The following is a 72089-nucleotide window of genomic DNA, read 5'->3' on the forward strand; positions in this document are numbered from 1 at the left end:
TCCAGGTGCGTTTGGTTTGGGAAACACGAACGCAAACCACTGATGTCTAAACTTTTCAATATATCTCCAGAACTAACAGATTTTTTGAAATTCTGTAAAAAGGTCTAAGTTCCTGAATAGTTTTACTATGTTCTGTGAAAAAACCATAACCATCAGTCAAATACTCGTTCATCTATTTAAGATTGAAGACAAAAATTTGCGTAGAAAAATAAACCTTGAGCACAAAAAATGCTTTTTCAAACACTTTTTTCCACCGAAAAACAAATAACTTTTACAGACTTACCTTCCCCAAACATTGAAAAAGCCTCTACTAATTAAAGTAAATGAGATAAGATAAGATAAAATCTTAAAATCAACCAGAATTTAGAACCTTTCGTCCAAAGCAAAAGACGTGCTTTTCTCGCCGCCATCTTGTTTTTGAATGAGAATTCTAGAGAATTCCATTCGGTTCCAGCTCCCGCGATCTTTTTTCATCCAATCAGATCGCGCGATTTCACTTTCGCTTTCTCTAGTCCAATAAGACTGCGGGATTTGAGTCATGTGACATCTCTATTAAAAACCCGCGCGAATTAAAATAGAAATACAGGGGGTCACACTACTGGCTACAGGAGCTGAAAGCAAGCAATTAAGGCCAATATTTTTGGTTTTTCTGAAGGACAAAAGGTATAGGAAGCTTTACTGAAAGAGGGATAAGAATGGGACAATCTATTTCAAAGATATGGACAAAAAAGGCACTTTTTTGGTAGGGTGGGGCGTCAAATGTCAAAGTTAGAAAATTCAAGATGTAGTGTTTTTTTGTGAAAATTTAACCTATTGTGAGGCATTCTGCATAATTTTTAAGGTCAGAAGTCAAAAATTGGATACAATATGATTATTTTGTTGTTTCTTCATAAAATATAGTACAGCAAATGAAAAAAATAAGATTTGAAATAGTTTTGACAAATTTACAGGCCTGAAAAGGCCAGAAAATGCCATTTTTTCCAATTTTTGCCTGTAGTGCGAATCAGTACCCCCAGGGGGGTTCGGCCAATTTTGGACTTCTGACCTTAAAAATTGTGCAGAATGCCTCACAATAGGTTAAATTTTCATAAAAAAACACTACATCTTGAATTTTTTGACTTTGCCCCAAATGGCTGTTGACGCCCTGTACCCTATTTTTGGGTGATAATTAAAATTTTATTTAAAAACTTTAATTCTCTTACCCCCGTCTCACCTCCCCCCTGATATGAGCAAGGGAACCATGTTGGCCACCCCTACTGAAAATTTCAGATCAAAACAAACAAGGAATTAATTCCTGTAACTCGAAGAAAATTGGAAAAAGCTGGTTTTTGACTGTTTCTGATCTTAAAGTGCTATTTTTTGGTAAAAGCTATGCAATTTATGTTTGGATTTCTAGAAAGCTTACCCATTCATTGTCAATATATTTTTTATTTGAAAGTAATCTCTTCATGGAATAAAAAGATATAGTCAAATCTTGTAGGGTCATTTTTCAAAAAATTTTTGCCAAAATCGATTTTCGCATTTCGCCATTTTACCCTACGCAAACGCACGTGGTTCTGTCTCCCCCGTAGATCTTTTTCTTGGGAAGTTGATCTTCAAATTAGTTCTCAAGGTTGGCTTGGCTCAAATTTTTTCATCTATATGGCTCAAATTTTGAGGCAATTTCGTATAGTTTTTGAGAATGTTAATTTCATTAAAAAGCGCCAGGTTATTTTTTCATGAATCCCTTTAGAAGTTTTACAGCGCATTTTTTGCTTGTGAGTCAGGTAAACGATATAGCGCTTTCGCAGCATAAATCTTTGATGCACATTTCGGCGGGACGCTAGTTGTGACTAACTGTCTGCGCGTCATATATGTAATGTGTGTCGTGTCCGGTATCCAGAAGTCGCTGAAACATTATCACCGGACTAACACCAAACAAAGGGTTTCCTGTGTATTCTTTCAGTTAGGGAAACCATCCAGGATCCTGCCATTCTATAAGCCAGCAAAAACTAAATGACACTTGTAAACTTAAGTTTCTTACCATTTTCCATCGAAAACAACCAAAAACAATGCTACTTCCCAAAGCCGGAGACCAAAACAAATTATCTTCCAAGATTATGGCGCCCTTTTGGATCTATTGTTAAGGCCATTTAAAATGGTGGAAAGAGTTGCGGAAAGACAAAGGCGCTCGCTGCGTCGAGGGTGGTAACGCCAAAACGCCCAGTATGATCTTCCAACAGAAGGCGAGTTAGTTGCCGCGCGAGTTACGTCATGTACTCCACCGCAGCGCATAACGAAGCGTGTTTAAATGAATATCATTAATTATAAGAATATCTTATGTGCTTACTTTCAGTAAACTTCAAGTGCTTCATTAAAGATGAAGAAGGTAAGAAGATAAAAAATGCGCTGGATAATTTTCATTGTAACAGTTTGATCAATCATCGCTGAAAGTTTGAAAAAGTTTTTCCGACGCAAAAAAAATTGTCAGCCAATTAAAAGCACAGTGTGCTTATACTTACTATGTTTGCTACATCGTCTAGGCTAAAAAAAGTGCGAAAAGACACGAACGCCATTTTTTATTGAGTGACGTTATGATTTTTTTGATTGCGGCCGCGTACAGGAACTCGCCAAATGTTCCTAACTGTCTTTATTTGAAAGTAATTGCTTCATTGAATAAAAAGCCCTTTGGGCCTGGTCCTGGTGTCCTGGTGTCCTGGTGGCCTGGTCATAAAATTTTGAATTTTTGTCTCCTAAAATTTGCCCGTGAACAGGTCCTACAGCATGCGGGGGCCAGTTCACATCTTGTAATTTCATGTACTTGGTCGTTTAGTGTGCTCTCCATACCTAAACGTTATAGACGACAAGAGAAAAAGATGGAAAAAAACTCAAAGAAAAATTTACAACCTTGTGGTGCTTCAAATATTTCCGTTTGTTGTCGACCGCCGGAGGCGGTTTCTTTCATAGTGGTACGCTAATCTCGTTTTGCCTTGGCTCATTACTTCGTCTACCATTTACTTTCGGTTTTTTTAACTAGATTACCCAGGTGTTTCTCTTTTTTTTCGCTGAATGTCTTTTATTCGGAATTGAATAATCGAGACATGAAAAATGTCTATATTGTAATCTGTTTTCAATGAATAATCTAAAATGTACTGGAGATGACATGTAGGCGTTAATAATGTGCGCGCGCTCTTTCGCGAGCGTGATGCGTGATGGAAGGCGGTCGTTTCAGTGTGGTTTAGATCCACACTGTGACCTAGTCTGTCTGCCGCTCTGCCGCATCTTGTGATCGCGGGAGACTTTGTTTTTGTTTTTACATAAAATACAAACTACAGACTCATAACGTTAAAGAATAGAATTATATTTTGACATTTATCATTTATAAAGAAACTTAATCTTCATAAAAATTAATATAATATTGTTATTTGTGAAGTTATTTCTTAAAATTAAATATAAACTTTGCTCACTTGAAAATTATAACTTTGAATCTTAGTCAGTAGTTTAAAGTGTCAGTTTTACCTAAAACTAGACGAATTGTTTTGAAATTTCTTAAAAGACCTACAATATATTAGCTTCAATCAATTGATATTTCTGTCCGCTGGATGTGACAAACGCAGAGCAAATCCGCTCAAAACAAACCCGCTCGAAAGTTGAATGCACATGGCGGGAGTGAAGACAAGATGGGAGGATTTTCGGCACTCATTTTAGTTTTTCTTTCTAATATTCATCTTTGTTATCAACAAGATGTTGTTTTAAACGCTCCGCAAGTTCTTTTACCATTCAATGTAAAAAATTCACCACCAGTTACATATATTTTGCGGGCAAACAAAGGTTGCTTCAAGTGGTATGTATTTTTTTTAATGTCCCAGCCCAGACGTCCGCGCTCGATAGGTAGGATCGATCATCAGACAGTCAGGAACAATCGCCTTATTAGGAGACGCCTCCTGATTAGGAGACGTCTCCTGATTAGGAGACATGTGAGTCGCTTGGGGTTGCTTGATTAGGAGACCCGTCTCCTAGTAAGCCAGGCGTAGTTAATCGATATAATCGATAATTTTGAGTAGTAATCAATAAATAATCGATAAGTAATCGATGGATTAGATATCGATTAACCAATAGAATTGATAGGTAATCGATACTCAAGATTTTTTCAAAGCTTCATTATTTATCGATCAATTTTGTCATCGATTGTTTATCGATTATAGATCGATTACTTCAATTAAATTAAGTATCGATTAAAAATCGATCGGCTATCGATCACAGATTTTGATCGATTACATATCGATCAAAAATTCAATAATCATCGATCAAATAGTTAATCGATCAACTATCGATTTGTGATCGATTATTTATCAGATTTTAGGGAGTGGTACTTTAATTGGATTAACTTTCTCCATTTTTGCGAGATTAAATTTCTCGATTTCTCGAATTTTCGCCATTGTCGCGCAATTAAAAGCAACATTTTTCGCTGATCTCAATTGGGATGTACTTTTGAATTGAATCCAATCGCCTGGTAGCATAGGGTCTACAAAAAGCAACTACACTCATTTTTTTTATAAGCATACGGTAAATTCCGGCTGAAGCATTCTCAAACCCTCTGAAAGGCTGAACAAAAAAAAGTTTGAAAAAACAAAGTTACCGTTTTATTTAGAGAAGGGGCGTTATTGAATGGTTTGCCTTTTTGGAGGAGCATTATTAATTCGAAAGCGGCGTTTATTCAAAGTAATACGATCGGTATGAGATTTGGCAAATTCCAGAAATTTTCTTTACTTCATTAAATACCTTATCTTGGCCCTTTTTACGCTGGACCTTACTAGCGTTATTTTTGGGCTCGTTGGTGGAATTAGGGTCGGCGTAAAAAGGGTTGGTAATGTAATCAAGAGTTTGTCAAGATCGATATAATATATAATATTTAATCAATGCATGAACAATAAGTAATCGATGATTGTTAACAATCGATACATGATTGATAAGTAATCGATAGGTTGTATGTAGTCGATATGTGATCAATAAGTAATTGATAACTTGGAAATGATCGATCGCTGATCGATACTCAAGATTTTTTGAAGGTCTGATTACCTATCGATTCTATCGGTTAATCAATATCTAATCCATTGATTAATTATCGATTTTTATCGATTACTCAAGATTATCGATTATATCGATTAACTACGCCTGGAATAAGGAGACATAAAACTTTGATCTCAATTTTAAGGGCTTTAGGCTTTTCCGCGCATTTTAAACTAGTTTTAATGGAAAGAGCAGCCTCGAATTAGTAAAGTTTTAAAAAATTTATCAAAATTTCTCGGTGCAATCCATCACAATCCTAATATAAAGCACTGCAAGGAAGCCCCTCTTTTGAAAATGGAATAACTTTGGAACTACTTAACCAATTTTAACAAACAACCCCTCATTTTTCTCACAAAGATTTTGGCCTGTCCACCCTATCGATGACGGATCGATATGTGATCAATGGATTACTTAACGATCCGGATAGGAGATCGATAGAGGATCGATACTCAAGATTTTTTTAAGCTTATGATTAGTTATCGATTATTTATCGATCTATTGTCGATCTTTTATCGATCTTTTATCGATCTTATCGACCCTATCGACTCATACTCGATTTACGATCGATAACAAATCGATTAACGATCGATGAGGAATCGATTAGCGATCGATGACAAATCGATATACTCGATTGAAATACTAGCTCGATAATGGATCAACAAAGGATCGATACTCAAGACTTTTTTAATTTAATGGCTTCTTCCATCGATCTCCTATCCAGATCGTTAAATAATCCATCGATCACATATCGATCTGTCATCGAGCCGTTCCGATGATCGATCCTATCAAGCGCGGACGTCTGGAATGTCCTATTCAGTGTAGCTGGAACCTCGATATTCCAGGATTAGAAAAAGCTATATATACATGTTATCTTTTTTCTTTAAAGAATCAACAAGCCATCAACATCGATAAATTACACACATTTCCTCCGAAACTTTTAAAATTATCTGCCATTATGACTTTCTTGAAGAATGAAAATCAACCAATCGGGTGTTATGTATCGAATTGCCTATGGGAGTTCTCGTACAGAACAACATAGTTTATCATTTGGAATATCCCCGTGTTTGGACCATTCTATCATGGACGCAAAATAGGGTAGAAACTAAGTAAATATAGGGAGGTCAGGGCAAAATTTCAAACTCTTCTAATCACTTTGAAAATAGGTCCGGATCTGAAAAAGGGTAAAAAATGCAAGAAAATGAGGGGTCATAGACCTCTCAGAAAAAATCGGTTCCGAAGATATGCCTTTTTTTGTGGCTTAAAAAACAACTCTTTCGGTAACAAATGGCTTAGGCAAAAAGGGTAAGAGCTGACGGCACCAAAAACAGTGAAAAAATCACGTTTTCAGATTCAAAATTTAATATCTTTTCAACGGCTTATTTAATTGTTCTGAAATTTTCAGGAGATTTGGACATGGATGTAAGCTTCCAAAATTATTCTCTGGAACATGTGTATTTTACAGACCCACCAGCTAATTCAAAGATCAAAGTAAAAATTTGATCAAAAACAGGTGTTCCTGGAGTCCGATTGGCTTGAAATCTTGCACACATGCTTGGATTCATGAAAGTAGTCAAAATCTGAAATTTCAAAATTTTCGGAATATCTGGCGGTATTTTACAGACCAGTCTGTAAATTACACTATCTGGTCAAAAAAAGGTGATTCCATGGTCCGATTTACCTGAAATTTTGCACACAGGCTGGAATTCATGAAACTAGTCAAAATCTGAAATTAAAAAATTTTCGGAATATCTGGCAGTATTTTACAGACCGGTCTGTAAATTACACATTCTGGTCCAAAAAAGAGGATCCCGTGGTCCGATTTACCTGAAATTTTGCACACAAGCTGGGATTCATGAAAATAGTCAAAAAAGTTTTCAAAATTGTCTGAATATCTGGCAGTATTTTACAGACCGGTCTTTCTACACAATTTGTTAATCTAGCGTGTACCTAAATGCGCAAATTTTCACACAAGCCACAATTCATTCAAGTCAAAATTGAAAACCTGAAAACAGTCCTACCCCTATGTCTGAAACTTGATGAGATTTTATGAGATTTTCCAAAACTATGCTATTTAACAACAAGTTTTTCCCACATTCTTGAAAAAATGATTTGCAAAGCAGATTCATTGAGATTTTCTTTTCAAGAAAAATTTCCTTGCAGAGCGGTCCAACAAAATTTGAAACTGGCAAGTCCTGATACAAAATTTCTACAGGTTGATTGAGTTTGGAGAAGGTTTACTTTTTTGAAATGAAAGTTTTCATTTTCCTATGTATGAAAATTTGAGGGCTTTCCTATTTTGGTAGAAGAAACGTTTGTCTCGGGAGGACACAAAAGTGTCAAGGCAGTAGCAAGAGATTGGGAATTTGGAGCAGATTTATCACCAAAATATAAATAAGCTGAGACAAATCATTTTATGTTACTTTGTTGGAGCTAACATCTCAAAAATCTGTAATTTTTTTTGCATAAAAAATTTCTGAAAGCTGAGATTCAGTTGTTTGTTTATATTTTCTGCCATTTTGAGAAAAAAAGACCAATCAAAAGGCAGTTCGAACGTCAAATGACGTCACATACAAATCAAAAAATTTGAAAAAAGTTAATGAGAAAATTTGTCTTACCATACCATAGAAAACTGACTTATACGTTTGAGCAGAACAGTTTTAGAAAAAAAATTCAGCTTTGATTTGATACCACGCACTAGTAAAAATGTTTTGAAATTCCTACCAAAAATTTCAAACCAAAACTTATTTTTCAATTTCTTGGCTCTTGGAGATCTTTCTTTTTTTCACGCGTAGATTCAAAACTTGAATCACGAGGGAAGACGATAGTGAAAAAATTATACGGCTAACGATTTTCGCTCAATTGTTATAACCTTTTGAAAAAGGCCTATGTTTTGAAACGTAGGTGCCAGTTTCCATGTCCGTCAAAAATGGTAGGGGGGTTGCGATTATCGGACGATTGAGACTCAAGGAAGCGACGAAAACGGCTGTTTTTTTTTTAAGAAGACCAAGAAATTCTCTATACTTAAAAAAAAAAAGGTTTCTGAATATCTTTTTTCAAAGGTGAGATATTTATCTCCAAACTTCTTTTTTACAAAAATCGTGAATTGTCACCGCTCCGCGCGCGACCTTTCGACCTCCCTACTAAGTAGCTCCCTCAGTGCAAGATTACCGCCTCATCTTTATAGTCCGGCGGCGATCCAGGATCACCCTTACAATTAGTAAATATGGGTTTTTATTTTATTTTCCCATCATATGGTCCCTTGGGACCCCAAAACCAGTTTTTGCCAGGCTGGCAAAGCTGGGGAAAATTTCTTTGCTGACTCTGAGTCAGCAAAATTTCAAACTCAAATATCTCATGATCTAGCCTAGGAAACCCTATAAATGACCCCTCTAATCGATAGTACTCTTCGAGACGCATCTGTTAAAACTGGTATCTTTCGCTGGAAATTCTCTCAAAAATGCTGACGTCAGCATAAAATATTGCATTTTTGAAGACGTATCAGCCAATTCCGGGCGACTAAGTCCGCCAAATGTGACAAATGACCCCATTTTGGAGATCTACTCTTCAAGCTCTATCTGATAGCACAATCAGTTTTAGCTAAATGAGAACTTCGAAAATCGACCTTCTAAGGACCCTCAGGCTAAAATGACCCTACCCCCTTCAAGCCCCCATAAAAATTTTTCCCCAGCTTTGCCAGCTTGGCAAAAACCGGTTTTGGGGTCCCAAGGGACCATATAATGAGAAAATAAAATAAAAACCCATATTTACTACTTGTAAGGGTTGATGCAAAAAAGCCTTTTTTCGCCGCCGGACTATTATTCGTCCGCACGACGTGTGGGTTTGCGTAGAGGTAGCGACTCCAGAAGTCATGCAACTTTTGTTGACGTCAAACCAAATGTTTCATTTTTCCGTGAACTTTGAACCCTTCTAACTTTTTTTCTATGTATGCTTTAAAGCGTTTCGGTTTTTACTAAAAGAAAGCTCGTGATCTTAGCTTTCCAGCGGTATATAACACTGTGTGGACACGGGCTAGACAGGAAATTGATGTACCGTAGAATCGTCTAATATCAACATGCGTCTTCTATAGTCGAAACCGGATCTGTAAAATAATCAAAACAAACCTTGAATGAAATTCTTGGTATCATTCTTATCAAACAAGTTCATCCATCAAACTAGAAGTTCAATAAACATTGCAATACTTTCAATTAAAAAAACAGCCAAATTATAAGCAGTTTTACACAGCACACGAAACGCATGCAAACTTCCTCGTAACTTTCTCGTGTCCATCATTAAAATTTTACAACTTTATTACGCTTCAAGTCACGTGATAAAATAATTCGCGCGCTTAGCCTGGTTTCCCCTTCCTTATTTATCAAAAACACACACTCTAGACACACCGTGATGGCCAGTATGGCGGTCACATTAAATTCAAAATGAAACCAGGTTCTTTTTATTATTTTCGATTCACGGTAAAAAGGTCTACTAAAAAATTCCTCGCGTGCTGGTGCAAAATGTTGTTTTAATTTGGATATCTTCGTTCCGTTGAATGAAAGCATGCTAATTAGTTTTTAGTGACTACATCGTTAAAGTTTTCTTTTCGAAATTAAAGTTTTCTTTTCGAAAAAAACCCACTTCACGTTTCTTACATTTCAACAATCTGTGACGTGATAGGGAGAGTACAATTTAGTGATTGATTGATAACTTTGGTATGTATTTGTTTATGTTTGATTTTTTATTTCGAAGACCAGCCTACAGCTATGTCGAAATATCAAGACGCATGTCGATATTAAACGACTCTACGGTAAATTGCGGAACGTTTTTGCAACATTTAAGAGCTTGAATTCCGTGGGAGAAAAAATACTTGCAACTGTTGATGAACAAACGTCTCTGGAAATGGAGGAACAAATAGTTGAAGGCTGAAACTTTGTATGTTTATCAGAAAAAGGGTGAGGAATTCAAAAATCACAATCGCTAATTCTAGTTCTTTCATTTTCATGTAGCTTAACTTTCGTTTTTGCTTATGTAGGTTTTAAAATCCACAAGTAATAGACCTTTTCGCTTTTCCATCCGCCATATTGAATTGTATGCAAAAATTATGGTGGCCGAATTGCCATGGTAAAATTCCCTTAGAAATTATGCAAAACATATGCAAAAGAAAAGTATTAATATAAAACTTACATGCATAATTGGCATTATTATATTAAAGTGTAATCTTGTAGAAGAAAGATTAAGTTTGCTTCTTTTGAAAACTAGAAATAATCAAATTCGCTCATGTCTTAGAACAAGTACTTCAAAAAACCATAACATTAGACATAAACTCAAGTTGAAAAGTCAACCGGGAAGGTACAAAAATAATCCTTATTCGGCTGACGGTAAATTATTCTCCTGGGAACACAATAGATTCCCACACATTTCTGTTTCCCGATTTCCCGATAATTTCGCGATTGGGCGTACCACCACCTCGAAATATTTTTCGTGAAAATTTACCGTATTCTAACGCTAATATGATTCTTTTTTTGTTCGTATTTCAAAATTTCACGATAAAAAGAACTATTTACATATTATTTTCTTTAACCAGCGCAGTTTAGTCGGTTTTTTTGCGTCAGGGAAAAATTTTTTCACCTAGAGGCATTTTTGCCACTTTTCCCTGACCAAAATTTCTAATTCCTCACTTTCACCCGACTAAATTGTCCAAAAGAAATGGTTTCCTTCACTAACTAGAAAATGGATCTTGTAATTTGATGTCATGCTGACAGGCGTTGAATCGACATCAACATATATTTAATGATGGCATAATCAATGCCGTGCATTGTATTGAGAAGAAATACACCGTTTCTTATTAATAGTAGGGCAGCCAAAGCAAAGGGTCGCGCCTCACTTGGTAACAAATTTGCAATTTTAGTAAAATAAAGTTTAGGGTGAAATGCTTTCAAAAAAACAACATCAGTCATCTACAGGATGTATTCGCAACAACAAGGATGAGAGTTTCCCTGATTTCCCCGATTTCCCGATAATTTCGCGATTGGGCGTACCACCACCTCGAAATATTTTTCGTGAAAATTTACCGTATTCTAACGCTAATATGATTCTTTTTTTGTTCGTATTTCAAAATTTAACTATTTACATATTATTTTCTTTAACCAGCGCAGTTTAGTCGGTTTTTTTGCGTCAGGGAAAAATTTTTTCACCTAGAGGCATTTTTGTCACTTTTCCCCGACCAAAATTTCAAATTCCTCACTTTCACCCAACTAAATTGTCCAAAAGAAATGGTTTCCTTCACTAACTCGAAAATGGATCTTGTAATTTGATGTCATGCTGACAGGCGTTGAATCGACATCAACATATATTTAATGATGTCATAATCAATGCCGTGCATTGTATTTCATAATCAATGCCGTGCATTGTATTGAGAAGAAATACACCGTTTCTTATTAATAGTAGGGCAGCCAAAGCAAAGGGTCGCGCCTCACTTGGTAACAAATTTGCAATTTTAGTAAAATAAAGTTTAGGGTGAAATATCTTACCATAGAAAGTAGCTAATATCATCAAATCTTTTTTAAAACTGAAGAGAATTTATTCAGCTTCCTTCTAAAATAAACCAAAGTACTCGAACGGTTATCAGGTCCTACTTACTTCGTGATACTTCGTTTTTGATTTTGTTCTTTATGGTACTCATCCAATTCATGGAATCAAATGATTGACCATTACTGATATACTGTTGGAATCAGCTCTCCTGAAGTTGAAATAATTAGGAAGCAGTGGTTCGTCTGGCAGTGTATTGAGGAATTGTTCAAGATGTTGTTTAAAAGTTCGAAGGGTTGGGCTGGGCTTAAAGAATTGTTGGTTTGCCGTCGCCCGACCCTAGATTTTGGAGGTGGGTCGGTCGGTCGGAATTTTATTTTTTATTTTAGTGATTTATGAAATTTTCATCCATGGAAGGGTTAACAGTTTGTTTACATTTAGGTAATTTTGAATAAAAAACAGAAGTGCTAGCAGGGAATTTACGATTCTTATGCTTGAGACAAACAAGATACAAGTTTTGATTTTTTATTGTTTGAAGTTTTTGAAGGAAAAAAAATCTTCTTTAAAATGGGAATAAATTTTTTTGGGTCGGCAGGTTTCGAGGTAGGGTCAGTCGGGTGACGGCAAACCAACAATTTTTTAAGTTCAGCCTTGTTAAGAAAGTGATCAAATACTCACAAATTGTTTGAATTTTTGATACTCGAAATTTGATTGTTAATCGATATGTGGTCGTACTTTGATAATGCAATTTATTGATTAGTATCGTCTGGATCTTTATGCATTTCTTTAATGCACAACTTTCCTGCATTTCAAAATTCACAGAAATGACTGTAATGCCAAAATCAATTTTTGATCAATCAATTTAAATTATTAAGGCATAAAATCCTAAATTTAACACAACTTCAAACTGCTTCAAAATAAATATTATGAGAACTGAAGTTAAAACCACTTTAAAAACAAGATTCCAATCAAACAACTTCTCTCTCACGTTTGTGAACTCAAAGATCCAAAATGTAAGCAAAAATAATCGATTTGTGCAAAAAGAATTATTTTGCAATAGAATGTCTTCATTTAGAGCTCTCTTTTATTCCAAATATTAAAAAATAAGAAGCCAGTTTTGTTAAGAAAACACGTTTTTTCGATAAACTTTTATACTTTCTGACAATTCTGACGGCCATTTTCTCTTAGCGCCTTTCTTGCCAAACTCCAACAGCACTCCATCGCAGTGGTTGGTTTGAAAAATCTCAAATAAGAAAAGACAATGACAACAGACCCTCTACGGCAATGAATTTTGAAATTAGCCGTATATATCAGGTTTGTGTGCAGACTTATACCGTAAAATTGAATTTCAGAATTTTGACGCGGGCAAGTTGTCATTATTCATTATACAAAAATAATGACAACTTTTCAAAAAAGTTATAAATAATGACAATTTGGTGCGACAGGTTTTTAGACATGCGGGCTTACAGTAAACATAACATTAAATTCCATTGGCCTTAAAAAACGTTCACAAGCTAATAACTCATGTTATTTCCCAGAATAATTTAATGAGTTATAAAAACTCGCAGAATTATTCTTCAGAATAAGGTGGTGATGAGTTATTATTCAAAATAACTCACAGACTGACATCACAACGCATAACTCATGAATTTATCTAACAAATTGAAAATATAGATCATAGATTATGAATACTGTTTCTTTCTTTTCTTTCTTTTGTAGGATATCTTCCAAGCCTACGGTTGTCTCTGTAACTCCGTTTGATGAAAAATCCAACATCACCTTGCAGGAAGATCAATGTTCTTTAGCTGCGCTCATTGCGGTGACTCAAAAATCCCCTGATGAGGACTCAAGTGTTGTATTAGCAGAAGAAGAGAGTAAGAATCAAGAGCTTTCTGAACTTGGTGGTATTCAGCACTACTGGGGCTTTAATAAATATATGAAACTGACCTAAATTCTCTTTTTTTGCCAACCTAGAATCATTTAATATGTCCAAAGTCAAACCCTGTTCAAAATCTGCACAATGAAAGTTTTTAATAACTATGCCCTCTCAAAAAAAATCAAAAGCTTGGGCATCCTTGCAATGGAAGTTTAATATATCAAGCAAATAAAAGCTTTTCTTCAATAGATAATTTAAGATATTTTAAGGTCTGTTCTATTAGTTCTCATATTTTCTTTTTGCTGTAGCTCCAAAGTAAAATTGCAATTGAAATGAATATTGATTATAATTATTATCTTGGATTGGTTTTTACAGAATATTTCATTCTTTCAGTAAAATAAGAAATAGGTTGAAAAACAATTTTCCAAATACTTGTCTTACTTGATCTAGGCATTTCTGTATGCCTTGTTATTCTATTAATCTTTTCATCAAACAATTCATTTTGCTGCAGGCACTGGAGTCACACTGAGGTGTGATGTTTTTGTGGATTCCATCAGCCACATTGAAATCGCAACCACAACAAGAAAAATCTTGCTTGGTGAATCGCCAGAGGTTTTTGAAGTGTTCGCTTATGATGCTGAAGGTTACTTGATATTCATAATCTTCAACTGTACTTTTACTATACTAGCTTTTAATTGCATGGTACAAAAATTTAGTAAATGTCCTTATGAAAAGAGTCAGCCTCTTCTTATATGACATTCTTGAAAAATCACATGATTCCAGTGGTGCCATTTCATTTGGTGCTTTCAAAACTACTTACTTTGTGGTGGAACTGCTTACTAATGTTAATTCTTGTATTTAACTATTCTAAAATAACCCTAAAATATTTTTATTTTTTTCAGGAAACTTGTTCACGTTTCTTGGTGGTCAGTCTTTTGAGTGGTCATGGCAACCCATCAAAGCTCAAGATCAACGAACACTTTTGAGATTTTTATGGTTTCAAGATTCTGTTTACGAAACTAAGCAAGAAATTTATGACCTAGAAACACAGGCTAGTTGTTTATATATGCTTATCTTTTAAACTGATTTTAGTATCTTGTTAAAGCTCTTTAATATATATATCTCTATATATTGCACTTTTGATTTCTTTGCTGGCATTTACTGACATTGTGCACTTTTGTATTTCTTTGCCAAGAAGTTCGTTGAAAAATTATTTATTTGAAGAGGGTTTTTCATAATCATGCAATTTTCAACTCCAAGTAAATATTTGATATTTTCCAGAAAATAAAGCTAAAACTTATTTTAAACTTTATGGCCGCTAGTCCAACACATTTCAAGGTGGATATTAGTTATCAAAATAAAACCCACCAACCTTTTCTTTTGTTCTGCGAAACATTCATTCATTTTCTTCTCTATACAGCAACAACGTGGCTCAGAAGTGTTAATCGAAGGTCTCAACACTGGAGAAGCAGCAATCATTGCCAAACTCACTTCTCCTGAGTATAAGGTATTTGTTAAATTTATCTTTATGCGTTGTATTTATTTGATTTCACTGAGTATAGTTCTTTGCACAATGCAAGGGGAAAAAACTTATGATTGTTATGTGGTCACATGCCGAACCAAAAGTTCTTCCAATCCAATAATTTGCTCCATTCTGAGCAACAGTTGATGAGCTCTCAAGTTTTACATGGTTGGTCCTGTTACTCAATGACATCAAGAGTTCGATTCCTACCTGATCTGTATGTTTTTTGACAGTTCTGGCTTAGAAGACAGCTACAGTAGCAGGTTGTATTCACAATTACAATAAATGAAAAATAAATTTTATTTATCAAATGTTTACTTTCAGAATGTTAAACCATCCAAAGTTGATGTTGTTATTGTGGACAATATCATGCTCTTACCACCTCTCTCATACATTCTTCCTCGCCAAATTGTGTTTTACAAAGCATGTCAATTGAGAAGCAAGCAAAAAAGAGGTAAGTTTTTTCTTACCAAATCATTGACCCTCCCCTAATACACCTATATCAACCCTTGGTAGTGCAGGTGGGCTTTCTAGGGGACTGATAATGATTTCATAAAAGGGAAGATTTGTTTTCGCACAGAACATTTTTAGTTTTAATCCAAATATTATCATTATTTTCCTAAAAATTGACTTATGATCACCTCCCTCTTTATTGTCATACAAGAGACATTTTTCTGGGCATCTGGGGTGGAGTGCAAAATACTTTTAGCAAAAATTGTTGAATAGCTCAACTAAATTAACGTTACTCTATCGCTTCAATGCATGGGTATCTTCCATTTTTTACGAGAGCACTTGCAAACTTATGTTTTCGATACGGTCGTCAAAACAGAGTTTTCCTTGTATTTTCATTACGAGTCTCTTTTGAAAGCTGATCGTGCTACTAAGAAATTTTTCTGCATTTCGTTTTATTGTTTATTACCTCCTAAAAACTAAAAAAAACCCTTGTGATTGTGAAAATTCGTCCTCAAAACTTTATCTTACTTTTCTTTCAGACATAACCCTACCATCTGACCAATACACAATTGATGTCGTCAACAAGACAGTGGTTGACTTGAAAACACAAGATGCTTCAGTTGTTGGAAAAACTCTTGGACAAACCAAAGTCCTCTTGGTTGACAACAGTATCTTTTCTGTCATAGCCGAAATCCTAGGCTTTTCCTTTAAATCTGTGCCCTATTACTCCTTAGAAGAAGTTAAAATATTTTCTTTTGATAAGATATTTTATCATACTCTTAATTTGCAGCGGACTCCCACAACGCAAATCTCCACAACTTGAATGTCGCCTAAAGTTGAAAAGTTAGCTGGTCTCTTCATTTTTAAAATAACAAAGTCTCCATAACCAAAAATTTCTATATCCCGAAAAAACTTATGTGCGTGCTCGAGTTATGGAGATTCCACTATATCTCATGAAATACTAAAGAAGCTTAGAAAATTTTGACGTTATATATTTTCCTTGACTAAATCTCATCTTGTAACCAGACATGTTGGAAGCTTCAGCTGCTAAGAAACCCTCTGCCAACGTTTACGTTGTGGAACCCGGCAAAATAGGTAAGATTTCTTCAACACACCTACCAACCCTTGACTGCGTGTTCGGTTTCTGAGGGGACTGGTAATGAATTTGTCTTTGAGAATGACAATGCAACAGCTTGAGAATGACAATGCAACAGCTTGAGAATGACAATGCAACAACTTGAGAATGACAATGCAACAACTTGAGAATGACAATGCAACAGCTTGAGAATGACAATGCAACAGCTTGAGAATGACAATGCAACAACTTGAGAATGACAATGACACAACTTGAGAATGACATGCAACAGAATAAGAATGAGAATGGCGACAACTTGATGCAACATGAGAATGACAATGCAACAACTTGACAATGAATGACAGTGCAACAACTTGAGAATGACAACAACTGAGAATGAACATTGCACAACTTGAGAAGACAATGCAACAGGATGAGAATGACAATGCAAACAACTGCGAATGACAATGCAACAACTTGACAAGCTGGACAATGCAACAACTTGAGAATGACAATGCAACAGCTTGAGAATGACAATGCAACAGCTTGAGAATGACAATGCAACAACTTGAGACATTTTGACGTCATTCTTTTCTGGTGTTAAATTCAAATCCAGTTTCCTAACGCTTTAAAAGTTAACTGGTGTATATAATCTAGTGAATCTTTAATCTTTCCCAGACAAGAAAAACTAAAGCCTTTCAAGGAGTTCGGTATAATTTTGACAACGGATATGAAAGTTTTCCTGTGTTTTCTAGTAAATATGTTTAGCTCAATGCCCAGGGCTTTAAATTCAATAGTCAACATTAGAGGACTGTTCCAAATTATTTCAGCTTTTTTTTAGAATCTCATCCTCACTTATTGATTTTAATTTAATCATACAATATGATATTTTCTTTCAAAGGGTTTGCGATCAACCCTGGCAAGTATTGGGTGTTGCAGACAGGACGACAATATCATTTGCATGTTCAACTTTTCGACGATGAGAACAACAAAATCCTCATTACGGATGTAAGACTTTGGTTTTTATTCTACCGAATTCTCTTTTATAAGTCAAATTCACCAGAAGCATATTAAGAAAGTACATACTGTCTTTATTTATAATTCAATAGGTGGATTCAATATTTTACGTGGATAGTCTTGTTATACTGTATAGAACTTTTAAGACAGTCTTCAGGTTGTTTTCAAGAGGTCCACGGGCAGCCGGCTTGACTATCTAAAAATTGAACGGAACATTGGAAGGAGTGAGGATTCAAACCACGAACCCCTTGATTGAGGCACGTACTGTACGCCATGACTTTTCGGCCGTCGCAACTAATTTGATTGAGTTTTCTGACAGATTTAAACCTTTAATTTCTGTTTTCTGATGCTATTTAATGGTATTTAATATTTTTAATATATTAATAAATATTTTTCGCTAATTTTTCAGCATACATATTTCGATTCGCTGCTATCAGAAGAACATTTCGACGTTCACTTCGTCTCAAAGAATCAAACCTATTTCTTTGTGACTGCCAAGAAAGTTGGAAAGACACTTTTGACGTCGAGACTCGATTCAATTCAAGTGAGAACATTTTACATTCATACCACAGATATCTTACTTCTTTACACTTGTTAATCTCTCTTGAATATCACTTACTGCTCGTGGTAAAATCCTAAATTATGTCTCAATTCATGAGCAACGGTGTTTGCAGATATGGCAAGGTTGGAAGAATGATCCTGAAACACTTGACGGGCAAGGTGGAAGCCCTGCCCAAAGCGGATAATTCCCTATGAACAGGAGCTTTTTCTCCGAGTTGTCTTGATTACGTTCGAAAATTTACTAGAGGGTGTAAATGTGTCTAAAAGAATATACCTAGATAAGAAATAGGCGGCGCACGGGTCATATCGAAATGATTTTTTTTTGGAGATCCAGAAAGTAGTAAATCATTGTCAGACTATGAGAAGTTTGAATATCGTCCTTCATAACTCAATATTGTGAACATCTAAAAAACCGCACCCAACATTTGTAGTATAATAGTCTGTAAACAACACTCAAATTTCTGTCTTCTTAGTCGTATTTTCTCCTTGCCAAATCTGGAGATTTCGGTGAAATTGCCGTGCGAAATAGATATGTCAAGTTTCAATAACTCGAACCCGCACACTGAACACAAATTTGTTCGAGTTAAGGAAAGTTATGGAGTAAATTTTATTAGTCCTGAGGGCACGAGAAAATTTGTTCGAGTTAAGGAAACATTCTAGTTATAGAGGTTTGAGTTAAAAAGACTCTACTTTATTCATCTTGAAATATCTTCCTTTTAAAGTATCTGGACGAAGATCCATTCAAATTTGGTTCGATACACGGTGAACAGAACATTGAGATTTACGACCCGTTGGTGTTGGAACCGAAGTCACTTGTCTTGCCCTGGGATCCACAAGAAGAATCGGATGAATATCAATTCCAATTCAATGTAAGTTTTGGTACCCTTATAAGGGAAGGGTAGATAGATAGGACTTTTAGACAGTCGTTCGGTTGTTCTCACGGGGCCTACGGCCAGTCGGCTTAGCATTCTATGAACTGAACGAAACATTCGAATGAAAGTTGGCCGCTCAATCATCGCTCCATAAAATTTCCTCATCTTTCTTTTCTTAAGTACGGAGTATGAGATTTTAAAGCCGGTTGCGTCTCCCTCACTGGTGTAAAGTCAGCACTTGCTCAAAAATCAAATCGATTCGATGGCGAATAAGTGGCCATCCACAAACACCCATCGGAAAGGAATGGTAGTCAGCCTTTAATGTACCGCATCCCAAGTCTAGTTCAACGACACTTGCATTGCGCGTTAGTCTGAAAATCTTTTGCTTCGGCCCGACAATCCCCGAAAACAAGTGCTGAGTTTCAGGCCTCCCACTGATAGCAAAACGACGTGGGCTGGCGAAATTCCGTATTCTAAACTTCCAGATGTTGAACATCTTTCCCGATCTTCAGAGCGTGTCAGAAAAAAAATTGTACCTTGAGTCCCGATTACTCAAATGTCGAGACTTAATGTCAAGGCTAAATGTCAAATGTTTGTTTTCCGCCAGGTGAAAGGAGGTAGTGGCAACTATCAATGGTCCGTCTCCAACACCACTGTGGCAATCGTCAACAAGAAGGGTTTAATTTCAACACAAAACAGGATAGGAAAAACACAAGTGAAAGTTGCCGACTCGAAGAATCCAACTTTCTTTGACGTTGGCACGGTTACCGTTCTACCTCCAGAAGAGCTGAATTTCGTGAGCCAACATTTAGAAGTTGAACTTGGAAAAGTGATTGATTTACCGTTGTCAGTGTTGGCCTATCTAAACGAAGGTTTGGTTTATTTGGTTCATCTTTAATCACATTAATGTTCTCGTAGTAAAGATCTAGAGGTATAGGCGTAGTGGTGTGGTGGTCATCGCTCTTGACTCCCGTCTGCTCGATCCGAGTTCGATTCCCACTGTAGTACTTCGGTTCAATTTGTAAGTGAACACACCTTCGCGCGGGTCAACCCATACCATGCGAGGAGAATTGGGACCACTACTCTGATACAAGAGTGTGGGTGATAGGCCAATGGTGTGTGTTGTCACTCATCTCGTTCTACTTTTACGACGAGCTATATGCTCTCCCGCGTAGTTCGAGTGTCATCACTATGCATCATACTGTAGTATCAGTGCCTCAGGTTCACGGAGTGGACCCATTCTCCAATGGGCCAATTGGGACGACTCGCACCATCATAAAAGTTTAGGAATTCATCTCAGCGCACTTTTCAAGAAACGAGTCTTATTAGATCAAGTATACCTCTGAATACCTCACAAACATCCTGTTTTAAGGAGATATGTGAAAATAAAAGGCGCACGAAAATGAATATAGGCTCCAAATGTTACACGGATATAAAGATGACACACAACGTTGTTTCAACGTTTATCTAACGTTCACAATGTCCATATAGCGTTTGATGAACGTTGAATCAACGTTGTGTGCCAGCTGGGATATAAAGATGACACAAATGGAAAATATTTTCCAGCTTTGGTGTTCACCAGTTTGTAACGGTATGATTACTGCTGTTCATAGATAACGTCATTTTATTTATTTATTACTTTCTAGACAAGAAGAAAGCTGTTGAATTCGCAGACTGCCGAAAGATGACGTTAGAAATTAAAATCGAAGGCTCAACGCAAGAAACAGTCATGCGACATATTGCCAACGTTAACAAAGGTATTTATCATACAGTCGTGACTGTTGATGAAATTTAAAGAAATTGTTTTGATAATATTACAAAAGCGAGTACGTCCGACATTCTCTTGCCAAAGCAGAATTTGACATTCTGCTAACAAAGTTGAATTAAGAGCTTTTTAAATTTGCGAGAGAGAAAAGTTGCGAGAAGAGAAAAGTTGCGAGAGTGAAACAGAGAAGACATACAGTTGACGCTTTCTAATTCCAAATTCAACTATTCGATACGCTCAGTTATTCGATGATATTGAAAGTCATCGTCAGCAAGAAACTCATAAATGGCGCTCTACCAATAAATTTGAAATGAGCTCTACTTATGATAATGATTGACGCTTGTTTTTGGATGCCATTGTTTTGCTGCGCTCAAAAGCTCTTTTAAAGGAAGGGTGTCTGAAAAAAAATCATAACAATCTTTCAACACATGTCCTCTTTAATTTTGACTGAGGGAAAATTTTCATTTGACTGACTCACAACTAGAGAGATTTTTCAACATGCTTGTGAAGGTATGTGTGATAAAATCCTCTCATATCTTCATATTTAAAACTAATGTCTTGATTTTTTTAAACTCCACTTCTGTTTTTGTTTTGATTTTTCAGTAGTACACACTTCCTTTAATCTTCATCTCAATTTTGGATGAAAATTAAAAGCTGTGCGCCAAACTGGGCAGATTCTTTTACGGAGCCATTAGGGTGTATACCTGCCAGCGCGGAGTAACCGAACCAGAATCTGCTCGGAGATTAGACTTTCACATGCGTTTAACATAAATTTATATTATTGCTATAGATGCTTTACCAGCGAAAGGCTGCACCACCGTCTCGCTGAAAGGTTTATCAGTTGGTTACGCAAAGATTACTGCTTCCCACAGATACGACAATGTGATTATTCAAGACACGCTGCACGTTGCTGTCTATCAACCGGTCAAGGTTTGGTGTTTCTTCCTTTTCAAAATATTCTGATATTACCTCATCTACCTATTCTACGCCGGCCCTTATTACACCGAAGCTCGATTTATTCCTATATTAGCCCGGCCCTAATTTAATTCCGATCCCTTACGCCGGTCCTAAAAACGCCTGCGACGAAAACATAACGCTAACAAGGGCCGGTGTAAACAGGTCGGATAAGGTAAATGACAAACTTTTTATCTGTGTGTCTCAAGAGAGTAACTCTTTGAGTCAATTGTGTTGAAATGAAATTCAATATACCTTTTCATAAATTACGTCACGAACAACGCTTAGCTCATTTTCAAAATATTGTTATGGTAATAGCAGAGCAGTTGTTCATAAGTAGTTTATTAGACTCCTCGATCTAATCACATAATGCTTTCAAAAAGAGGCAGTGCTTGCACTCAAAAATGAATTTATAAAAAGTTCTAATTGCAATTGATGATAAAAGCAAGAAGCATAAAACACTTTATTAAACAAAGTCGAACATTTCATTCATAGATAGTCGATCCTGTTAAATTCTCAACCGTGGCACTCGGCTCCACAAAACGAATTGTGGCCGAGGGCGGTCCCTTACCATGGGTCCTTGACCCTAAGCATCATTATGACGTCATGTCAGCTGAGGAAGAAGACTGGGTCCGAATAAAGTCACGTGGTAGAGAGACCAATCAAGGCGAAGCATTGCATTATTTTGACGTCACGTGCACTGTGCTAGGCGAACAGCTTTTGACGGTGGAAGTTGGGAATAGACCGTCAAGTTCTCTGCCTTTCCCGGCTGTTTCCTCCGCTAAAACAAAGTATGTGTTTTTCCAATACACTCTTCCCGAAATGTATAAAATAATTGCGAACCTCGTTCTCAATGACTTGTTGCTATAATACTTCAAAATTTTCGGACTTAGTTAATGTTTACAAGTAGTTGCAGTTTTGTATCAAAATTGAGAACTCTCTTTTGGGAAAACATGTTCCATGTGTAAATATTGATTGAAGTAATAATTTAATTTGAAAACGAGACCCGCAATGTTGTTGAAGTTTGTATGTGCTTTTCTCCAGATTGCTGCAATTATCTTCATGATATTTGAGAAAAAGGCAATTGCCAAATGAATTTTAAGTGATCTAACTAATTTCTGGAATGTAGGGTTTTAACTTTCTTATGATTTCCAGAATCTAAAAGCTCAAAAATGGCTGGCCGCGATGGTCCGCGTGGCATATGTCGTGCACCCTACGATTGACTAAACATAATCTTTTTGTACGATTCTTTTCTTCAGGTTTTCTTGCGTACCACCGGCCACGATGGTCCTTACACCAAATGTTTTATATCCTATGATTGATGGGACTCGAAGAACGATCGAGAGTTGCAAAGATCAACAGAAAAGGGTATAAATTGATTTAAGTATTGTAAAGGTCTTTCAGGCTTTGGCGAAGTCTTGTAATTAAACGAGAATCCGGCCTCGTGCAATAAAACGTCCAGATTCAGAGGGTGATTCTTCTATAACGGGGAAAGTTATCATAGTCCAACTGAAAGCACCTTTATGGCTTGTTTATATCCACCTTTCAACCGAGAAACCGATAAAACCGATAAAATCGAGTAACCTAAAAATGTTGCCTGTGGCACTTACTGGGTTAAACAAGAAGAAAAAATAGAAAAAAAATCCAAAATTGACAAATTCAAATTTTCGTCTAACCCATTACGTCATCACTCCGTAACTTCGAATTTTCAAATATTTTTTCATTTCAAATGAGCCTACACACCCTAACTAAGGAAAAATGTGGTACTAAACTTTTGTTACCTCCTAGATTCCTGTCCGCAACGACCGAGAATTGACAATCTACTTGGCGATTTACGACTCCAATGGTAACAAATTTGACGACGCTAGTTCATTGAACATCCAATGGTCTTCTGATCGCAACGATGTCGCTTCTTTCCCTTCTCAAGACACATTGTATGAAGGTTACCAAGGAAACGCTATCCATAATGGTGGCACTAAAAGTGAGTATTATCTTGGTTGTCATCTTTGAACGCACTTTGAGTATTACTTCGCTGATCTTTTCTTATTCTTTATATTGAGGGTGTGGCCAAAAAGATCCGTTCCAAAAGATGGTTCTACCAATTCATGATATGCACCTATTTTTTTTTTATCATGAATAGTGCTCCTTCAACCTTTTAATGCCGGTCTCCAATTGTGCGCGCTTCGATCGCACTTTTTTGGGCAAAGCTTCCACGCTATTGGTCTAAAGAAAAATGAAGCGACTCCATTGGCGCGATCTGACCTAACGGTTGAAAAAAGTTGAAATGTGTTCAACTTTTCTTTCGAGCGCGCGCTACATTTTTATGACGTAATCTTTTTTCCAAGCAAAAAAGGATTGAAGCCAAAAGTTGCGATGGCAGCGCGCGCAAATGGAGACCGGCCTTTAAGCGTGAGGAGACTGGACTCAAGTTCACTAGGAAAGAATGACGTCAAAATGTCTGAAGTCTTTGTATTGATATTCTCAACGACAAAAAATTTAGAGTGATCTCCTCGTATATAACCTGTCCCCAAACCCGACCGCACAGCTAAGGTTTGATCGGTGTATAGAGCGTTTCAGAATATTCTGGATTTGCACATTTTGTTGTAAAGATAATTATGAGATAACACATCCATCTTTTTTTTTCAGTCTTCCAAAAGTTGAAAGTTCACTCGATGTCAGACACGTTACGAATCACAGCCAAAATTTCTGGAGTCATGGAAAGCCAAGCGAACGAGGTAATTATCCTAGCTTACCCTAAAAATGGGAAAAATTCCTATTAACAAAAAAAGTCATATTAAAATATAAGTTGTTTCGAATATTGCCGTCGATTTGCCTTTATAACAAGTCAGTATAATGTACAGCGTTATTATCCGAGTGAGAGGGTCATAGTCAATATAAACAAAATGGCGCAATCGATTTGTACTAATTGTGCAGATCAAAGTTACGTCATAGGAATTTGTACTACCGAGTTTATGTGTCGGAGAATATCGATAGCGACGGTAAGTGAAATGATACAAAATAAGGTCGATAGTTGATGTACGGCTCTATATCGCCTTTGCTTCTACACTTAAACAGACGACGGTATTTTGGTGTTTTTACCGTCGTCGAGCAAAGTTGACGGTTGGAGACATGTCAACTTTGCTTTATACCGTCCCCTCGATTTATCCCGAATATATAAGCTCGCAAATGTGCAGCGTTATTACCCAAGTGGGGGAGGGCCATAGTCAATATAAACAAAATGACGTAATTGATTTGTACTAATTGTGAAGATCAAAATAACGTAATAGGAATTTGTATTCCACGGCCATAGTGTCCTCCCCCCCCCCCCCTTTATAAAGGGGGGGGGAAACCAATTTTCCAATTTTGAATGGGTGAGGGGGGAAATGAAAATTCGAATAGTAAAGGGGGGAAAAAAAGAGGGGGGAAAACATAGATAGTTGGCAAATTTGGTGGGGGGGTGTGAAATCACTTCAATTTTATCTCAGCAACCAAGGTCTGTCCACATGATATCATGTGATTAGATCATGATTGAAAAATTAACCGATTTTCGTTCTATTTTGTCTAGTATTCCTTTTGCAGCTAAATTTTACGTTTGTGCCAGGTTGAAATTTGAGAAATTTATACGGGTATATATGGGGGGAAAATGATATTTTCAGAATTTTCTGGGGGGAAAACAAAAAAGAGGGGGGAAACTAAAAAACTGGAAAGTCATAGGGGAAATAAAAGAGGGGGGAGATTTAAAATAATCAAGAATTTTGTGGGGGGACAAACCCTGGAGGACACTATGACGGCATAGACCGACTCTGACGTCAATTTTTGTGCAATGCAATGTTTGCGTCAATCTTTCCAACTAAGAAAACAGTCAAATAAAACATTTTCTCCACTTTATTCATGATATGCACCAATGGAGAGTATTCTGAGAACTTTTAAAATTTTCCACCCAATACGTCACTTAAACAATAGAAAAAGTGACGTATTGGGTGGAACAAAAACAGAAAAGTTGCATAATTTCGTGAAGTCATTGCAGTGGTGCATAGGGTTTTAAATACGAAAAAGGATAATTTGGATAACTTGGATAATTATCTATATACTTACGGTTTGTTCGGGCAATACCGTAAAATATTGAACGATGTCAAAAACTATTGTCCGGAGTGTTTACTGTATTGTGCTTAGAAACAGGTAGTATAGGGTTGGAATTGTTAAAGTAGAGGTTGACACTTGAATGGATCATCTTTTTGTATGAACTTTGTGGACAACAGGAGCTTCTTATTGCTGATTTTTATTTAAAAATTTGTTACATAGACGTTTTGGTACTCAATAGCAAACCATCCTCAGTAAAAAATGTTTTGAAATGGAAATTAATTTTAGCTACAAGTTATATAAACGTAGTTTAAAGAAAAGACGCTTAAATACAAATTCAATTTCCAGATCCCAATTCTTCAGTTTCAAGGGAAATTGAATTGTATTCTAAAAATCTTAATTTCTTCATTTTTTTCAGGTGGCAGTCAATCCGCCGATTACAGCTAACTTGCGGTTGCTTCCTCTGGCGTCACCGCTTGTGGAACCATCCACACTCAACCTTTACGCTCACCCATCCAATAAGGTATGTTCTGAAAGCTTAACCTTTTTTTATTAACTTCAATTGGAACTGGAAGTCTGGCAGACATTCTCTACCATCCTCTTTGTTTCATCAAAACTTTGAAACAGCAGGGTGGCCACGCATGCTGGAAAACCTGGAAAAACTGGAAAAATGGCCTTTTTCAGAAAATTAGCTGGAAAAACAAAAAAATAAGTACATTTTCCAAACAGGAAAGCTGGAAAAGTTTTTTGATATTTTGATTTTAACTTTATGTCAGGAATTCGTTAGAATTATCATGTGATTATATAACATAATATATGATAAAAAATGCTTCTGTTAATTTTTATCATTAAGTTTCTGGCCCGATTGAACATATTTTTACATAACATAATATACCTCTAATTTCCATAAGATGTTATCTAGTATGTGTTTAGCCTTTCTCAGTTTAGTCCATCAGACATTCTTTTGTCATTTTTACAAAGATTTTTATGAGCTTAGATCTGTTGATCAATTTGAAAGAAATGTCTTTTCAAAATCTAGAAGTACCAGTGGATACCCCTTAAAACCTACAAAGTTGCAATTTTAATTCTCTTAGCCACCAAACTTAATTTAATATTGTTTAGTTCACTCTTTTACAACCTCTTATAAATGTACTTACATAAAATACCAAAATTTCATAAAATTCGAAGTTATTAAAATTTTATCAAGAATCCCTTCAAAAAATAAAGTTTTTCGGACCTAGAGATTACACAATCTAATTCAAGGTCATAAAACCTATACTTTTTAGGTACCTATAGTTATGGTAGCTATGAAAAAAAATCATTTTCTTCTTCACGGTTAGACCCCAATATGTCTAATTTAGGTTTTAATCCTAATTAATCTTAATTCCACGAAATGTCATATCATTAATATTACAAATACACCTTAAAACCTAAATTAGACAGGGTAGTAATTAATTACCTAGAAGGGTAGTAATTTTCTATACGATTTTCGTGCTCCTCAACATCTCCAGTTTATAGAATGAAGAGGTAAATAGCGTTTTAAGGGGGCTTTTGAATTAGGGGATCCTAAAGAGCCCGGTTAAGGAATTACTATTGAGAAGCCGTTTTATGTCAGTAACATCAGTCCATATCTTTCTATCTAGCCATGGAAATGTCTTGAAACTTGGCAAATTATACTCAAAAGAAGTAGAAAAACAAAAAAAATTGAAAATGTATTTCCAGGGGCTCGCCAGGAGAAAAACGGGAAAAAAGAAGCCGTTTTTGCCTATTTTTGGCCTGTTTTGACCCTCATTAACAAATTACACGCTTTAAAATACTCAAAAACTCGACAAAAACATAGAAAGTGTTGGACTTAAGAGCCACTGTCTGTAAGAATCAGACAGGGTGAGGAAGTGAATTTTTTTTAAATGGCTCATTTTGATATATTTTGTTCTAACTAATGGACTGAGCATCCTGTGAAAATTTTAGGGTCTAACTCAAAGCGGTTCAGATTTTATGTCCGGTTGAAATTTCAAATTTGAGCGGTCTCCGCCAACAAAAAATCTCAAATTTGGCTAAATAGGGATTTTGACCTCAAATTGTGCTTGAATGATAACATGAAACAATATTCTCAATTTGATAATCTGAAAATATGTACAACTTTTAACAGAAAAATGTAAAAATCATAACATACAGATAACCCGTTGTCTAAAAAACATGGCTCAAAACCAGGTTTTTGAACCGCGCGACAAAGTTTGAGCCATTTTCTAGGGCAAAAATCTCAAAATGGAGAAAATTATAGCTGGAAAGCTTTTATTTCCCAAAGTATTCTCAGGTTACTGCTGGAAAAAAAAAAGGGAACCATCAACCTCTCGATTTTCAAATGGCCCCGGAGTTAGACTTTGGAGTTTTTGCCGTAAATGTTGTATTTTTGCCGCCATTTTAAAAAAAGACGCAAAAATTTCAGGGGTCAATTTATATATTTTTGGTACATTTCTGGGAGTACTTCAGGAACTGAACCAGAAAAAAGGGTTTTTGATATTTTGAGAATTTTCATCTCAAAAATTTTTTAAACTTTGTCGCTTTTTTAGTCTTTTTCAGCACCGTAGGCCACTACTGGGTCATATTATACTCTGAAAAATCCTTGGTTAAGATAGCTTAAATACCTTCTTTTGTTTTTTCCTCATTTGGTGTTTAAATAACCACTAGAAAATGAGTTAAGAACTTAATTTTCCAATTTTGAACCCCAAAAAAGGCGCAAAAACTGAAATAAATGTCAAAAAATGCTATGTTTGTGCAATTATTCAGATAAAAAAAGTTGTCAATTTTTTTAGAAAGAATAACTATCAAGCAATAACAGTAGACCTTTTTTTTCAAAATTAAGTTTGCATAATTTTTTCTGGTTGGTTGGGACCCAAATAACATAAATCTAAGATATTTTTGAATATTTCCAAAAAATGGCGGTTCTCCGCCCTTTTTTATGCCCAAAATGGGCCATTTTCGGGCCATTTTGCTTGGAAAAAAAATCCAAAACCTGCTGTGTTGGTGCTACAACCATCAAATTAGGCTCAAAATGATCCTTGGAAAAAAGTAGGATTAGAATGTAACAATTATATACGTCTGCCATAAATATAAACTTAAAAAATTAGGTTTTTCGGCCAAAATTGACAAAAATTGCGAAAAAACAGGGTTTTGCCTGGAAAAAAATCTAAAATCTGTTCTGTTTGTGCTGCAAGCCTCAAATTAGGGTCAAAATATTCGTTGGAAAAAAGTAGGATTAGAATGTAACATTATATACTCTACCTATATAAAACTTCAAAAAATTTGGAAATTGGGCCAAAATTGACCGAAACTGGGGAAAAAAGGGTTTGCCTGGGAAAAAAATCTAAAATCTGTTCTGTTGTGCTATGAACCTCAAATTATGCTTAAAATATTCCTTGGAGGAAAGTAGGATTAGAATGTAACAATTATATACCTCTACCATATATATAAATTTAAAAAATTAAGTATTTAGGCCGAGATGGACCGAAACTGGGAAGAAACTGGGTTTTGCCTGGAAATGAAACCTAAAATCTGTTCTATTTGTGCTACAAACCTCAAATTAGGCTTAAAATGTTCCTTGGGAAAAAGCAGGAATCAAATATAGCAATTACTACCTCTACCCTATATAAAATTCAAAAATTAGCTATTTAGGCCGAAATGGACCGAAACCAGGAAGACACTTGTTTTTGCCCGGAAATAAAACCTAAAATCTGCGCTGTTCGTGCTACAAACCTCAAATTAGGCTTAAAATGTTCCTTGGAAAAAAGCAGGATAAGAATGTAGCAATTATGTACCTCTTACCATGTATATAAAATTAAAAAAATTAGGTTTTCAGGCCAAAATGGACGGAAACCGGTAAAACCCAGTGTCTTCCTGGTTTCGGTCCATTTCGGCCTAAATAGCTAATTTTTGAATTTTATATACATGGTAAGAGGTACATAATTGCTACATTCTTATCCTGCTTTTTTCCAACGAATATTTTGACCCTAATTTGAGGCTTGTAGCACAAACAGAACAGATTTTAGGTTTTATTTCCAGGCAAAACCTAGTTTCTTCCCGGTTTTGGTCTATCTCGGCCTAAATATTTAATTTTTTAAATTTATATATATGGTAGAGGTATATATTTGTTACATTCTAATCCTACTTTCCTCCAAGGAATATTTTAAGCATAATTTGAGGTTCATAGCACCAACAGAACAGATTTTAGATTTTTTTCCCAGGCAAACCGTTTTTTCCCCAGTTTCGGTCAATTTTGGCCCAATATCCAAATGTTTTAAAGTTTACATATATGGTAGAAGTATATAATTGTTACATTCTAATCCTACTTTTTTCCAACGAATATTTTGACCCTAATTTGAGGCTTGTAGCACAAACAGAACAGATTTTAGATTTTTTTCCAGGCAAAACCCTGTTTTTTGGCAATTTTGGTCAAATTTGGCCGAAAAACTTAATTTTTTAAGTTTATATATATGGCAGAGGTATATAATTCTTACATTCTAATCCTTCTTTTTTCCAAGGATCATTTTGAGCCTAATTTGATGGTTGTAGCACCAACACAGCAGGTTTTAGATTTTTTTTCCAAACAAAATGGCCCGAAAATGGCCCATTTTGGGCATAAAAAAGGGCGGAGAACCGCCATTTTTTGGAAATATCCAAAAATATCTTAGATTTATGTTATTTGGGTCCCAACCAACCAAAAAAAATTATGCAAACTTAATTTTGAAAAAAAAAGTCTCTATAGCCCACTGCTACTGTTATTGCTTGATAGTTATTCTTTCTAAAAAAATTGACAACTTTTTTTATCTGAATAATTGCACAAACATAGCATTTTTTGACATTTATTTCAGTTTTTGTGCCTTTTTTGGGGTTCAAAATTGGAAAATTAAGTTCTTAACTCATTTTCTAGTGGTTATTTAAACACCAAATGAGGAAAAAACAAAAGAAGGTATTTAAGCTATCTTAACCAAGGATTTTTCAGAGTATAATATGACCCAGTAGTGGCCTACGGTGCTGAAAAAGACTAAAAAAGCGACAAAGTTTAAAAAATTTTTGAGATGAAAATTCTCAAAAATATCAAAAAACCCTTTTTTTCTGAGTTCAGTTCCTGAAAGTACTCCCAGAAATGTACCAAAAAATATATAATTGACCCCCTGAAATTTTTGCGTCTTTTTTTAAAATGGCGGCAAAAATACAACATTTACGGCAAAAAACTCCAAAAGTCCAACTCCGGGCTGCCATTTTGAAAAATCAGAAAGGTTGATGGTTCCCATTTTTTGTTTTCCAGCAGTACACTGAGAATACTTTTGGGAAATAAAAAGCTTTCCAGCTATAATTTTCTCCATTTTGAGATTTTTGCCCTAGAAAATGGCTCAAACTTTGTCGCGCTGTTCAAAAACCTGGTTTTGAGTTGAGCCATGTTTTTTAGACAACGGGTTATCTGTATGTTATGATTTTTACATTTTTCTGTTAAAAGTTGTACATATTTTCAGATTATCAAATTGAGAATATTGTTTCTGTTATCATTCAAGCACAATTTGAGGTCAAAATCCCTATTTAGCCAAATTTGAGATTTTTTGTTAGCGGAGACCGCTCAAATTTGAAATTTCAACTGGCCATAAAATCTGAACCGCTTTGAGTTAGACCCTAAAATTTTCACAGGATGCTCAGTCCATTAGTTAGAACAAAATATATCAAAATGAGCCATTTTTAAAAAATTCACTTCCTCAGTTTGCTTATATTGTCTGATTCTTACAGACAGTGGCTCTTAATCGAAATCGTTTAAAGAATTATGGTTACGTTGTCATTACTGGCACTTTTTAACGTTTCAGGGGGTAAAAAAATTAATGTGTATACAATAGAGTAATTACAACAATAAATTCACAGTTTTAATGTTTAAACATAGTCCTTATAAAAATCCGTGGTCTGGAAGCTTATTGCTTTAGCTTTTTGGTAGCTTAGAAACAATAGAAAGAAACAAAAGGCTTCCATACCGGGGTTTATTATACGGACTATGGTTAAATCTTTCTGTTTTATTCACAGGCAAACTTGAAAGTGGAACACGGCACAGGAAATTTCGTCCTCAACACTAATGATGATTCACTATCAAAAGTTCTTTACAACCCGCCCAATGGTATCTCTGTAAGTTGAAGGTTTTATTTTTACATAAGTATTCCCGTTTCATATCAGGCACATTTATATTGTGCAGAATGAACAAAAAATGTTTTTCCTTTCCTCTTTCTGACCAATCTTGCTCCATGGCAGTGTCAATTCAATATTGAAAAGCTTGTAAATTTAAATTAATGAGTTTTGTATAAAAACAAAACCTTTACATACGTTTTCTTCACAATGAGACCAACTCGTACCCATTAATCTTAGGCTCTATTTACGTAACTGACGGACGCCATAGATTTACGAGTTCATGTCTATGTACTTTAAGGACGGTGAATTAACTGAAGCGAGTTTGAATAACCCGCATTTTTGACTCGCAAAAAGTGCTGATTTACCGTCATCAGTCAATTAGGATCTAGAAAATCAGAAGCTGAACTACTCAGTCACTCAAAAACACAAATACATAAACTCGTTATTATCTTGTGTTATCAATAAGAATAAGACGCAGTGAACGAAGTTGGTATTTGACATTTTTTTCTCGATTTAAGTCCTTCGACCCAGCAAGGCTTTTACGGAGTTTCTGAAATCAGTCATTCTTAACATACACAACAAAGGGTTTCCCAGTCTGCTAATTGGTGATGGAATGTAGAAAATCAGTTTCATGAAAGCTTTCTCTCGTATAGTCTTGTGTTGACTTCCTCTGACTTCGATATAAATATCTGTTGCTATGGCGATAGTGATCGTTAACAGCTGGAGTAAGAAGATGAATTTACACGTACTCAAAGCGCGTTTTTCGTTTGCCACACGCGTTGAAACCGTGTTTTGATCAGTACCCGAAAGCAATAGATCTTCGTTTGAGTTCTGCGTTCTTGATTGGTCAGTGTCTAGCATATTTCGGACGCGGTAGTACAGAACTATGAGAATGGTTAGAACGGTTATAAGCATTGCAAAATTGATAACTAAAGATTGCGTCATCGAGTGAAATGAAAAAAATATTGCAGCCAGAACTAACGAGATAATCCACACAGCGCCAATGTAACAATAAAATCGTTTCGAAGTAGCATTCTGTCGGTATTGTATTGGCTCCGAAATGGCCTTGTATCGGTCATAAGATAGCAAGACCGTTGTTAGAAATCCGGCGTGTAACAACGGAAGTGCTACTTTTCCGGCTATATCCATAACATGTATTAGTCTTTCGTCTGTCAACGCGAAAGCTCCCAAAGAAGCAATCGGGAAACAAGCTAGGCCAGCCATCAAGTCACATAGGCATAAATGAATCAACAGGAAATTAAATAGTCTACGTAGTTTCTTCAAAGGGTCTTTGTAGAAGGCGACCAGTACCAAGGAATTGAAAAGCACGCACAATATGGCTGCCAATCCATAAAACACACCCATAAGGCTTCTGTAAAGTTTATAATCCATAATGCAATGGTAGCAGATGGTAGTCGTCTTGTGATCGAAGTATAATTCTTTATTCTCAACAGCTGGCAACAAGTAGATTTTTTTCTAATATTTTACTTGAAAATGAATGATTCAGCAGTTTTCTTGTTTCTGTCGTCTTTTTTTGTTGTTTATTCTTTGGAAAGTTGAATGTTTTCTACTCACTACAAACAACTCTCTCCATAATAAATATCTCTCTTCTCACATTCAAATATGTTATGTTTTGTCAAGTCAGTTACAAGAATTCCTGCTTACACACGAGGAAAATAATGTTAATTATATTTCTACAATCAACCCTTATCAAAACTCTACTCTTTTTAATCAAAGAGAAACCATAACAACAAACTTTTTCTTAGAAAAAAGATTTCACAATATTAATTAAACGTGAATTGTCATGTTATCATTACATAATGGTTTTATGATATAGAAAGGTCATAACATCCGTGCAGGCGATCGGGGTTCGATTTACACTCGGTTTCGGTGCTGTCTGTACTCAAACCGACCGCTGCAAAGGAGTTTTGGTGAGAGAGGGGTGTCGATGAGAGAAGTGTTGCTACTTATAAATCAAACTTGATCGCAGAGGTCTCCGTACGGGAATTTTTTTATCAAACAGACAATGCGCACAGAGTGTATTACGAAGCGATAAACGTGAGATACACTCTGGTACAGAGTACACTCGGTGATGTGACTAACAAATGAATGTACCTTCGTCCGGTTTAACCCATATCATGTAAGGGTAATTGGGTAACATGCTTTTATAAACAATTGTGATACAAGAGTATGGAAAGATAAGCCTTACTCTCGGTTCGACTATGCGAGAATGCTCTCCTGAGTGCTGTCCTGGATAAGGCCTGTTCCGTTCATCGTTAAAGGGCTATCTCTATTTTTCATGGAAAAGAGACAAGCTAGTTTTCCAGCTATCAAAATTTACTTTACTCTTTTTTCTGGTATTTTTTATCATAGATTACTCCCCAACGCAAAGGATCGCTCGTCCTTCGACTTATTGATGCTTGTCTCGACCTCACTGACCCTTATGAAGTTAGGGTCGGTTTACACGATGCTGATGGTGTCTTTTTAACTGTCAAGGATAAGGTATGGTTTACATTTACTCTAGTTATGGACTTGAAATAGCCTATAATACACTTTCAATCCTTGAAATTCACATTTTGCTCTCAAGCCATTTCTGAGTATACAGTAAACAGTTCGGTACTGGCCATTCACTTAATCAAAATAAGAAGAATTATTAAAATTTACTTAATCAAAACAACCAACCTGTATGACCGGTAGCGAGGAGGGAAGATAATGGTCTTGATTGATGAAATTGCCGGTTCTGAACTGCGGTCTGCTTATTCAAGATTGCTTATTATTTTGCTTCAACTAAGGGAGGAAAAACCACCGTCTAGTGATTTATACAAAGTACATGTTCCCTTTCGTTCTCGTGATTTTACCGACGTACTGAAGCTCAGTAATGTATTATTAATATTATGAAATATTACTATGTCGACGTTTTTTCGACGTATTTTCCCACTCGGTAAATGGTGACGGTCACTGCATTTCATCTTAAACAGAGGATCATTTCGTCATCTTATCTATTTTATAACTTCAGGTTGAGGTTGGTAAGAGTATCCAGGCTAAATGCAGTGTTATTGACGCCAACCAGAAAGAACTGAAGATTGATGCTAACGCTGAGATGAATTTGTCATTGAAAATGGTCACAAATATCTTAGATATACAGTAAGGATATTTGTTTTTGTAGAGAACCGTTAGAAAAATCTTTTACAGTGTGTTGTAATTGTGCTCAAAATATCATTCACTTAAATGAGCATTGTCGAAAAGTGCTCGATACGTCTACAGAGCCAAATATCAAAAATTTATTTTTCTCATAAAATGAACGCACAGTACAGGCCGTTTGTCTCACGCTCACGCGATCTTCACGTAAATGAATCTCGAAATATAACTGTATTCAATTTGTAACAGTTTTGGCCCTTTCCGAGTTATATCAGTGATCTCGAAGAAGCTTTTAGAGAAATTTTGTGATAAAAAGACTACAAAGAGAGTAACTGGCACTAAAACCTTTTTTAAGGAGTGGAAAATTTGGCAAACTTTTCTCCGATCGTTCAAAAGTCATCTCCCCGTCAATTACAGCAATTTGCTTTGATAAGATGGCCAAGTTTTCAGCCCCAAAGTTCCTACTTATAGTGTATCTTGATGAGGATAAGGTCAAAGTTAAACCCTGGGGGTAAGAGGTTTGTCGCCCAATATTCGAAAATCAGAAACTTTTGGGGAAGAAAATTAAGAAAAAATGTTTTTTGTAATCCTTTGCGTGGGGGGGGGGGGGCTGGAAATTAGATTTTAGTGTCCATAAAGGATCTCTTGTGGGCATCGCATACCCGTAGCCTCCAACCCTGCTCCCAGTGTATTATCGGCTTTATTGTTGTATTTTGTGTCAATCAGTAACGTAAATAAAGCCTGAAAATACGGGAAATGATGCGTATCCTTCATTTGCCTAGCTAAACCGAACCCCTCCCCCCGGAAGCACAATTACTACTATTCACCTTGCAATTTCTATAGGAGCAGTACAAAAGACAACATGACGATACACAAAGGCGAACGAACGTATGATTTGATCGGTCGAACTGTGGGTACAACCAATCTCTATTGTCAAGCCACCAAGATCTCTGGCAAGGAGTTGACCAGCGCTCATAAGGAAGTCCAGGTGAGTAGTAACACAAACTTCATGTTTTTAATACAAAGTTCAATTACCTACAAATCCTAAATTTTTCTTCACATATCAAGTCTTGCCTTTTTGATCATGCGTGTATAGCCTGTGCAAAGTTTGTTTTCGCCGGAAAATGACAACGTAGTACGCTAGTCTTTAATTCCCTTTACTGAGGTTTGATGTGCTATATTTAGTAAGCAAACTGCTTCAACTAAGGTGATGTTACTTTATCCACCTCAAAATGGTATCTTTCGTCTTTTCAGGTATTTTCAGCCATCCACTTGGAACCAAAGTATATCATCCTGATTGTGGATTCCGTTTTCCAGGTAATTTAATGGATGAAAACGAATTTTGAAATTTTTGAAAATTTTTACATTCTTCTAAAAGTCTTAATTTTTTTTCAAGGAGTGCAATACTAGCCGTCTTAGCTATTTATGAACTGAACGAAACATGTGAAAAGAAGGAATTACCTTATCGGGGAAAAGTGACGAAATTTTGGCCAAGTGACGAATACTTTTCCCCGACAAAAATATTTCCCGATAAGGTAGAACCGGGAATCAATGGTTACAGACGCTACTGCTCTGACCACTCGGTCACCGCTACCTACCAAATAAGCTCGTTAATTTAAGTTTTATTGGAGTAAAGTACATGGGAAACTACTGCAAATCAAACACATACAAATCTACTTTTCCTCTTTAGATTCACAGTTCCGGTGGCCCAAGACCACACTCGACCACCGTTTACACAGTGGATAACAAAACGGTTGCCGACGTTTCACAAACCGGTTTAATCACCGCCCGTAAAATCGGGAAAACAGTCGTGGTCGGGAAAGCTAGAGGCTACGATTCGCAGTCCGGAAATGAAATTGTGTATTCGAGTGTAAGTGCAACCATTGAGTTTGAAGCCCAAAGCTAAAGAGGAATCCTCGACCTTTCTTAAGCAATAAAAAATGAGACCTTAAGTTTTGCGCTTCTCCTCGGATGACGGATTTAACCTAGCGCTTTTTTTTGTTTCAACATGGGCAGTCAGTTCAATGCAAAATCTCGTATTACCATATTTGGAAGAAACCATTGCGTAATGTTATATAAATGCTCTACATCACATATAATGCGCATGCGTAAATTAAAACCACAAGTGATTATTACACGCGATGATATACAAGGAAATGAAGACTAACGGGTGGTCACTCTTAACGGTTGGTCACTCTTAACGGTTGGGGATGTGGAGGTTCCTTATGAGAAACATTTTTTATAGGAATATCGATGTTTTATAAGAAACACTTCTTATGAATATCGACGTTTTATAAGAAACATTTTTATAAGAATATCGATATTCCCAGTTAGGGTTAGGGTTGGATCCCGAAACAATAGTAAAATTATACTAATTATGCAATTAATGATGTAATCTTTACTATACGAGATTTTTCATTGACCGCCCTCTGGGTCACGTGTTTTGGATGGGAAATAAGTGGCTTCACATCCGCCCTTCAAGAGTTTTCTCATCAAACTCAACGAGTGCAACTGTCTCAAAGGATATTTTCTTGGTTCCTTTTTCTAAATAATGTCACTTTGTCAGTACATGGCAAATTGTTTTCTCGAAGCCTAATTGACTTTGCAATGCTTAATATAGAAAATTTTACTGAAAGTGAGACTTTCCTGGATAAAAATACGTAGAATTGATATCTAGACATGTATTTGGGCGTACCACCCTCTTTGGGTGGCCTTCTTCGTTAATTTTTAACACTTCCATGGCTTCTTCACGGGTACCACTTGCCAAAAAACTCCAATCAAAATGGCGGATAAAGCTTGGTCGAGAGTATATAAAGGTCAGTGGCGTATCCTTTTTGTTAACCTTATAAAATAATATGTTTGTTTTGTTCACTCAGGATGTGACCATTGTTGAAGTCATCATGATCACAGGATTCAAGATCGCCCTCAAATCAAGAAACATCATCAATAATGCTAAGGTTAGGGCAGAAAGTTTATCTCTTACAATTCTATTAATGTAGATATTTAGAGATCTCTCAACATCCGTCAAACAGTGTCCACAATTCTTTGTCTCGATGAATTTTCGTCTACAATCGGTGACGAAATACTTGGCACAAAAAGGAAATCCACCGGGGTGTTTTGAAACCACAATCAATTTGCAAGTGCTCTAAAGTAGGTTCGAAGGTTAGAGTTTTAACTCTGAGTTTTAACGCTATACTTAAGACTTTAGGATCTGAGCATCCAAAAGTTCAAAAATATAGCCAAGAAACCAATAAATCCCTCCCAGATCGAAATAATCGTTGAAATCAAGTTGAAGGCCCGAAATTGACATTCTCGCTCGAACTTCAATTTTCAAAAAATGGTAAATTAGCCAAAAGTGCCAATATGTTATGGCACTGATTGTAGATAAGTATAAAAGAAGGTTTTTTCGCCCATAGAATTTAGCAAAATATTGTAGATTGAAAATCTAGGCTAACTTTGTCGTGCTAAGTAAATTTACCGCCTGAGATGAAAAACTTTGTTTTGGCCTCTGTTCATTTTGATCACCTTTTTAATTTCAGATCGGTGTGATGGCGGTCGGCCTCAACGATGAAGGGCCTTTCACATTCGCCAGCTCTCCGCCCTATATCAAATTCAAGTGGTCTTCGACCAATCATAAAAGCGCATCGGTGGAGAGTGTGCATTCACAGGTAAGTTTTCAATTATTGTCGTCGTTGTCAAAAGGGATAATTAGATAGTTTTAGAAATTTGCTTACATGGAGGAAAGCGTTTTTTCTACTGGACTTTTCACATAGACACCATATTTTTTTGCCGTTGGACTTGCATCGTAAGTGTTGTGTAAATCCGCGTTTATAGGTTTCTAAATAGCTTGTCCGTTTCAGTAAAGTTGACGTGAGTATTATTCAGGTCAACGTGATAGAACGAAGCCTGTGGTCGAGTTGAATCATCTTTCCAAATACCAGACGTTGTCCTTTCAGCTTCTATTATATCACAAATGCGTTAGTAGGCTTAGTGGTGTAGTGGTTAGCGTTCTCTACACAAAATTCCTATTCGGTGCCAAGATTTACTTGGCAAGTGAATGCACCATCGCCCGCTCATTCGAAGGGAACAAGGTATCATTCTTCCATCCTTCTTTGTAAAGGCAGGTGTGACCACTGACTCGGATAAAGATTTCCGAGCAGTGATCCACTCATCCAACCCTGGTCAAACGACGATCAAATTGAAAGTCGAAGTAACCGACAACTCAAGGATGAACCAATACGTAAAACTCGAAGACGAAGCACAGATTCAGGTATGACAAATTTTCTCAAATGTTTTCTTTAAATACTATACGAGAAAATTCATTTTCAAAAATGTTTGTAAGCCTGCTATAGAAGAAATACGCTGGCATTGCATAGCGTGCTTTATAAAATATCTTATTTCATGCAGTTCGTCTTTTTTCAGGGGCATAATAATTAACATGACTTTCTATGTCTTCGCTCTGACCATCGATGTCATAATTTAAAAAAAAATTACAAGTAGAATTAAACAAAAAACTTTCCCCTTCTATACTTCACATACATCAGGTTTACGAGAAATTGGTGATTGTGGAACCAAAGACGGAGAAACTTCTGATGCCGCTCAACGTCTACACTAAAATCAAAACAAACCGGTAAGATGTGAACTAAAATATCCATGGAAATTTTACTTTTTATGGTAGACTTTCCGGGAGTCTTTTTTAAAACCTTTTGTCTAAAAAAACATTAGGACCTTTTAACTTATTAAGTTTTAGTTTTTAAGGTTTCAAAAAAGCTCCAACCAGTCGGTTTACGAAAGCTTAAATTAGACAAGCCCTAGGTCCAAATAATTACTTTTATTCAATGTTGCTTCCATCCAGTTGACATAAACGATTGTTTCGACATTCGCCTTACGTTATAGAAACGTCTTGGACTGAATGTCCAATTTTTGCATCGATTAGAACTTATCGACCTAATCGCAAGTAGGTGTTGAAAAAAATTCTAATGATAATAAAGCTGAGTCTCTTTAACTCGAACACACGGAAAACACAAATTTGTTCGAGTTAAGGAAAATTTGAGTTATATTGAGTAAGGTTTATAAGGCATAGTTAACTGAGGGGGCAAGACAGCTTGTTTGAGTTTAGAGGTTCGAGTTAACCCTATTCGGCCTAGGGGGGGGGGGGCTGTTTCTGTTCGGAGGTCAAATTATTGGTAATAGATCCTGAAATAATAGAGCTTTTGCCATGAAATGCCGTGTCACAAAAATTGACACTTTTCCAATACAAATTTATTTTTAATGTCAAATATATCGTTTAAACCGTAATTTATGTAGGGTTAAAGAAACTGCGGTAATACTGCTGTAATATCAATCCTTCCAAGATTTCTTTTGTAATCCAGTCCCTGTTTCTTCTTTCACAGTGACCACGTCTCCAAGATCACTTACGAACTCGTCCCTTCCTCATGTTCTAAACAACACTTCAATGGAGAGTCTTCTAGTGACGTCATCTCAGTCTCCACCACAGGGCTTGTGACGTCACACGGCTCCACAGGGACAGCAAACGTTCTAGTGACGGTCCACGAAGATTTCGGGTTCAATCAGACCGCTTTGATCGAAGTCGAGGTAAACTTAAAGATATTACTGAGTTTATATATGTATGTTTTTCTGCGACGGAGACGGTAAGGATCTAATTTGTCTACATCCTGACTGACTGAGGACGACAGTAAATCACCACTTTTACCGTCCTTGATTTTATGGTCAAAACTGCGGGTTATTCCAAATCGCTTCAGTTACTTTGCCGTCTTCAAAAGTGCAAATACATAAACCCGATATTGCTTCATTGCTATGTTATTTTTGACGTTTACTTTAAAATTATTTCCTGAGAAGTCCTTGAGACTGTTTGGAAGAATTCAAATTTTAAATCCAGCTTTTTATTCGGATTCGGATTTTTTAATCGTTTTCAGTGTATATATCTTTATTTATTTATTTTTTTTTTTTACACATATTTGGCTTCAATTTATACAAATTGTTCTTCTTCCCCCAGAATTTAAAAGTAGAAAAGAAAATACAAAAAACTTTAACTTTTTCCGTACGAGAAAAATCCACTTTTTGCAAAAGAATCAAAATATATTTCGCATGATGTTTTCGTATGTACAATGCCTCAAATAGACCTGTCTTACTCAAAATGTCCTGTTCATATTAACGGTAGCTGAACAAGCTCTTGGAAAGCCTTACTTTTTTCTTTGTTCTCGAGATTCAGATTCAGCCTTGTTTCGCCTCGTATGTTCTTTAGTATGGCCCACCCAGTGGCCCACACGTCGGGAAAGGGTCAATGGTTCACAAACTTACATACATGTCAACACTGACAAATACGATTTCGGACGTATGGGGAACTTATAAGATACGTCTTTTGGGTTTGAAAGGTTAAATTGAACACGACTTCGCAAACATTATTCCCTAACAATTGAACAAAGCCTTGAGACTTCTGAGCAAAAATTCTCAGAAAATTTAGAAATTCTCTTATAGTATATGACTTCCTTTCAGTGAATGGTTTAACATAAATTATAACGAGGCTTTGCTTTGTATTCTTCGAGGCCAAAGCTTTTTTTTAAGGGATGTGTTTAAAAGTATAACGGAACTTTGTTTTTGTATTCTTCAGGTCAAACCAGTCGCTTCCATCACTTTGAAATCACTTTCCGCTTTCGTGGTGAACAATAATGGCGACGGTCCAGCGTTCCCTATTGGTTCAACCATTCTTTTTGGTGTTACGTTACATGACAACATGGGACGACAATTTGATATCAGTTCTATACCGCTTCAGCATCGTGCTAACAGGTTTGTCGTTGTCGTTGATTACTATAGATCTAGTCCCCCCTCTCCGAGGGGGGGGGGGTGCACTCAAAAACGACCGTACGTGCGGCCCAAAATGAGGCCTTTTAGATCGACCCTTAATTTCGGCGAAAATTTTACCCTTACGGTGCATTTTGCCATTATAAGGAAAAATATGGTCAGATTTTCCAGATTTTACACCCATTCTTTCTCCATCTTTGCTCACCGCACGTACGGTAGGCCGTTTACCTTGAGCCCCCCCCCCATGGGATAGCTTTCGATATCGTTGACCAATTAAAGATCCCCGACGCCTCCAAAAACTCTTGAAGTTCAATGAACTGAAATTTCTGAAATCTGCTTAAAGGAATCATCAGATGGTTTGAGATTTTTGGCATGTGGATTCCTTCTATTGACTTGAGCAAAACCTCAAAATATTCTGGCCTAACTATTTTCCAAAATTGAGATATTTAAGTTACAAGTTTTTCAAATTGTAAAAAGAAGACAGTGGAATTTCAAGGAACTAGTAGCTGTGTAAGAACCCATTTTCAGAAATTTCAAATTGTTATAAATTAGATTTTGAAAGTGGCTAGATAAAAATACTTGGGTAGATTTTACTCGTACTCCAGACCATAAAAGTCCGCTCAAGACCGAATATCTCAAACCATCTGGTTATCCCTTTAAAATTCAAACTAGCATAAAATGCTTGTTTACGTGAGAGTCAGACAATAATTTGAAAGGCATTTTCATACTCTTTTAAAAAGTATCCTGCATATGTCCATTAATTTAAAATCATTAAGTGATCAGGAGTTATAGCGTTAAGTCTTAGACTTAGGATATTTGGTAAATTTAGAACGTGTATACATGTCACTCGAGTTCAAAGGGTTAGGATCGAACTTCGAATGGATTTTGAACATATTCCTGTGAACATAATATACCTTTTTTTTATCCATAGAGATGACATCATTGATATTTTACCGAACACGGAAAACGGAACGATTGCGTTACGAACCACAAGTATTGGACAAAGCATTCTTAAGGTGACGAGTTTTATAAGATAAATATTTTTGACAAAATTGAAATGCTTTTCTCTGGCATTTTGTGTATCTTAAAGGTCTCGAAGACTATATTCCTAAGAAGAGCTATTTCAGAAAGAAAAAAATACCGAATTTTCATGCGTCGTATTTCCTTCGAATTGGTACGCTTACGCTCCTAAGGGTCGAAATCCGAAGGCTTCCCTTTAAAATTGGCAAACATCCGGGGGGGGGGGTGATTTTCAAGAGTATAACCGTGTAACTTAAAGATTTGCCAGAATTTCTCTGGATTTTAGACAACAATCCAGGGGAGTTTGACCTTCAAAAATGACTTCCTTGAAATGGGGGCTTTAATCTGTTTATCAAGATTAGGCCGAGTTACCATAATAACTGACCTTGGTTTTTGTATTTTCCAATGCGTCCTGGACTTACTCTTCCATGTTTATATGCTTTAGGTATGGGACAAAGAGAACCCTGCAGTGTTCGATTACATCAGAGTGAAAGTTGACGAAGGAATCACTCCAAGTAAAAATGATCTCAACGTCCTCCTTGGAACGATGGTCAGTCTAAAATCCAAAGTCAAAAGTAAGTATTGCTCCGCTATTGTTTTTGTAGGATAATGATGTATGCGACTTTTTTAGTTTAGTGACTGAAATTCTCCCAACCAAAATTTACCCTTAGTTGATTTGAGTCCATGATATAATTTGCATGATTTTTGACTAATGGACTATTTCTCCGAAGGAAATGTAGAATTTTAACAGTTTTATAATTTCCAAGAATTTTGACATTCCCGTCAACGAGAATTTCTTTCGTCGTGCTCTTATAGCTTTGCGGAAGATTAAAATTGAAAATCTTTTCAGACTTGTTGTCCCATAAGTCTGAACAGTCTAGCCTAAGCCCCAACTTATAGTTTCATAATGTAAATATTCCAGAAGCATTTTTTGCTGACTCTTACATAATATTAGCAACCATCAACATCTTAAAATATTAAGATAAAAACAAACTAAAAACTGTTTTACGCTTGTGCGTTCGTGAGGCAACAACCAAAGATTTTCTAAAGGCTGCAAATGCTATCAGCGTCAAAGTAACTGTGTATGGTGCATGGTTAGCTTTAGTGGCGGATAATAAAAACTAGACGCCACCACCACACCGCAGAGACATTCAGGGAAAATATCCATAGTTTCTAGAGGCGTCAAGACCGCCTTAGGAAATACATTTGAAAATTCAACCAAGCATAGCTGCGCAGACAATTTTTTTCAAAACGAAACAAGGTTCATAAAATGAGGACATTTTATGAACACTTCCCTTAACTAACAACTACCTCTCCTTTGAAATTCCAACATTTAAACAACGCCCTATCCCCTTGTCTGAGTTTCAACAAATTCCAAGACGCCCCTTAATGGCCAGACATTGAATTGTACATAACCGTAACGAACCGATTTTGCGTTATTCATGATATACATGACGTAATGTTTTCTACGTAAGTACCCCGGTTTTAGTCAGTAGTGGCAAATTTAAACCGTGGTCTTTCCGCAGAAAACATTACGTCATGAATATCATGAATTGTTTTTTTTTCTCCTTATTTTTGGAAGACGTGAAAGGTGTATGGAGCGCATCAGGTACTTCAGTAGTGATCGATCACAAAGAAGGAACACTTATCGGTGTGTCCGTCGGCTCGTCAATCATCTCCTTCGCTACGCCTCAATTCATAACATACACAGAGGTAAGGAACTTTCTTTTGTTGACCCCCCCCCCCCGAGCTTGTCTTGATATCTATGGCTCATTAATTCACTTCTCAAATCAATTCACGCCTCAATTTACAATATACACAGAGGTAAGGAACTTCTCTTTTGATGAAGCCTTCCCCTCCCAAACTTGCAAATAACTTGTTTTGATATACATGGCTCATTATCTCACAATATATACTGAGGTATAATACTCACTTTTTCTGGGTTGAGGTTTTTTTGGATATGTTCTTTTCTTTCTCGTTTTGCTCAGCGCGTTATTAGGACATGCAACGTTGTTTGATTCGGTTCAAAAGGTTTCTAAAGTGTTTGATATTCCGCCTTGAAGGTTTTTAACACGCGAATAACTTTGAATCTCACCCATTGCATACAAGGCGATATTCATACGAATAAAAACGTATCTGCTTTTTAAACCGATTAAAAAAGGGGTCAATCCTGCCATCTGTGTGATCACTTTTTAGCATGTTCTAAATGTCTAGCATTACTGTTTCTTTGTCTCCAGGTAGTCGTCAGTTCTCCATCTCCACACAACCCTGGTGTGCACACCGAAGGACAATATCTCTTTCTTACCAATGCTATCCAAGAGAAAATATTCCCCATCACAATGCAAGCTGTGGACGGATACGCAGAACCGGAGACAACTTCACCGAAGTCTTCAGTAAACAAAGATTTAGCTCTCCAATCGCCATTCGAATGTTTGTTCTCATTGGCAGACGCTGACAACACGTTCTCCCTCGCAGAGGTTTTCGCACTGAACGTCATTTACGTCAACAATAAACCAGCTTGTGTTTTTACTACAAATCATCTCAACAACGACCAAAAGAAGCGCCTTAGTATGCGGGACGACCGGATCATCAACCTGTCCGTTGTTTTGACTGACCGGACTACACGTGTCAGTTGGACAAGCCAGAAAACCAAATTGAGGTTCATTCCGGATGTTTTTGTGGGGACGGACCGGCTTGTTTTAAGTAAGACTCAACCTTCGCATACTGTTGAGGTTTACGGATCAAGTTCACAGCTTACGAGTTTGAAGGTAGATGTTAACTTGTTTAAACACCCTTGTGTCACTGCCCCGGTGGAACTCTTTCCCACAGCGGAGATATGGAGATATAAATTATATTGTTCAAATCTCAAAAAATCCAGTGTGGAGGTTTTGGAATGCAATTTTTTACATTCAATTTCGAATGGAGATGAAGTCAAGTCAATTTCCAAGTGGACTGAAATTGTAGGGTATTTTTCCCACCGGGAAATTTTGGCCAAATCTTCCAATCGGGCGGGGTCCAACCAGATCTGTGACACAGGAGTGTGTTCATATTTTTACTCTAGTAAGGTGACCTCCTTTCTTTTCTCCTGTTCCAGTAGGGGTTGATTTTTGTGAGAATTGAAATACTTTTTGTCATGAAAATAGACCTTTTCAAAAATCACTTGCCTCGTTTTGAAATTATTGCCATGGTGATTAACTCTCAGTAGATTTTATTAAAACTATTTTCTATTCATAAAAAGAATCTTTTTTTTCTCAAGGGACATAATAAAAATGGTAATTGTTTGAATACGAGGCAAGTGATGTTCGTGACGTAATTTACGAAAATGCCTATTGTGTTACCTTTGGTGATTTTAATTGCATGATTATGGAAAGTAAATTCCATATCGAATGCTGTGGAAGTTTTTGTTACTTCACTTGGTATATTTCTTGAAAGTATCCACTTAGTTTTAAGACAGACTTATTGACAGACTTATCATATTTTTTTGTTTTTTTAATGTGTTCCAGGTGTCAGGATCCAGCAACATCGAAGTCACTCCAATCGTGACTGACGACACATCCCGTTCTTTGTACCAAATCACCGCTTCAACAATCCCCACCAACGATATCAACGCAACTGTTCAATTGACTAGCCCCTTGACCAAAACTTCACACGAGATCACAGTCAACATCCAAGGCTCCGCGTACGATTCACAGGCTAAATGCTCCATCCCTTTACCAACTGCACAATCACATCCGTCAGATGGAGGTTTCACGTTCCGCGGTATAATTTACAGACTGATGGGTGATTCTAGTTTGTTGATTTTCTTCTATACCATTGTCATAGCAACCGTCATCCTTTTGTTAATCTTGTATCATTTCTACGTCAAATCTAAACAACAACCGCCCGTGGTCATCCACTCGCCCTATGTTCAAACGCCCTATGGTCATTCGCACTCACCACCGCCCTACCAAGCCACCCCGTTGTACCAACATTCGCCCAACGCCCATACACCAACGCCCTACCGCCCGAATAAAGACACTCCGACGAGGCTATTCAGTGTTTCGCAGTGAGAAGTCAAGTCAAAAAGAGGGCGAAATTTTGAAGGTATGGAACTTAAATGTTTTAACCATACTCATGTAAAGTAGAAAACTAAAACGAGAAAAATTTGACGCTAAACTGTTATTTATGACTTGGATGACTTTCCTTGTCCTGCACGCAGGCTACTTTGCTTTGCTTATGCGGTTAGGGGATAAAAATTGAAATACAGTTAACTCTCTCTAAATCGATCTTCAAGGGACTAAAAATTGTATTCAAATTAGAGAAAGTTTCGAATTACAGAGGGTAATTTAAATCACTTTTCAGCTGAGGGGACCAATATTTAGTTCGAATTAGAGAAATATTCAGATTTGAATTAGAGAAAGTTGACTGTAAACAAACGGAGGAATGAAGATTGTGTGAACTTCATTTACTGCATATAAACATTAATTTTAAAGACATCCCATCGTACAAAGTATTACACAGTCTGCTGGTCCATCTTTTTTTATCTTAGATGTCGGTGGAGAAAAAAGAACTTGTGTTTAACATGTAAAGTTAATTTTTTATTTTAGTTAGTTTCAATACATATATACAAACAATCAAAAATATTTAATACATTTTAATTAAAGCTAAGTAATTAATATTTCGTTAGCAACTCTTCTCGAGATGCATAAATTTATTGCTGTCCTCGTTTTCAAATAGATTTCATTGCTATATGAAATTATACATTTAAACCAATTTAAATTCCCAAAAGGCAAACATTCAAATCAAAAGTACTTGAAATTCAAAATTTCTCATGAGGTGTAAACAACACAATTATCATTGTGAATATGTAATTTTATAGCAATGAAATCTGTTTGAAAACGAGGACAACAATAAATTTATGCATCTCGAGAAGAGTGTATTGCGAGCGAATATTTCGAAAGAGAGTATTGTATTGATGATAAAAGTATAAATTGTACGCTTTCTCGACTTGCTCGACTCAAGTTCCGTTGCTCTGAAAGACAGTTCTTTTTTATTCAATTAGTATTCGCTAATTAGACAAAGCCAGACTATCTCATTTGGTTGTCCTTGGATCTAAAGGTTGCACAATTTAAACTCATTTCTAGGATCTGTATTCAAACATTTTTTGTGTTTTTTTTTTCACTCGTTGCTCGATAGTGTATTATTATAACTAACCAGTATTTTAAAAGTAGGCTTAATTAACTAATATTTTTGGATTTTTACATTTTTGACGTTTTTTATGTATAAAGTTAAAGACAGAACATGATTTCACAGAAATTTTATAACGATTTCAATTCTTTTTCTCCTTGGACAATAATTTGCGATTCGGTGTCTGACTTCGGACCAATGAAAAAAGCCAAAGTCTAGAAGTGAATCTCGATGAAAGGGCCCGGGGGAGGGGGTATTTAGGCAAAATGGGTGCTGGGTATGTGCGAGCTATAAGGGTTATTATTAAGGCTTATTTTTTTCTTTTCTTTCACATAGTCTAGTACTTCTGGCGATATAACGTTAGTTCCTAGCGGGGGGCGGGACTATATTTTATGTTTCAGTAATGTTTTGTAATATATGTTCGTAGTGTACACGTGTCTTTGTTTCAATAAAGAAAAGAAATAGCTATACGGGTCCCATTTTCACACCCTCGAAAGTCCCTCAAAGGGGTACAAAAAACATTAAAAAGCAAACGAGTCTCTGTAAGGGTTCCAAAATTATGAAAATCTAAAATCGGCTCCCTCAAAGGGTCGTAAATTCTTGAAATTTAGAGTAAAATTTAAAAATTTTTGCTGAAATTTCTGGGAAAAAGTCTCTCTAAGGGTGGCAAAAGCGTCAAAAAATGGACAAAATTTTCGAAATTCTGTCTCCCTACGCTACTCGGGGTACCTAAGGCACTCCCCAATGGCCGCAAGAGGCTCCACGCATTAACGTAAATGTTTTTAGGTTCTTTCGAAGCGTTTCGATATAGTAAATGAGATGGGGCATGGTCAGATGGTCCCACTTGCTCCATAATTGAAAAATTTCGAAAAATTCTCATTTTTGCCCCATATTGATAATGTCATAAAAAGAAAATCTTGAGTAACCAATATGGTGTAAATCGACGAAAGGAAGCGATCTACGAAAAAAAAGTTAGAATTTTTTGCTGACGTCAGCAAAATTTACAAAAAAAACGTTTTTACTGAAATATGCTGACGTCAGCAAAAAATCTTAAATTTATTTTCTTGAATCGCTTCCGTTCATTAATTTACTTATTTGCTGAAATTTTGAAGTCAAAAGCTTTCTCCTGCTAGAAGTTATTCAAATTCTTATTTCTGTGACGTCATCAAAATCATGAAAATTGGCTGAAAAATTAGGTCTTTCTCGAAATTTTTCAATTTTTCAGCAAGTGGGACCATCTGACCATGCCCCATCCCACTTTATGTATCAAAATGCAAAAACCTAAAAAACATTTACGTTAAGGGCTGCAACCTCATGCGACCATTGGGGAGTGCCTGCCTTAAGTACCCCGAGTATGGGTCATTTTTAAACTTTGGCTCGGACATACCTGGCATCTCGCAAACCTAACCGGGTGAAAGAGGGAATCCCTGTAAAGTTTTAAACGTCACAGGTTATTTTTAGGTGCTTTAGTAAATATCCAATGAAGGAAAGTTGAATTGCTTAAATCGCAATTCTCGTCTTAACTCATCACAGACCCGATGGGATGGGATTTTATCAGCCAGTGGGGGGTAAAAATTCCCATGTTTTTATGACGGGTGATTTGAATTCCATTGTTTTTTAACCAGAAAATTCAGTGGGGATGGAAAAAATGACACAATATTTTGCAGTGGGTATTTGCTTATTTGATTATTTTCAGTGGGGACAAAAATGAGAGTATAATTTTCCGACGGGGACGATATTTTGGCCAATTTTTCCAGTGGGAAGGGGTAATATTGGGTCTCTGAGAAGTTGAATGTCAGTTATATGATAAATTCTTTGATAAACTTTTGTTCTGTTACTGTTTTTTGCATACCAGAAAATTCTTTAATATTTAAGTTTGGTACGACGAAATTAATGAAATATACACTATGCCGTTCTTCGCACCTCTGTAATGTAGAGTCCTCCTGTGCCTCCGCGGAAGCTAAAATCCATGGAACAAAGATAATCTTCTTCGCTCTCCAACGATTCGAGCGATTCTGAATTTTCTGTTCTTTCTAGATTTTAACAACATATATTTACACATACATACTACTATTTAATATTCGTTATTAATAAATCATCGTCATTGTTTGTATATCGAATATCCAGCTATATCCGACTCCAGGGCGAAAAAAACTTTCGGGCATCGTTACCCTCGATTGATACGGACTTGATCGGTAATGATTTCTTCGTTTTCGTGTTTGAAAGCCAAATTTAGATGATAAATACCCGTCACCATTACGTGCTTCCTTACTTTGCCAGCATTCTCTGGAAAAGAAAATTCTTTTTTTTTAATTCAATTTTGAAAAATGGTTAGTCGTTGATTTTTGCCTATTTTCAGGGTGAGGAGTTTTGCCTAGAACGTCAGTTTTTCGACCATAAGAACTTTTACCAGGCCTACCCCGCAGTCCCTCTCAATAAAGTTAAAAAATTCCATCACTTTCCCAACATTCTCTAAAAAAGAGAAAATTAAAAGCGTGAGAACGTAGCACACCTCCCGTGTGTCACAGACAGGTTGCAACCCCACCGTCAGATTTGGGTCATTCGTTCCCGCTGGAAAAAATACCATATAATTTCGACCCCACAGGGAAAATAACATTAATTTCAGCTCCATTGGAAATTTAATGTAGAAAATTACACTAATACCAACCTACTTAATTTTTTGAGCTTGGAATCTTTTAATAAAAATGGGAAAGAATTCCAGTATCGAGCTCTGGAATTAAATCTATAGATTTATGAGGAAGTGTTTTTTTATTCATATTTTGTAGATAGTAAGTCTATCAGTTCCTCTTTCGAAAGCTGTGTATCCGAAATTAGGGGAGGTTCCCTCTTTCTGGATTGCTCCACTTTTCCTTGATCCTTCCCTTGAAAACACAAATCCAATGAAATAGGCTAATTCAGAACACTCCTGTCTCACAGCCCCGGTGAAACATTTTCCTACATCGGCTCGGGTAAGTTATGGCATGTCTTAAAATTATCATAATTTTTAGATCGCATTAGCCGACAGAAAACGATCAAGCAAATGACTGAACATGAAGGGTACTATGATGTAGCTTCTGGCCGAATTTCGCGAAAAACCGCAAAAACTGATTATGACGTCATAATCGAAGACGTAATAAAAACTAAAAATTGAATTTCTTAAGGATTGTTTATCCAAGCGTCTTCAAACTTTCACCAAAGATGTATCTCACTAAGGTCGATAATTTGAAAAGAAATTTTTTTCGAAATTCTGATTACGTCAGCAGAAAATAGGATTTTTCATGAAAATTTCGAAAAATTACTTTTTTCAAATGATCGACTTTAGTGGGATACATTTTTGGTGAAAGTTTGAAAACAATTGGATAAACCATAGTATAAGAAAGCCGCGGCTGGAATGATAACATCTGAATTTTTCTTGTTCTATCTTTGTCGTATTTGATGACTATTTGTTGATCAAAAAGTCAGTAATGTAGCATCTTTAATGGTAAGTTTTATTGGTTTGTCGTTAATACCTACTTCTTAGGGCGTTTTAGACATTAATGATATGCCCTTGATAATACACTTGCATTATAAAATCATTGTAAAGGAAAGATCAACAATAAGAAATTTAAACAAGCACAAAATGGCTGGGCTGAAAGAACTCAAAAATTAATAAATTGCCTCGAATGCCTTCGCAATATTTCAGTAAAATCTTTTTAGAAATCAATGAATAAGTACATCAAGATAATACTGTGAAAATTTCAAGCCAGTACCTTCAAAATTCATCATTTAAATTGACAGGAAAGTTGTCATCTTGAATATAGTTCTTATAATTTCAATTTTGGCGAAAAACTATTGTTTCCATAAAATACCCCTAAAATATGTCCAAAATTAGTTCAAGTGTTCAATTGGGTACAGATTCAAAGATATCTAGCAATAAAAAAACTTTTTTGAAGGAAAATAAGAGAAAAATTTCAAAAACTATCTACCAATAATAAACTGACAACTTGATGTTCTTATAAAGCTCGGAGACATCGATTATGACGTCATTATCAGTTTTTACGGTTTTCGCGAAAATCTGCCAAAAAACAATTAGGTTACACATCAGGTTAGAAACTACATCATAGTGCCCTTCATGCACAGGAAAAAATTTTCGATTTCCAAGGTTGGAAATTTCAAATTTTCTTAGTTGGAAAAAAGATAAAATCCAATGGAAAATCCAACCTGAAAATGTGGGACATTCTCCAAGGTTGAAAATTTTGCATTTTCCATGGCTTGGAATTTTCGTAAATCCAGGTTGAAAAAAGCCACAATCCAAATTTAACAAGGTTGGAATTTTTTAAAATTCACGTTGAAAAAAGCCCAAATCCAAATTTAACAAGGTTGGAATTTTTTAAAATTCAGTTGGAAAAAAGCCAAAATCTAAGCTTAAAGTTAAACAACGTTGGAATTTTCGAAAATCGAGGTTGAAAAAGCCAAAATTCAAATTTAACAAGGTTGGAATTTTTCAAAATTCACGTTGAAAAAAGCCAAAATCCAAATTTAACAAGGTTGGAATTTTTTAAAATTCAGGTTGAAAAAAGCCAAAATCCAAAAAGTGATGGCAGAGATGTGGAAAAGAGATCTTAAACAAGGTTTTTGTTTTTGTGAACAGTCACTCGCTAGCCTAGGCTCGATGGCTCCCGGTCAATCTCTCGTTATTGTTCGCACAGATACGTGGTTGATCTTAGATCACTCACACAGCTCAGCAGGGCGCTATTTGAAACTATGACACAAGTACCCTATGTGCTTCACTATGCGAACTCACTGCGATTGACCGAGGCCGCTCCGAAGAGACGCCTCACCTGACGGAAACTTACAGCTTGACTGCTCACATTATAGTCTAATATCTAGGTTAGCTATACATCAAAACAGTTTTGAGCGAAAAATCGCTTGTGGTTTTCCCAAGGACATGCGCAGAAAATGGTTAGAAAAACGTAATTTCCACATGGATTTTTAACGTTTTCTAAACTGTTTGGAGAAACACAAATTTCCAACCCAAAAAGTCTAGTTTTCCAATCGAAAGAGTTTCAATTTCACAAAAATGTAATTTCCACATGGATTTTTAACGTTTTCCAAACTGTTTGGAGAAACACAAATTTCCAACCCGAAAAGTCTAGTTTTCCAATCGAAAGAGTTTCAATTTCAAAAATGTATTTTCCACATGGATTTTTAACGTTTTCTAAACTGTTTGGAGAAACACAAATTTCCAACCCAAAAAGTCTAGTTTTCCAATCGAAAGAGTTTCAATTTCACAAAAATGTAATTTCCACATGGATTTTTAACGTTTTCCAAACTGTTTGGAGAAACACAAATTTCCAACCCAAAAAGTCTAGTTTTCCAATCGAAAGAGTTTCAATTTCACAAAAATGTAATTTCCACATGGATTTTTAACGTTTTCCAAACTGTTTGGGAGAAACACAAATTTCAGACCCAAAAAGTCTTAGTTTTTCAACCTGAGGTATCAAATTTACAGAAATATGTATTCTCAGATCGATTTTTGACCTTTTTTTTCAATTCCCAAACTGTTTGGAAAATAAAAAATTTCCCACCCAAAAAGTCATGTTTTCCAACCAGCCTTGGAAAATTGTCATTTCTACATGGGTTTTTTTCACTTGATTTTTGAAGGGCATTGGTTTATTCTACAAAACATATGGGTAATTTACGTTTTCCATATCAGCTTAAAGTAATCGCTCAAATTTCCAACCTTCAATTATAAAACCAAAATTTCCAACCCAAAAATATTGAATTTCCAACCTTGGAAATCGAAAATTGTTTCCTGTGATGTTCAGTCATTTGTTTGGTCGTTTTCTACCGACTACAGTATATGGCCCCAAAAACGGAGACGGCCCCCAAAACTGAGGTTTTCATTGAAATGAAGATTCTGACTTGTAGATTTATCAGAATTAAACGATTTTTGTTTATTTTGAAAGAATGATGGTTATACTTAAAAAAAGCATGTTTTTGCTGGTTTGAGACAGATTCAAAATAACATATTTGCGTCTAAAGGAAATATTTTAACACCAAAATTAGATAAAAATTGCATATAACTCACTCTAGCTCCTTGGATATTGAAAATAAGTTATGAAAACGGGGTATAGGAAACTTTCTACACTTAATGCCGTTCAGAAAATGCAAATACATCTGTGACTTTCGAGGCTGGGTAAAAGATATAGCATCTTGAAGGTCAACCAGTATTTTGGAGCCCTAGAATCAGCATTGACAAAACCGAAAATTCTAAATATGAGAAAAAGCAAAAAATCTTGGAATTCTACTCCTATCACCTTGAGTTAATAGTTTATAACAAAAAAATAACATTATATATAAAAATTTTCGCTGAATCAGCAAAAACGGCAAATTCTGTCATTTTTTTGCAAAATATAGGAGAAAAATATCTTAAAAGCTTAATATTTTCAGTTTCAGTTAAGCTTTTATTCTAAAATTTTCACAGCTTATTCCATACATGAATGGAACTATTCTCAAAAGAGATTTGTTTTCAAAAATTTGATTTAAAAGACGTTGTTAAATCAAAATTTCTAAATTTTCAGTTTGGACTTTGCAATATCGAAAGTCTTGAAGTATTTCATAAAAATCATAAATTTTACATCCATCGGGTCGTAAATTTAAGGGAAAACACAAATATGTTCATAGTTTTTCCCCCTATTACCACTGGGCTTAATAATTTGATTTTAACTACACCTCCGTTTTGGGGGCCCCAAACCTGCATTTTGACAACCAGGGATATACTGTAAAAATTTTATCAAATAAATTTATGCCCAAAACCCTCTAAATCATATTTCAAAACTATGGTCAAAATTTTGTATTCATATCTTAAAGATATCTCGAGAAATCGCTAAAATTTCAAACCTCCGTTTTGGGGGCCATTAGAAAAAAGCTACCTATCTTTAAGCGATTGAAAGATATTGTTGAAATTGAAAATTTTGAAAAAGAACTTCCAGGAAATAAAGTGATGTTAAAGGTTTTTATGCAGCAAAAATTTCAAATTTGATCGCCGTTTTGGGGGCCACATACTGTAATGCGATCTAAAAATTATGGTAATTTTCGTTTTCAGGCACGCCATAACTTACCCGAGGGGGATAAAAATTTCGATTGAAATCTCAATGGGGATAAAAATTCTATTGTTCCAAGGTTAAAAAATCCAGCGGGGATTGTTTTGGGAGTGCAATTTCTAAACAATGAATTTCGAATGGGGATGAAATCAAAGTCAATTTCTCAGTGGGGCTGAAATTCTAGGGTATTTTCCCACCGGGGAAATTTTTGCCAAATTTTCCAGCGGGGTTGTGACAACCCTGGTGTTTCAGATAAAGAAACCTGTTACTTTTCTCTACACCAAACTTACCATCAAATCCGGTCTTTCCATTGCCATTATACATCAAGTGTCGAACATCAACTCTCATGCACTCGTTATTATTCTCGTCATTGCGATCAAAAAGTTTATTGCTTTTGAACAGTTTCATTGCTACATCTTGACCAATGATGGAGTTGAATTTGTTTTTAACGAGAGGTTGTTTTCGTAAGGTTCTGATGAGATCTGTGCGTTTCCACGAGATGATTGTACAACCTTCAGACTGGATTGAAACCTACAAATAGAGAGCAGTTAACTTATTTCCAAACTTAAACGCGTGCTCGCGTGGAATGGGCTTTTCTAGAAAAAATTTGAATATGCTGGGTGGAGGATATGACATTTTTTGGATATTTACCCACCGGACATTGTGACTTTTGACCCCCGGACAGCAGGTCTAACCCCCTGGACAAGCATCAGTTGACCTCATGGACAATCACCCTCAAACAAGAGAATTACCCCCAAGCAGAGCAACTTTACCCCCCGGACAAGGCATGTTTTTTATTGTTTGACTTTTACAGTAATAACTTGAAGTAGGTTAATGTAACCTCAAAAGTGACAGGAGCTGCGAAAATCCCTTGTGTACTTTGAACCCATTCTGGTGAATCCAAAAACTCGTAAGGTTTGATCTTGTGCAAAACTTTCCCATTCTTCTTCACAATGGCACTGTAGAAAAGAAAATTTTTGAGAATAATGAATCTTTAAAATAATTTGACAACTAGAAAGAAATTCTAGTCAAATGTCCCTTGAAGATCAAATTAGAGAGAGACAACTGTTAAGAATTATTTTTATATTTTCCCCATTTAAACTTATTAAAATATTCCCAGGTTTTGTTCTCTCAAAACAATTTTGCATTGATCTTTCAACCTACCTGACATACCAGCAAAACAAGTATTTGGAATCCTTTCATAATTTCTTTAAAAGAAGGAATAACTTTTGCACGCCTATCACACATACCAGTAAGACTTGTTTCCATTTAAATTCTCGTTAACTACATCTCATATTTTACTTACAGACAACCGGTTAGGTACCAGTTTTTGCCCTGTCAAGCAGTTCCGTCTTGAAAATTTGTTATTCTCAGCAGTCTTTTCACTCACTGGCTAGCCGAACAGGTTTTTTGTTTGAATTTTAATTGAGAGAGATGTTAATATTCTTCTGACATCTCATACATTACTTACAGCCAACCAGTAGTATACTAGTTTTTCTTTCTTGCACGCACAGCTCTTAGCTTGAAAATCTGTTACTCTCAGCTATCAGTTATTACCACTCACTGGTTAGAGGAACCGGTTTTTTTGCTGTAACTTTTTAGAATTTTATTTGAGAGAGATGTCAATATTCAATGTAATGTACAATTGTAATCTAATTTCCAGATTACCAAGACAAATTTAATTAGAAATTATATGACCACCTTGTGACCTTAGATCATCCACATTAACAGGAGAAACTTAATTAGAAAATTAATCTATGAGCGCCTTGTGACCTTAGATCAAAAGATGGGACATTTTTGTTACATTTCTCCTAAGCACCCAAATATACTTCCCTATGTATTTATCAAAGTGGGTTTTAGAAATGAATTTTTGCATCTGACCTCTAGTACACGTTTCCTTTTTTTTGCGACCCAGCTGACACACAACGCTGTTTCAACGTTCATCTAACGTTATATGGACGTTAAATAAACGTTGGGGAGATAGGAAATGAAAAGTTTCCAGCCTTCGGCAAAATGAACAAAATTTGTTGTTAATATTCTTCTGACATCTCATACATCTCATACATCTCATACATTATTACAGCCAACCAGTAGTATACCAGTTTTTCTTTCTTGCACGCACAGCTCTTAGCTTGAAAATCTGTTACTCTCAGCTATCAGTTATTACCACTCACTGGTTAGAGGAACCGGTTTTTTGCTGCAACTTTTTAGAATTTTATTTGAGAGAGATGAGAGATGTCAACATTTCATGTAATGTACAATTGTAATCTAATTTCCAGATTACCAAGACAAATTTAATTAGAAATTATATGACCACCTTGTGACCTTAGATCATCCACATTAACAGGAGAAACTTAATTAGAAAATTAATCTATGAGCGCCTTGTGACCTTAGATCAAAAGATGGGACATTTTTGTTACATTTTTTCGCAGAACCCAAATATAGTACCCTATAAACCATTTATCAGAGTGGGTTTTAGTATGTTTATGGTTTTAGCAATAATTTGAATTTTTCATCTGACTCTAGTACATGTTTCCTTTTTTTGCAACCCAGCTGACACACAACGCTGTTTCAACGTTCATCTAACGTTATATGGACGTTAAATAAACGTTGGGGAGATAGGAAATGAAAAGTTTCCAGCCTTCGGCAAAATAAACAAAATTTGTTGTTCTACAGGCTCGACCGACCCTGATTTAGCTGGAAGTTTTGAAAAAAAAACTAATATTAATTTTCTACAGATACGAGGAAAAATTGCATTTTGTAAGAGAACTCCTAAAGTGGTGTGTTCGACAACATTATATGAGTAAAAAGATTTCGAGTACTTTTGAATAAAATTCAATCCCAAATACCAACCAACCGACCCATAATTTTTGGTAGAAACCTGAAAAACAGCAAATTTAATTTCTTTCACCTAATTTACACCCCTTTGTCACAGACCCGCTGGCACCCCTGCTCCATTGGAAATTTAGGCCAAATTTTGATCCCGGTGAGAAAAATACCACACAATTTCAGCCCCGCTAGAAGATTCACTTTGTTTTCATCCCAATTTGAAAGAATTGCACTCAAAAGCCATCCGCGCTAGAATTTTCTACCACAGAAAAAAAGAATTTCTTTCCCCATTGGTATTTCGATAAAAATTTTCACCCGCATTATAGGAAGAGGTTCCACCGGGACTGTGAGAAAGGGGTGTTTAATAAAAAGAAAAGTGTGCGCTCGGGCTCTTACTGTTTAATTCCTTTTTTGTAAATTTCCAAGATCTAAAATAACAAGTCTTGAGTTTTGAATATATTCATTAGAGCTACAGCGAAGTATTCGAAAAGACTTTTCCGTTTCAAATCCTTGCATAATTCACCAAAATTTTCAAAGAATATGTACTAATTTGCTGTATAAAATCTATTCTTTGTCTTGAACAAAAAAACCTTGCCTTGACCATCACTGCAAGTAAGCGTTCATCTAAGGTAATATTGATGATATGGACTAAACTCTCAGGTGCCCAATAAACGGAGCGGAGGTCGGAAAAAAGTGGGAGGAGGGTTGGAAAATCTTTAAATTCTAATAAACGAGGTCATTGGAATTTGAACCTCTAAATACCCCCCCCCCCTTCCCGCCCAAAAAAGGTAATTATACAATGAAAATTATTTGCTATTTAGAGAAACATAAGGGACTCTTATTTTGACAGCTGAAATATCTTCAAAAATTAATAACAGATTGCTGTGGGGTCCTTATAAGTTCCGGGGAGTTGGAAAAATATCGAAAAGTGTACTAGCGCGGGGGAGGGGCGTTTATTAGGACACCTGAGAGTAGTTTGACATCGAAATAACATTGTGCCAAACTTACCTTCCAATCAACATAATAGAGATCTTCTCACCACGTGTTTCGTTCTCTACTGAATAAAATTCACCCTTTGAAAGTCGTTCAGTTGTCGCCCATTGCACTAACGGTTTATATTGATATCGTTTGATGGCCAACTGTTCGAAGACGGCTTTATATAATGTTTCGTGCTCGTCTTCCTTGAACTTAAAAGAAATAATTGTGATAACTGGTTTATAGGTGACCCAAAAAATGCACTTTTTGTGTTGGAAAAAGCGCAGGGCACTTTTGTAGCAAAGTGACGTTAGATTGCTGCTACCGCTACAATGCAACAACATCTTTTCGTCAATTTATATTTTGTACATGTAAAATACAAGATATATTGTACTCTTTTTAACCAATCAGATTGTTGATATTTTTTGGATCGCCGATAATCGAATATTGCAGAACGTTGAGGAGGTGTGACATCCAGGGGGGTCTGGAAAGTTGGAAATTCCAGGGGGGTACCCCTTAAAAACAAAGTAAATCCATTGGGCGGGTCAATGAAAATATATAAATAATCAAGGGGGGTCCCTGAATTTTCAGCAAAAATCCAAGGCGGTAGCTAAAAAATTGGCTTAAAAATCCAGGGGTCGTGAATATGTTGGCAAAAATCGACGGGGGTTTGGCCTTCCAGAAATGACCTACTCAACATGGGAAGTAAATTTTTTTTCTCTGGAAAAGCCCAATTCACAAAAAAACAAAAATTTCTTGAGCTACCCAAGTCATAATTATCTATGAGCTCTATATCACCTAAAGGGGCTCTCAGTAGTTTGTTTGAATGCATTAACCCAGTAGGCCCTTCTAGTGTGTAAAGGAATGACATCTGTGGCTAGTTACTTTAATTTGGCACATTTGATAGCAGAGATAAACCACATGTCTCGTTTCAAAATTTTGCTAAGCTAATTGATTCATATTGGGCATATATATATTTGTTTGCGAGGTTCACCTTGGCAATGATTTCAAAACGAGGCGGTTGTTGACTCAAAATAATTTATGAAAAGACCTACTAACCTTAACTGGGCGCATCTGATAGCAGAGATAAGCCACATGTCCAAAATTCACAAAAGCGAATATGAAATTATAGATGAAAGAATCTATCGCACAAATGATCGTTCCTGTCCACAAGCAAAATAAGACACCAGATATCCCCAACAATAAACGCAGTGCAATTAAGCCTTTTAAATTGTTAGGGCAAAAATATGTTAAAGCTCCAACGAAACAGGCTAGTTGAAAATATGTGTGGTACGGCTCCGACCAAACCTCACACTTATGCATTTTTATTGATGATCTTTTTTATAATGTCTTTTGTACGTTGAATAATATGAAGCTTCTTGCTAAAAAAATAAAGTTATTCGAAGATTGAGAGTCACCGATAACCGACAAACCCGATCCCAGCTAATTTTCATGGAAACTTATTTTCGCTTTCCAGAAATTAGAACCCACGAATAAAAAATTTGCCCATCCAACAAAATTGAAAAACTCTTGGAAAATGAAAGAAATTTGTCCAAACAGAGCGAAACCACGAAAATCAATTGTCGCGAAATTTTTTTTCAACCTCGATAATAAGTTCCGGCTAAAATTATAGGTCCCCTTAAAGTAGTCCATCTGTATCCCGCCCACTAATCTGTATCCCGCCCACTAATCTTTATCCACGCCAAGCTAGTTGTTTATTTTGATTGAACAAATTGCCGGTACCGAACTGTGATACATTATGGCGTTTAACAAAGATGGCTCATAACTTTCCTTTACCTGTTGTAGTTTGGGAAAAACAGAGTAATGTAGATCTATCTAGTGTTCTATATAAGATATCTGTGTTTTTTTCCCAATAAGCTTGCTTGTATGTTCAACGTTAAATTTTTCTCTAGCAATTTTTTCTCACAAATTACGCGATAAATAAATAGCGGAGCTCGTAGTCTATTTTTCGTTTTGCATATTCGCCGTACCTGTCTGATAGCGACTTAAAATGGGAAAAATTTAGCTAGTAATAATAATAAGTAGCACTTTCTTATATGACGTCATAGCTATGCTTTTTATATCACGCTTAAAACCAGTTTTTCTTGGCTTGACAGATTACATTCACTCGCAGCAATTCTAACTGTTGTGAAAACTGTTTCCAATTTTCTGACGAACCAGTTTTCTTGAAAAGAGGTTTTGGATTTCTGAGTACAAGTTTTACAAGTTAAAACGATTGCTGATTGTAAAAAATATTTGTTTCGTGTAAAAAGACTTTCCTGATTAAGCTGGTTCTTGAAAACGATTCCGAACGAGTTTATCATGTATGAGTCGGTCTGTCTAAGAGTTTGATTCAATTTTGATTACTCTTAGGTGCCAAATCAACGGGGGGAGGGGGTTCGAATAAACGGGGTGGTTCGAATATTTTCGAGATTTTAATAAACTTAATTGCCGGGGGGGGGGTTGGAAATTGTATTTCTGAAAATCCAAAATAAGGTAAATATAGGCTAAAATAAAGCTATTTAGAGCAAAATAGGGGGCCTTCTATTTGACTGCTGAAAATATTCTTAAAAATTAATAAACGGGGGGGGGGGGGGTCCTGATAAGTCCAGGGGGTTGGAAAATTTTCGAAAAATTAGCGAAATGGGGGGCCTTTATTTGGCACCTAAGAGTACTATTAATCCCCCCTCCCCTTTTAAACCCCGTTTGAATAAATAAATGAAAAGTAAAATCTATAATAGACGGTTGGGGCGTTTGTTAATTCAAATAATGTCAATCTCTGAGGTTGTCAAAGACTACTTTTCATTATTTCATTTGCTTCATTGAAGAAAACACTTCTTAAAAAATATTTGCTTGCCCTCCAATGCAGTACCCCTTCTCAAAGACCCGGTAAGATTTTTTTTAAAGCACGATATTTTGCAATTAGGACTCGTTTATCAAGATATCATTACAGTTGAATCTCCATACACGTTTTTTAACAAGAATAAACTTTATAAGAACATAAGGCTTAGATGGCCAAAGTGTTATAAGAACAAGTTAAGAACATTTTAAGGCTTTGCAGACTCTGACACACCCGATTTCTTAGGAACATAGACAAAAATACTCGAAAAATGGGAAAATAAAATGTTTAAGAAAGTCAAAAAGTTAAGAACATCCTAAGGCTTCAAAAATTTCTGATGTTCTAAAAAAATGACAATTTTGAGATTCCATGTTCAGATTACGATCTCTTACTATGTATTTTAGATACTTGCAAATATTAAATATAATTTATAATTTCATATATGAATTTGAATAATTAAGTCTTGCCCATTATAGAACTATGTACATCTATCTTGGAAAATCATATAATCCTATCATTATAATGGGCACTTCCACAAAATGTTCGTAGATGGTGGGGGTAGAGGATACGTGTCCAGGGGTGGTGAAAAATCTATAAGATTTTCCTTATCCGGACGGTAAACTTGCCCTGTTTGACCGTGATTTTACTCTGAGTGGGGATAATTTTGAATGTCCAGGGGGTCAACTGATGCTTGTTGGGGGCTGGACATGTTGTTCGGGGGGAAGGGGGGTTAAAAATCAGGGGTAAATTTTCGAGGGGTAAATTACCAAAAATTGTTATATCCTCCAACCCCCTTCCATATTCAATTGTTTTTTGGGAAAGCCCAAATGTTAAGATTTTACAAGATAAGTTAGTGGTACTACAATCGAATTACGTTCAAATGTACTAAAATAATCTCAATATATTTCGATCAAGTTTGAAGTGTTTTCTCGAATTTTTAAACTTTTAGTAATTGTCTTTTAAATCCCTCCAATCTTCATCGGCTTCTTCCTCCCTTCCGCTCCCTCCTCTAAGTTTTCATACCAAGGAATGTTCGATTTCTTCGTCTGTCGGCTGTCCCCTGAAAACCTGTTCCGTGAACCACTGAAACGAGTTAGCCCAGAAGATACAGCAGTTGGTATTCTTTTTGGCTTCGGATACGCAAGATCTGTCAGAATCATTTGACGTTTTGTTCGGATATTTTTCATCGAAATATCATCTGCTTCAACAGACTCTTTTTTTGAACTTTGGTCATTGCTTTTCTCTACTGAAAGCCTGCCAGCGTCGCCGAAAAATCGAGTTGCACCAGAGCCAGATGTTGGGATGTTTTGATTCAGCATATCACCAAAGAATCGGGGACCGACGTTCGGGCCTTCCTGGTAATGAGCGTCACCGAAAAATCGAGTCGCACCAGAGCCAGATGTCGGGATGTTTTGATTCAGCATATCACCAAAGAATCGGGGACCGACGTTCGGGCCTTCCTGGTAATGAGCGTCGCCGAAAAATCGTGTCGCACCAGAGCCAGATGTTGGGATGTTTTGATTCAGCATATCACCAAAGAATCGGGTACCAGTGTTTGGACTTTCCTGGTAATGAACGTCGCCGAAAAATCGAGTCGCTCCAGCGCCAGTCATAGGGTTGTCTTGATTCATTGAGTCCCCGAAGAATCGAGGCGAGGAAGTGTCAGGCTGATCACCGAAAAATCGATTCGATCCATAACCAGAAAGAGGATTTTCTTGATCGCCAAAAAATCGAGTAGCGCTGGACCCAGTATAGGGTCCACTTTGTTGGTCTCCGGAGAATCTCGTCTTGGAGAAAACGATAAAAGGACGTTCAGGTTGATCTGCTTTAAGAGAATCTCCGAAGAAACGTGGTCCCGCTTTAGAGCCAGTTTGATGGTCACCGAAAAACCGCGTCGCACCAATACCAGTGTTTGAGAGGACTCTTTGGTAAGTTGAGTCTCCAGAAAATTTAGGTCTCCATATTCCAACTGATTGTTTTTTGGCGCTATCTTGATTGTCCAATGAAGTCATATCTCCATAAAACCTTGATAGCTTTAGAGCCCCCAACGAGATAGCTTGACGTTTTGTCGATTTTTTCCATGGAAGATTGGGGGCTTGCTCCAAGGCTATTTGTCTCCTCCAAGCTAGGCCAGGTGCATCATCAGGTTGTTTAGATCTGAGGTTTTTAAATTCTTTAGCAATATTCTTCATTAAGAGTTGTTCTAAGATTAAAAACAAGTTTGTTTTCTTTTGGTTTTTGTTGCCATTTGATCTCCGGTATTTCTTGGATTCTCTCTTGATGAAACTGGAAACCTTTTCACCGTCTTGTTGCCAAATGTTGTGAGTATCTGCTTTTTCCTCAACACCATTTTTCAGTTCCTTGGTAAACTTTGTATCTTTGTCGTCAGACTCTTCATGGAGTTCTTTTTTAGTATTTCGTTTGAAATCCACGTTCTCGAACCAAGGCATTTTCAAGTTTGCAGTATCTTTCTTTTCATCAATCGCACCAGACGTGTTTGCTGATTGGCTGGTATTGATGCTTTTGGAGTGCGTCAAAGCAATAAGTAACAAAGCCAGAAGTACTAAAGTTTTAAGATGGATCGCCATTCTTTCACTACCCAAATGTCTTTATAACGTCTTTCTCGGTAACAAGTTTTGTTAAGATTAAATTTTGTTCTAATATTTTTAGTGAACAGTTCTCAACTTATTATTATATTAGTGTTTCCCAGGGCGCTGCTTCAATTGCTCGATATTTTGGTCACAATATTCCACTCAGTAGAGAAGATGTCACGTAAAGCTACAAGTTTGACAGTTTATATGTAAAATCTTTGTCTCTCTCTACTAAATGAACAAAAAGAAACTGTAAATTATAACTTTTCTATAAAAATCAAGGGAAAAAAAGAAAACTATTGCCGAAAAATTTTTGCGTGACAGCGTGAGTTCATTAGTGAAGGAAATTAACGAATTTTATTCGAGTATAATTATTTGCCTATTTGCTTTTAAGCGCAGCATGATAAATTTGGATTTCTTTAGTTTGTCGTCTAACTCAGTGTGAGCTAAAAACTCCCACTTGTGAAATAAAGACCCGCCTTGTAAATAAATCTCTTTATAAATCTCTTAATTACTCAACTTCAGGAGGTAGAGAAATTCGAAAAATTATAACTAAATATTTTCGATGTTACTCTATAATTATCAACTAGAAGAATTTATAAACTATATAACAACATAAGGCTTCTATGGCCAAAATACTAAGAACAAGGTAAGAACACATTTTAAGATTTTGGGAGCCTATAAAACCCAATTTTTTAAGGAATTACAACAAAAAATGATGAAAGTAAGAATAATTTTAGGCTTAACTTTCAAAAAGTTGGGAATATCGGAAGGTTTAAAAGAATTATTGACGTTCTTATAAATGACACACCCCTGCATGTCACAGACCCGGTGGACCCCCCACCCCGGTGGAAAAATAGGCCAAAAAATCGTCCCCGGTGGAAAAAATATCCTACAATTTGAACCCCACTGCGAAATTGCTCTATTATTTTATCCCCATTGAAAACTGAATGTAAAAAAATTGCACTCCAAAACCATCCCCACTGGAATTTTCGAGCTGGAAACAATATATTTTCTATCCCCATTAGCATTTTGATAGAAATTTTCATCCCCACTGACTGAAAAAGTTCTACCGGGGCACTGAGACAGGGGTGTTAAATGGGGTAAATTTGCTCTGTCCGGGGGTAATTTGGGCTTTCCGGGAGGTAAAAGCAGCGGGGTAAATGAATGAAAATTGTTATATCCTCCACCTCCTATACAATTTTTTTCTGGAAAATCCCATTTCACAGTGAAGGAATATAAGAGTTCTTCAATTCTTAAATTTCATGTGACTACACATTCTTTTAATAAGCAACCCCAATTTTCAACTCAGAGCTGAAGTTGCTAAGGATTTTCCAGATTTCAGCAAAAAAGTTGCTTATAGATTTTGAGCCTAACAACTTCAACAATTATTATCTCCTTTTATGAAATAATAGACGATATCGACTTTCCGAATTCTCCCCGAATGATTACCCATGATGCATTGCACAAAAAATTTACAAAAAGTCAATATCGTCCGTGAATTTTTTTGCGCAATGCATCATGGGTATTCATTCGGGGAGAATTCGGAAAAGCCGATATCGTCTATTATTGTCGAAAATGTCTCTTTTTTAGGTATTTTTGGTTGCGTTCTAGTTCCATACTCTGTTTCAGGCCTAGGTTGCTGAGGCCAAGTTGCATAATTTTTTGGCCATTCTCAGGGCTGGACCAATGAAGTATAAGCCCGAAGGGCTAGAAGTCAATCTCCTTGGTAGGATTTGAAGCCAACAAATCCTACCAAAGTTGCGCGGCCTTGAGCGGCTCGCCTGGTTTTTACACAAATGACAGATTGAAACTAAAATTTACCGCTAAATTTCGAAAAAAATATCAATCGTAAAAAAAGGAATTGCTAGATTCAATCTGTCGTCAAAAATGCGGCGCATTTTTTAAGGCTTCACTTTTTCTTGCCTGAGAAAGGTTAGAGATTGAACTCTAGCCCTTCGGGCTTTAAACTCAATGGGCTGGACCCTTACTAACTCGGTTGCTTATAAGAAAATATGTGTACCTCCTTAATTGTAGGGTTGGGCAAAATAAGCAGGGGGTAGAGAATTTAGGAGAAAGTAGATGCTTAGAATATAGGGGAGGAGTTATTTTAAAGTGATTTAGGAAAGTGAAGATTAAAGCACTTTTTAAGGGGAATTTCATAAAATGGGAGGAGGGTTCAAAGTGAAATACTATTTAGATGATTTTATACGAAAAATTGAAAAGTGGCTTATCTTATGAATTATGATTTTAAAAGCACGTATTTCAACTGAAACACCCCCTTCTCACAGGCCCACTGGAAAAATTGGCCAAAATATCGTCCCTAATGGAAAATTATCCTCCAATTTTTGTCCTTACTGAAAAAAAAATCAAATAAACCAATCCTCATTGTAAAATATTTTTCCACTCCCCAGTAGTGATTTTTCTGACTTGAACACAAAAAATTGAAATCCCCAGCCATTAAAAATATGAGAATATCAATCCCCATCGAGTAATTTTTATCCCAACTGGCGGAAAGATTCCTACCGGGTCTGGGAGAAAGGGGTGTACTGAAGCATAGCGTTGTACTAGAACAACAGTGTATCTTGTATCACGTGACCGCGAGTCAGTCAACTCTCTGTAATTCGAACCTTTATAATACGAGTATTTCGATTAAAACATGTGTACCTTTAGTTGTACTAGTAAAATACTAAAATACTTTCCCTAATTCGAATATTTTTCTGATTCGATGAAAATTCTTGATCCCTTGAAACACTTGGTCACTTGAAGATCGAATTAGAGAGTCAACTGTTGAAATTCATGTTTTCGAACTGTTGATCCATCGAGAATCAATTAACTTGATTAATGATTAATGAGAGAGTCATCTAAATTTGCAAAATTTTTATTGTGGAACTTTCGATCAATCAAGGGTCAATTAACTTGATTAATCTGATTACTAAAATGTTTTGATGCTACTTTAAACTACTTTTTAGCCCATAATTTGGTAATTTGCTAATGCAACAATGAAATAGAAAGCCCTTGATTTATCAATTTCTTGTATAGTATAGTAAGAGTTCTTTAACAATAGAAACCAACATTTTAAATTGAGTGGCGTTCTCCAATGAAATAGAAGCCCGAAGGGCTAGAAGCGAATTTTCGTTTAAAAAGTTCGGGCGAGAATAATTGTGACTTTATTTCTTCCATTATATTTCATTGGATAATTCGTTTGGGAGTGGGTTTAGTGGCTTCTAGGCTACACCCCCTTTTCACCGACCTACTGAGAGCTCTTCCAAAAAATCGTCCCCGGTGGAAAATACATTCCAACTTTTGTCCTCAAAATATGATTAAATAAAAAAATCCTCGCTTTAAGATAGCGTGTTATTTGTTCCATCCCCAAAGAATTTTCTGACTCAAATGAATTGAAACCCCTAACCCAGCTGGCACACAACGTTGTTTCAACGTTCATCTAACGTTATATGGACGTTGTGAATATTAGAAAAACGTTGAAGCGACGTTGTGTGCCAGCTGGAAAGCCTTAAAAAAATATGGTGGTACTCCTTTATTTTTATCCCCTCTGTGATTTTCTCATTCTTAGCTTTAATGGAGCAATTTCAGCTTTTTTGTATCCCGAGATCCTAAGGGGCTAATAAGTCTTTAGTCTAATGTTAAAACTCAGAGCTAAAGTTACAAAATTATATATTCTAAAAGTAAATTGAGCACTTCAAAATCATTTATGTTATTTACAGGGGAAATTTTTCAAATTTCATGATTTCGATTATAGTACTAAACGGGAGAAATTTTGTTTTCCGCCTCCTTTTTCGAGCATCACACATATAGAGTCTATTCTTTAAAAAAAAGTATATTTCAAATTAGCTGGCAGTTCACGACAGACAAATACACGACCCTTTGACCCATCTATATTCGGAAATTGCTGACTTCCTTACTAGGAGAAGTAAACAATTAAAACAAAGAGGATCTGAAAATTTCCATCTTTTCCTAATAAGAATTTTGTTATGAATTTTGTTTTGTTGAATTTTGTTGCTCAATTCTTGTTAGGAAAAGATGGAAATTTACAGATCATCTTTGTTTTAATTGTTTACTTCTCCTGGTAAGGAAGTCAGCAATTTCAGAATATAGATGGGTCAAAAGGGTCGTGTTTGTTCAAAATTTGGATAAAATTTGGAAAAAAATTGAGTGAAAATCTACAAAAATTTTGAGAAAAGGTCCATTTCTCTTCGATTTTTCGAAAAAATAACTTTTCAAAATAAAAGTACAATAAAGTCTTTAACTCGAACAGGTTTTCCCGTGCCTTCAGTTAACAATGTCTTATGAAGCTTTACTCCATTACTGGAAATCTCCTTAAGTTAACTTCTCCTAAAGAAAATCGTACATACACGTGTCCAAATTACCTTAAGGGAAGAAATTATGGCGGGAAGAAAATTTGGAGGATTTGCACCAAATTAAGTTTACGCCAAATTAAATTTTTTCGGCCATTCGCCAAATTAAATTCCCGCCAAATTTTATTTTTTCTTTTTTTGTCCGATTTTTCGTACCAATGTTTTCACCCTGATTTCGGATTAAGAATCCGTCATCCGCCAAATCAAATTCTCGCCAAAATTAGCTTTTTCCCTGGTCCGCCAAATTAAATTCCACGAAAAAACTTTTTCAGCCATCCGCCAAATATTAAATTCCCGTCAAAATTTCTTCCCAGGTGGTCTAGTGGTGGATAAACCAGTAAACGCCTGCCCTTCCTTGAAACATGAACCATGGCTCGGCCCCCCACTTATTTGGGGGGGGGTGTAAATCTAAAATCGGCTAAAAGTGGGTGGGAGCTGTCTCATTTTTTAAACTCAGGGGGGGGGGGGCTAAAAAGTGGGGGGACCTGAAGGGCTGCAGTAAAGTTCTGGGGGCTAATTACAATAATTAAGAAATTGTAAAAAGATTTTTTTTGTTTGGTTTTAATGTTCTGTTTTTAAATATTCTACCGTTTTATTTTTATCTGCGTGCGAGAGGGGGTGGTACACAGATTTCAACTGGGACCTGAAGCTTACTGAAAAGTGGTGGGGGGGTCTAAAACTTAGGGGGACCTAAATTTGTTGGGGGGACCTAGAACCCCATTCGGAGCCATGTGAACGCGGGAATAGTATTTATAATATACAAAGGTCTAAAAAAAAAGAAAAAAAGTTGCTGCGGGAAAATGGTTTGATAAGTATTTAGAGTACGTGAGCCAAGTGCAGACGTAAGCTGTAGGTAATAACAAGCAACCCCCCCCCAACGGTCCTTCAATTAATACTTTTTTATCAGGAAACTCTGTATATAGCCGGAAAAAGCAATTTAATTTTTGAAGTCATTACTGTTGCAATGAAATTATTCAAAAGAGCAATTTAGAAGGAATTTGTCGCATTGGAAAAAAACAAAAGGCTTCCAGACTGGAGTTCTTTATACGGACTTTATTTATAAAATATATTCAGTCACAAACGGATATGAGTTTAATTGAAATTCAATTGTTTGTAACCAAAAATTAATTTGTTGTTCTTAAATTTTAATGATGTATTAATTCGGTATTCGCTCGCGTGTGAGAGAGTCCTGTATTTGCTGATGTGGTTGTGTTATTAACAAAGAAGAAAATAATAACAGGCAATTAAAATAATAGTCATGCAATCAGCCAATCAGCAGGGTCCAATCAGCAATATAATCCAATCCTGAGAGAAGAATTTGATCACGTGGATGTGGGTGGAAATAACAAAAGAGTTAAAACAATAGGCTTCCAGATTAGAGTTTTTAATGCATGGTATAAATAAAGCATCAATGATATCGTCCTTACATCAGTTACTGTTTTGAAGGGAAACTGGATGAAACATCAACATGAAGATCTTATTGCTGTCAGCTTTGGTTATTCTGGTTCTCCATGGAGCCGCTTCTGTTAAAGATTTCTGTGGTGGCCGTTCAGATTCTGAATGTTGCCAAGGGATGCCAGATGGTGAATATTGCACCAATGATTTAAGTGGGTTTCACACATGCAAGGGTGGAAAACATACTGTCCATAGCTGTCGGCGAAAGAAGCAATGCCAGTGTCAATTCAACAAGAAATGTTTGGTTCCGAAAAATCAAATCTGCACCAAATTGGAGCAACCAGCACTGATTATGAGAAATTTTATCATGTCTGCGTTCGCTATTGAAACCATTGTTGATGCTGACGGTAATGTAATAGTGTTTGAATATCCTTCCACCGCCAAATTGTTAATTTTCCCGCCAAATTGTTAATTTTTCATGAATTACCCCACGAGCAACGGTTGCATCATTTTCAAAATATTGCTATGGTAATTGATTCCCAGAGGGGTTTATAAGAATTTTTCTCTATTATGAAAATAACAAGGGATTTAATCATCTTGGTAAAGATTTCAAAACGAGGCATAGTTTATCAAAGGCCTAATATATTATATCAAGTTGCTCAGCTAAAATGTTCATAAGAGTACTCAGACTTTAAATATTAAAGGCCTGTTAAATTCCCTCTGAAAAAAACTTTTTTCAAGATCTGCTAAATTAAATTCCCAACAAAATTTCTTCCTTCAAGGTAATGTAAAAACACAGAATCTCCACGGTTATGCGGTCAGGAATGCAGAACTTGGAATGTTCAAACGCGAACGATGGACTGGCGATTCTAATAGACGTGATTCGTACAGATTTGAAGTTTTTAACTTCCAAGAGAATGGTAAATATATGAGGGTAAGTAAGTCAAATAGCTTACAATTGAATCGGGGAATGAGAGATGTTTCGAATTATAGAGTGTAGTTTAAGAGGGTCTCTCCTTGACGGGGAATGAGAGATGGTTCGAATTATAGAGTGTAGTTTAAGAGGGTCTCTCCTTGACGGAGAATGAGAGATGTTTCGAATTATAGAGTGTAGTTTAAGAGGGTCCCTTTTTGACGGGGACTGAGAGATGTTTCGAATTATAGAGTGAAGTTTAAGAGGGTCTCTCCTTGACGGGGTATGAGAGATGTTTCGAATTATAGAGTGTAGTTTAAGAGGGTCTCTCCTTGACAAGGACTGAGAGGTGATTCGAATTATAGAGTGTAGTTTAAGAGGGTCTCTCCTTGACAAGGACTGAGAGATGTTTCGAATTATAGAGTGTAGTTTAAGAGGGGTTCTCCTTGACGGGGAATGAGAGATGTTTCGAATTATAGAGTGTAGTTTAAGAGGGTCTCTCCTTGACGGGGAATGAGAGATGGTTCGAATTATAGAGTGTAGTTTAAGAGGGTCCCTCCTTGACGGGGACTGAGAGATGGTTCGAATTATAGAGTGTAGTTTAAGAGGGTCCCTCCTTGACGGGGACTGAGAGATGGTTCGAATTATAGAGTGTAGTTTAAGAGGGTCCCTCCTTGACGGGGACTGAGAGATGATTCGAATTATAGAGTGTAGTTTAAGAGGGTCCCTCCTTGACGGGGACTGAGAGATGTTTCGAATTATAGAGTGTAGTTTAAGAGGGTCCCTCCTTGACGGGGACTGAGAGATGTTTCGAATTATAGAGTGTAGTTTAAGAGGGTCCCTCCTTGACGGGGACTGAGAGATGATTCGAATTATAGAGTGTAGTTTAAGAGGGTCCCTCCTTGACGGGGACTGAGAGATGGTTCGAATTATAGAGTGTAGTTTAAGAGGGTCCCTCCTTGACGGGGTATGAGAGATGTTTCGAATTATAGAGTGTAGTTTAAGAGGGTCCCTCCTTGACGGGGACTGAGAGAT

The 72089-nt window shown here is 36.2% G+C and overlaps 3 protein-coding genes across 3 annotated transcripts in view; 2 read left to right on the forward strand and 1 right to left on the reverse strand.

Annotated features, from left to right (window-relative positions):
* Positions 1-3564: 3564 nt before the first annotated feature.
* LOC136820546 (nuclear pore membrane glycoprotein 210-like) lies at positions 3565-48180 on the forward strand. Its single transcript, XM_067076737.1, has 36 exons — positions 3565-3823; positions 13291-13445; positions 13959-14090; positions 14350-14498; positions 14868-14954; positions 15294-15423; positions 15962-16090; positions 16449-16517; positions 17399-17505; positions 17924-18058; positions 18798-18944; positions 19555-19819; positions 20594-20704; positions 21503-21642; positions 22162-22457; positions 22926-23034; positions 23455-23647; positions 24313-24401; positions 26165-26269; positions 31807-31905; positions 34279-34407; positions 34922-35049; positions 35887-36031; positions 36298-36360; positions 36734-36913; positions 37920-38000; positions 38583-38711; positions 39164-39313; positions 39588-39673; positions 40437-40638; positions 41675-41850; positions 42797-42881; positions 43331-43460; positions 44468-44598; positions 45123-45653; positions 46389-48180. The coding sequence occupies exons 1-36, from the start codon at positions 3660-3662 to the stop codon at positions 46932-46934; spliced, it is 5703 nt and encodes a 1900-aa protein (XP_066932838.1). The 5' UTR covers positions 3565-3659; the 3' UTR covers positions 46935-48180.
* Positions 48181-50062: 1882 nt separating this feature from the next.
* LOC136820367 (blood vessel epicardial substance-like) lies at positions 50063-60442 on the reverse strand. The gene is made up of 5 exons (XM_067076557.1): positions 60000-60442; positions 58974-59152; positions 55978-56095; positions 55427-55667; positions 50063-50337 (listed from the first exon to the last, which is right to left on the reverse strand). Exons 1-5 carry the CDS (start codon positions 60261-60263, stop codon positions 50219-50221), a joined length of 921 nt encoding a protein of 306 aa, XP_066932658.1. The 5' UTR covers positions 60264-60442; the 3' UTR covers positions 50063-50218.
* A 9772-nt stretch (positions 60443-70214) lies between these two features.
* LOC136820624 (uncharacterized) overlaps positions 70215-72089 on the forward strand; it is a 4213-nt gene continuing 2338 nt past the window's right edge. The window contains exons 1-2 of the mRNA XM_067076822.1: positions 70215-70548; positions 70924-71075. Of these exons, the coding sequence (XP_066932923.1) occupies positions 70215-70548; positions 70924-71075 (486 nt within the window). The remainder of the gene's footprint in view (positions 70549-70923; positions 71076-72089) is intronic.

Source organism: Clytia hemisphaerica, unplaced genomic scaffold (assembly GCF_902728285.1).
Source record: "Clytia hemisphaerica strain Z4C2 unplaced genomic scaffold, Clytia hemisphaerica genome assembly, whole genome shotgun sequence".
Classification (NCBI taxonomy): domain Eukaryota; kingdom Metazoa; phylum Cnidaria; class Hydrozoa; order Leptothecata; family Clytiidae; genus Clytia; species Clytia hemisphaerica.

What these genes read in the sequence shown, in the direction of transcription:
- LOC136820546 (XM_067076737.1), top strand. Translation starts at nt 3,660, where the DNA reads ATGGGAGGATTTTCGGCACTCATTTTAGTTTTTCTTTCTAATATTCAT. An exon ending in AACAAAGGTTGCTTCAAGTG is followed by an intron (nt 3,824 to 13,290) that starts GTATGTATTTTT and finishes TTTCTTTTGTAG; the next exon opens with GATATCTTCCAAGCCTACGG. An exon ending in TGTGGAACCCGGCAAAATAG is followed by an intron (nt 16,518 to 17,398) that starts GTAAGATTTCTT and finishes TTTCTTTCAAAG; the next exon opens with GGTTTGCGATCAACCCTGGC.
- LOC136820367 (XM_067076557.1), bottom strand. Translation starts at nt 60,263, where the DNA reads ATGCATAAGTGTGAGGTTTGGTCGGAGCCGTACCACACATATTTTCAA. An exon ending in TCTATTATGTTGATTGGAAG is followed by an intron (nt 56,096 to 58,973) that starts GTAAGTTTGGCA and finishes TCTTTTCTACAG; the next exon opens with TGCCATTGTGAAGAAGAATG. An exon ending in CAGCTCCTGTCACTTTTGAG is followed by an intron (nt 55,668 to 55,977) that starts GTTACATTAACC and finishes CTCTATTTGTAG; the next exon opens with GTTTCAATCCAGTCTGAAGG.